Genomic DNA, 72,089 nt, shown 5'->3' with positions numbered 1-72,089 from the left:
CACATTATACCTGCATCAGGTATGATGTATGCAGGGTGGGCTTTCCCACACACCAAAGCCTCATAGGAGTGGCACAGTGAAATCCATAAGATTTCACTGTAACAATTTTAGGATGCCACTGTGTCAGTACCTTATGCCTACCTCAGGGTGACACAGTACCACAGGGATAGACTGGCCCAATGCATTACTGGAGTTGTGTGATGCTTGTGACTCAACTGCAGCAATGCGTGACTTTAGCGCTGACAGATACGTCAGGATTCCAGATGTATCTGTCGATGATTGCGAGATGGAGCGCCCTATAGTGAATACAGCGCATCAATGGTGTCGCAAGAAGGGCCTAGTGGAAAGTGTTGCAACGCTGTTATGTCGCAGCGATACAACTTTTCATGAATGAGGCCCAGGAATGTGCCCTCCCCTTATTGATGGTCAGCATTCATGCCTTGTAGTTTTGTCGCAGGACAGCGCAGCAACATTCCTTGCAGCGCTGTCTAGCACCAAAACCTTCTGAAATTAGGCCCCAAGTGTTTGCACCATTTTTAAGACCAGCTATTTTCCGGTCTTAAAAAACTGCCTCTAACTACGCTTAGAGGTAGTTTTTTCGGTTTTGCACCATACAAGGAATTACTTGTACATATCGCGAAGTGGAGTTAGCTGCAGTTTTTGCACGGGAAAGCCTACCTTGCATCTAATTTTCGTTAACTCCCGCTAACAGAAGTGGCCATCTTAAAAATTCACATTTTCGCCAGAACACTGCCGCTAACTGAGGTTAGCAGCAACTTGTAAATAAGGCAATAAAAAAAGTCACAATAACGTCAAAAGATTGACGCTATGGCAGTGTTAACTCCTTGCACATATGCCCCTTTGTCATCATGACCGGTCTAAGTCCTGTAGCCGGCCTGCCCTCCCTTGCAGTCGAGTGTAACTCTGGATTTACCCCGGTCTAGCACAAACTCAAATAACCCCTTAGCGCAACTGACTTCTAAGCACTATGTATGGTTTATTCTTTAAAAATTCATAACTCTGGTTCTACTTATTGGATTTTTTTCATTTTGGTCTTGATTTTCTCCTAAAACTATTCTATTGTTCTCAACCTGTGTGGAGTAGTTTTGTGGTGTTTTCATTCTGTTACTCTGTGTGTGTGTGTGTGTGTGTGTGTGCGTGTGTGCGTGTGTGTTGTACAAATACTTTACACACTACATATTCAGATACGTCTGACTGCTCTGTGCCAAGCAACCGGAGGGTGAGCACAGGTTATCTTTTAGTGTGTATCTAGCTTACCCTGACTAGGAATGTGGCCTCTACTTGAACAGGGTGCATACCTCTGCCAACTACAGACCCTGGGGCATATTTACAAGCTCCTTGAACCACCGGTACATCGCTTTTCCCATATTAAAAGTGATGCATCAGTGGTGCAAGGGGATTGTAAATTTGCCCCCAATTTCTAACATTAGTTCTGACAAACTGTTTTTAACTGGTCAGTACACCTTTGACACAAACCCGATATCCTGCACAGTTCCAGAGGGTTCCATACTGGCTCACACCCTGAGCTTGGCGATCCAGGGAGCAAATGGGCCAGGGTATTAATAAGTGGATGGACTACAACTATACATCAAAAGTGTTATCTACACATGCAATAATTCCAAGCCCATCCCCAGCCTTCACAACACTCAGGACACCTCCTATTGGCCCATCCTCCAACCAATGTGTCCATGCCACAGCGACCCCTCATTAACCTCCATTCTCCAAGACTACCCTCTGTTAAACCCTACCACCAGAAGAGTCTACCAAACCCAACACTATTTCAAACTCAACCCTGACTACAACATTGACTCATGGGGATTCCTCCTGATACCTCACTGAGCCGTTTCACTCCAACCTGTGAGGATTTTGGTGTTTTATATAGCATGGCTGTGTGGCCCTACCATGTGATACACTCACAAAAAATTGTCTTAAGTCCAGTCAGACTTTTTCGTAAAATGTTAAGCTCAACTCTGGGTAGCTATGGCTGTGAGCAGCAAGGATTAAACTAAGGCACTAGTGTAAAGCATTAACAGTACCAAACAACTAAATAAGAAAGCCACACAACACTAAAAAAATCTGACCCCAATTTACAAAAATAGATTATATATTAATGAATTTGTAGAGTCCAAGATGAGGAAACTCGGAGGGTTCCGGACATACTGATTTCTTAAGAAAACGTATAACCGCAAACAAGCATTGGTAGCAGTAAAGTTCGTAAGAGTTGAGTTTGACTTCTTTGGTCAGCCAAATCCAACAGGGAGAAGATCTGGGGGGCTAATAACGAGTCTTTGGACAGTTATCTGGCCACCAAAGGGTTTTCCAGTCCAGTTCAAACTTTACAGCACCACCCCTATAGACTTCAATGAAGTGGTCCTGATACTGCGGATGCAAGAGATGGAAGATGCTCTGGGAGCTGTGAGGTTGACAGGGGTGCCTCTATGGTTATTCCTCGGTTTATGGGTCAGGTGGGGCAGCTTTGGACACTGAGGTGAAGTCCTCTTTAAGACAGTAGAAGGCCCATTGCGGTCGGGCTATCAGTGTCCGTGCACAGTGGTCGTAGCGATATCCTTTGGTGGAGTCTGGTGACTGTTTTGGGTGATCAATCTGGTCTCCGACAACACCTGTGGGTCCGACTGACTCATTTGCATCTTTTGGCCATTGAGGATCAGTCTCTTAGGATGCCAAGTGGCAGTCAGTGAGGATTCTCCCAAAGTGGCTACTGACTTGCCGAGTTGTGCTACTTCAGCTTTGGTGTCCCTGGTGCTGGACTTGACTTGAAGGCACTTCTTTTTTTCGAAGTGTGGGAACAACCTTTCCCCAAGCCATGAGCCAAAGGCAGTGTCCTTTCTTTTCTAGCCCAGGGTGCTGCAGGTGCAGTCTAGCAGACGTTACAGCCTCTCTTTGCCACGTCCAGGGGCAGCAGGGCAGTCCTTTTTTGATCCTTGTTCGATGTGATCTGAGTTATTCCAAGAAAGTGCCCGGTGGAATGATGCAGTCACTAGCCAAGTCCTCTTCCTCTTGGTAACGACTTTACACCTATGTGTGGCATCAAGTAATAACGCACTATTCTTTCCACTCTAAAGATGTTTTAACCCTTCTTTGAATGTTAAGAGCTTAGTAGCCCACCCTAGAGGTGTGGCTACCTCTAGGCTACATGCCCATGAGATAACTGGTTTGGGCACTGGTCACCCTCTCTGTTCCGACTGCCAGCCCATCTAGCTAAAAAAAGGGCAGCCCCTCAAGAGTGTGATTGCCATTTGTGCATCACACGCAGCTTTACATTTGAAGCTCACCTTTAGGGCTAACACCCTGAGTGGCTGCCTGCGAAGAAGAGCTAACACCTCAGGCTGTAGCAGGCTGTTATTGTTCCTAAGCCTGTAAGTCATTCACACTACTCTCCAGGAGGGAAGAAAGTGATCTGGTGGTCAGTGAGTATGTGAGGGTGCTGGGCAAACTGGGTCACAGTGTGGCAACTTTCTAAAAATTGCATTTCTCTAACAGTGACATTAAACTTGACTTTGGCATCAAGTCATGTTACTACCACAATTATTTTGATACCTTACAGTACCCACTGCGTAATCCCATTCACAAGTTAGTCAGGCGGAGGTGTCAGCCAGTAACCCTGTGCTAGCCAAAGGGGCTCCTAACTCTTTCACAGCAAACATACAATTGGGAAGTGTAATACATGTCCTACTTAATAATATACCACTCCCTGCCTTAGCACTCGGGAGGCCTTATGTAGGACAGACTTATGTATAATATCAAGGGAAGTGGGGGCTTTGCCATTGGTTTGGATGGCAAAGTCGAATCAGCAGTGTGATCACCGCCCTTCCAGTCTGCAGTGGCAGGCTGGGAGCCATTTTGTACTTTGTCACATATAGGGTGGTGGAATTGGTACTGCAGCGCTGGGTGGATAGTCTGCATTACATGCCCTGGGTACCATGTACTAGGGATTTATAAGTGAATCAGTCTTTGCAAATTGGGGGTAGCCAATTCAACATACACTTTGAAAGGGGTTAGAACGGTTAGTGCACTCTAAGAGGGAAAAATAAACCGTAGTTTCAGTCCAGAAATGTGGGGGTGGACATGCAAAAAGAGCCATTTTTTTTACACAACCACAAAAGCATTTGAAAAGAAGCAATAAGCAAAATGCAAACCCATTCTCTTTCTGGATTCTTATTGAGTGACCCCTCTCCCCTAAGGGCCTGCCCTCCTAATCTTCTACAGTCTTCCTACTCCTCACCTCCTAGTGAGACCTCGCCTTTCCTACCTCCCAACGAGCCCCTGTCAACCATAACCCCCCTTCCTCCTTGGCACCCTCTCAGTACACCTTGTCCTCCTCTGTTGAATCCGGGTTCTCTGGTTGGCACAGGTAGGTACTTGTGACAAGCAGGGAACCTTTCCTCTAGTCAGGGTAAGGGGTTACCCTCCTAAAACAACCCCTGCTCACCCTCTAGGTAGCTTGGCGCAAGCAGACAAGGCTTATCTCAGAGCGTTATAGGTTAAGCATTTGTGAACACATACAGTAAACAAGTGACAACACTACAAATGGACACCACACAGGTTTTTATATTAAAAATAAGGATTCTTTATATAGAGTTACCACAAGACTATTAAACGACAAAAATACACAATACTGTTACTTTAGATGGTAGAAGTTTGCTTAGTTCTCTTAAGTTCTTAAATGCAACATTTTAAGTCAATGTACCTTAGATGCGACACGCAGGGCAACGAAAGTGTTGCAACAATGCTGATGCGATGAAGTTTTTGGTGCAAAGAAATAAAGACGTGAAGATCTTCCAGATGCGTTACGCTTCTCCGATTTTGCGAGAAGACTCGACTCGATGCATCAGCTGCAGCTGCGTCACCCTTTACGCGATGCGACGACAGCGGCCTTGGCAGCGGCACTCTTCTCCGACGTTTGCGAGACGCTTCCGCTCGATGCGATGTTGCAGCGGCGACACCCCTTTACGCGATGCGATGACACCAGCTCCGACGGCGGCACGCTTCTCCGAGGCGCTTTTCTTGATGCGGTGCAATGCGACAGCTACGATGCCTGCGATGGCGACACGCTACTTCCTCGATGCGAGAATCTTCTCTTGATGTGGTGCGATGCGTCAGCTACGATGGCTGCGATGGCGACAAGCTTCTTCGGCGTTGCGAGACACTTCCTGGATGATGCGAGATGCTTCCGCTCGATGCGATGCTGCAGCGGCGACACATTTTATGAGATGTGACGACAGCAGCTCTGACGGCGGCACGCTTCTCCTCTTTGAGTCACGCTTCCAGCTCCTTGCGACACGCAGTCCCTCAGAAGGCCCAACAACAGGAGCAGGCACTTCCAAAGAACTTTGGGGAGCTGGGGGGTGAAGTCTGTTGTTCCTGAGACTTCAGCAGGAGGCAAGCTCTATTCCAAGCCCTTGGAGATCTTTTTAAGCACAAGTTGAAATAAAGTCTTTTGTAGTCTTTCTCCTCTCCTTCAGCACCACGGCAACCACTGCAGGCCAATCCCCCAGGTCAGGGACAGTACTCCTCCTTACAGCTTTCCCAGTTCCTTCTCCTCAGGCAGAGGTTCTTCTTGTCAGCAGGATCTAATTTCTTGGGAGCAGGGTCCCAATACTTATACCCCTAATTCCTTTGTTCCTTTGGGGTAGAGGGGCCTTTGCCCAGTCCAAACCAGTTCCTGAGCACTTTGTTGACATGACTCTGACTTTCTATTCAGGGTGCAGGGCAGAGACATCAGCCGCTCCACAGGAGGTGGAGCCAGCATTGTAGTGGCAGAGCACAGCCCTATTCAGAGTCCAGGCGCACTCCTCCCACCCATCTGGATGTCAATCTCTCTATTCACCACCAGGCTACCTAGCCCTGCCCCTCTGGGTTTTCCCAGCCCTGTCACTCACACAAACCAGACAGGCAGATACACATCATAGCAGAGGCGGGCTGAAATGGTTAGGCAAGCAAAGACCAACTTTCTAAAAGTGGTATTTGCAAACACAGAATATTAAAATAAACTTTACTAAAAGATGTATTTTATTATTCTGAGTCCAGGCATACTAAACTCGATTTTCTACCATGTTCCCTGGGTCTGTTAGGATCATAGGATGTAACAATTCTAACAGCCCATTCTGGCCTATGGAGAACAGGTAGCCTTACAATAGTGAAAAACGAAAATGGCTGTAATTCACTATTAGGACATGCCACACACACCAGGGCTTGTCCTACCTTATGCTTACAATGCACCCTGCCCTTGGGCCTACCATAGGGGTGACTAATATGAAGTTAAGGGAAGGTTTAGGGACTGGGAAGTGGGTGCACTTGCCCAGTCAGCATGACAGTACCAGACTACACGCAGGTTCTGCAATGGCAGACCTTAGACATTAGGCCGCTTCTGTGGGTGGCACAACCAGTGCTGCAAGCCCACCAGCAGCATTTGTATTTTCAAGCCCTGGACACTCCTGGTGCACTTTACTGGGGTCTGACAGTAAAAGAAATAAGCCAATCATGGAATCCAACCAACATATATATTTTAAATAGGGAGCACTGTGGTACTGGTTGGCAGTGGCACAGTGCTCTGAGCAGCTAACACCAGCAAAACACATGAGGCACAGCGACAAAAAGTGGAAGGGAGATTCACGCCAAGGTGGCAGGTCTAACATCCTCTCAGTACATCTCCACCTGGAACTTCACACCCATAGCTATTTAACCCCTTGTGTGCCACGCCCTTTCCCCGCCCTGTGCCGGCCGTTACATTAGCGGGCGGGGTTTATGACGAGCTGGACTCGTCATGGGCACAGCGCAACCTCGGCCCATGACGAGTCCAGCTCGTCATGGGCACACAAGGGGTTAAAGTGAATACAACCTCTATGCCCCCTACCTGAAGCTCTCCATCCCATAATCAGATCCAAGAATGACACACTTGACCTGAGCCTAGGTTTTTTTTTTTAAGTTGCTAATCACCTCCTCACCAACCATAGACTACTTTCCACCATGCCTCTACTCACTGCCTGCAACACTCACACCCAGTACCCCACTGGGCGTCCTACTCAGCACTAATCTATCTTCTACTTGGAAGCACTCTTGCCCCTACAATAAAGCAACCCATGACCTCACATTGAGATCAGTCCTCTCCCTTACCCCAATGAGTACACCCCCAGTCATGGAACCATCCATCCAAAATCCCACAGTTTGTCTCCTCATGGAAGTGCATACCCCCGCCACCTAATGTGGCTACAGCCTCAATACGCCCATACCACAAGACCATCACACCATAAGCATCTCTTCTAGCTACTTACCCACCCGATTTGAGCCTATACTAACACACTTATATCACAAAAACCAAGTATTGGTCCATCCTTGATCACAACACCTATGTCAATGAATCCCCGGGACTCACTGAACATGGAATGCCCTCTGTCATGACTACATACACATCCAGAGCTCTGCTCGGTTACCTACTCGTCACTACTCCAATCTGTTCATGCACTTACACCTAGTCCATTTGGACATTTGCACCAATTCAATCTCCAAACTAGCAGCACAACATCCCTTTTCAAACATGGAGGCTCTACTTCCCCATGTAACCTCTACATCCCCCAATCCTCTGGAGCTGACTCCTGCCTACATTCCCCCACCACTCATACTTTCCCCAACAACTCTCCGTGTCTGTACACCCATACACGTTCCTCCCACTGCCCAATGTACTACTCCCTTCCATCCACTCGCATTCTACCAACCACCATCACTCCTCCCGATGCAACAAGATTTCAACCATCACTTACACCTCTCCCGCCCTAAAGATCGAGAAAAAGTTTGAGAACCTAATCAAAGTGTTCACTATCATGTCCATTACCAATGTGTATCTCAATGGTACACTTCCTTTTCAGAGTGAAAAATAACTTCATGTTATCCCGATCCAAAAGTCATCTGAAAACTGTGGCACACAATACTCTACCACGATAACAACACCTACAGGTTAGATCACTCGCGAAGTTATCTAATGAGGAAGTGACATTTCTCAAATCTTGCAGCCCACCCCTCTTGCACAGAACACCTTACCACAATGGTAAGATACCGGTAAATATGAATACCCTCCACATCAACCTAGTGCAAAGAGGAACAAATATCATGTCAGTCTATATTCTCAATATTTCAAGATCTCTAGTTCAGTCAATCAAGTCTAATAGGACTGATTTCAAATGTATGTTCCAAAACTGATGATCAGCTGCTAAACATAGCACTGCAACAGTCCATGACATTGTCATCACCTTCCTCATGGAAACCTGGTTAAACTCTCTCACAGCTCCTACATTGGACCCATTAGTTTCACTCAACTACTGAATTGTGCATCTTGACTGAGAAGGTCACACCAAGGAAGGACTAATGGTCATTTATAGAGGCACATTACAACTAAATCTATTACAGTTGGAACAATACTCCTCTTTCAATTAGCTAGGAATTAGCTTCCACTCCAAGACGTCGACACTCACTAACTTCCACATCATCTACCACCCATCAAGGAACAACCAAACGTTTGCAGAACAGCTAACTGGCCTGATCACTTAGCAATCCCTACTCTCAAACAACAATTTCTCAGGTGACTTCAAATTTCACTGGAATGACCATAAAAACACACTGAAAACACAGGTGGATTTCTTTCAGGAGATTTAACCGAACTTTGTGATAACCAGACCCACATGATTCATGCTACTGGTATGACAACACCATGGTTTTTTTACTGATCTTCCCTGGGGAATCCGTCAGCCAAAAGTCCATCAGTACAAACCTAAACTCTGGATTAGTAACACAAACAAATCAGTATGGAGGATCTTGCCTCTAAAATCTCCACTTGTGACCAACAAATGCACAGTCAATGTTCTAAAAAAAGCACTACATTGAAACAATACAATGAATTTGCTCTATTAAAATGTAAGAGACTTTGGAAATTCCTTCTTCTGGTTCAACAAAGAAGTGAGTGAACAAAGAAGACAACCGAACGCACCCTGAGAAGGGATAAGAAAAGCACACATCTCACGCATGCACACTTCAAAGGAAGCCAATATAAAAAAATAATCTACAAGGCTAAAGTTGACTTCTTCAGATCCCAACTTGACAGAGTCAAAAAACCCTCGAACAAGCTATTCAAGAACATCAGGCAACAAACAAGACATACTACACAAACCACAAGTTCATCAGAGGAGCTCTGCAAGAACATCTCCAATATCTTTGCGGGAAAGATTGCAAAGATTAATCAATAAACAGCTAATAAACATTCTACTCCTAATACCTCAGACCCAGCTCAAACACTCCCTGTTCATGAAATGAACACAAATAACACTGCAACCATACACTCAGTAAATATTACTACCAAGAACAATGCAACCTGGAATGAGTTCAAGGCACTCACAGAAAATGATCTAACCAACATCACCGCTAACATGACTCACCCCTCACACATAGCAGACCCTATCCTCTATTTCATCATTAAGGAAATTAGCCACCTCATTGCACCTCTCTGGAACAAAATATTCAGTGCTTCAATGTCTCAAGGTATAATCCAATACTGCTTGAAACTAGGATATGTCACAGCCGTCAAGAAGAAACTCAGAGCTGACCCGCAAGATCTGAAAATCCTTCACCCTGTCACCAATTTCCCATTGCTAGCCAAAGTCCTTGAAAAATGTATACTTCACCAACCTAACCAACAAAGCAGTAAGCACAACCTCCTCAACCTCTTCTAGTCGAGTTTAATCACAGAAATAGCTTTCCAAACATCATAGATGAAATACTGGACAGAGGCCTGCTCATACATCTGTTTCTCTCTTCACCCTTTGACTTGGTCAATTACAACACCCTCATCAGAAACATGGAAACTCACACAGGGATCAGAGGCACTGTCTTGAAGTGGTTCCCCTCTTTCCTAAATAATCAGTCTCAAATCATCAAACTGAAAGACGCTCGATCAAAACCAACTTCGATAACACAAGGAGTACCCCAGTGCTCCCACTTTCCCCTACACTCTTCAATCTCTACATCAAACTTTTAACTATGATCCGCCAAAAGTCTAAGATTGCATACTAGCTATCTGCCAATGACTAGGCCCTGGCAGAATAATTAATTCCGTCTGCAGAATCGGAGGAATTTAGTAATTCTATGTTTCTCTTTTTAACACAGAATTACTTTCATTTCCCCTACTCTGCCAGTGGAATTATTCTGCAGTAATTATCTGTTTCTAAGAGGGCTGCAAGAGGGAGCAGTCCCTCTATGTTTAAAAATCACTGCAGATTAAAGTTTAATCTGACGTGGTTTTAAACACAATGGGACAGCTCCCTGTTTAGAGAGAAGCAAACACTGCCTTGCATACCACTCAGCACCTTTGCAATCTGTATGTAAGGGCACAGAGAGTAGTGCACTGCAGTGATTTTTAAACTGGGCCAGAAGAGGGAGCAGTCCTTTTATTTTTTTAAACCAATGGAGTGTTTTTTTAAACATAGAGGGACTGCTACCTCTTCAGACCCAACCACTGTAGTGGTTTTTAAACATAGAGGGACTATTCCCTCTTTTGGCCATGTTTAAAAATCACTGCATTGCACACCTCTCAACTCCCTTACATACTTTGCAGTGATTACTGCAGAGTATGTAAGGGGGCCAAGGAGTATGCATTGTAGAGTGATATGCAGTGAGTTCAAAAGTTTAGAAACCACTGCATACCACTTCGGTGGGGCGCCCTTACATACTCTGCAGTAATCACTGCAGAGTATGCAAGGGTACTGTGTGGCATTTGGCTGAGCTAGTTGCTTACCATAAAATGCATACTCACATCCAAAGAAAATAACGCCAAATGTTCACTCTGCCCACTGCAGAGTTCAGCTGAATCTTGTGAAATTTTAATGTAATTTGGCTGAATTTTGCAGACTCAAATTCCTCCAATTCAGCCCACCCCTAACAATGGAGCACAACTTCGTCAATGACTGTAATGTAGTTATGTAGGTCTCGGACAGGGAACACCGCATTTGACATGGTCACGTTTAAAGTTGGCTTGTTTCTTAAATGTTGACTCTTGACACACATTTGCCTGCATGCACAAATAGGATAATATTTTTTTTAATGGATTTGCGTACATTTACACTTCTTCATAGGCATATTATCAGGGCCTGAATATTCTGCACCAGGCTTAAACTCACTACGCAATATGTTGGTGTCCACTCGCAGACAACCCTACAAGGGTAGAACCAATAATGATGGTTGACTGGTGCTCCAACATTGCAACATAGGTGAAGTTTATCATATGAACAACACCAATCCTTTGTTTGGGGAGAGAAGCATTTCGTTGTCACTGTCGAGGTAGCCCCATGATGGAATTACGGCCAAGCTGAATTCGGTTTACGTTCCTGAGAAGGACGATGGGTGGCTCTGCACAAGGACGGGATTCCAGATCAAACATACCTCATGGTATCCTGGAAGATTCACACCCCCTAAACCCACTAGGTTAGGAAGCACTAGGTAGGAGTATTTATATAATTATATATGTATGTTTAAAATCAATGTCACAGCACCATGCTTGAATTGTTTATCTTCTTTACCACTCTAGTAATGCTGATTACTTAGTTTTGTTTCCTTCTATTAATCATTGCAGTGCACATATTTTACACAAGAATCATATTGCTTCAATAAATAATTGAAATATCAATTTAAGTATTTATTGTGTTTCCCCCTTTGGGTAAGCATGAGTTAGTAACGAAAGGGACTAATCTGTTTCCACGATTTCCTTGGGGAGTCCGAGTTGTCATGTTCTGAGGTTGCACATACCATCCGGTGCCTTGTAAGGTTTAGAGGTCCAGATGGTGCACAAGGAGCTAGCCCGGACTAAAGCCAACATATCCTTATAGTGTGTGTGGACTCATTCTCTCACAGTTTTGACATTTATGTTGTCCAAACGCACAGTATTACTGATGCGGTATGAACCGTACGGTATGACATGCAGCACCTAAACCAATCACTTTCAGAAGTGCAACAAGGACTATATCACAATCACCTAAAGCTCAACCCACAGAAGATGGAACTGTTATTCATCTGTCTTCCATATTGTTTCCTTCATCTCCAAGACTCAATCTCAAATATGAATGCATACAACTACACCATGAAAACCATAGAGTCTACCAAATCACTGGGAATAACACTGGACAAGAAGCTCAACATGACTGCCCACATCAATGCCATGGTCAGTTCAGTGTCACATTGTCTAAGGCTGATAAAAAAAACTCAATCCATTCATCCATGAAAATGACCTCAAAGATGTGGTTCAGGTGCTCAACATTTACAGACTGAACTACAGAAATTCTACTATCACTGTCCCTCAAAAACACCTAAGGCCACATTTATGGCAACTCTTAATGCTGCATGCAGGTTTGTCCAAGGAGTCTGACAATATGATCATATCACACCAATACTCACCAGGTTCAACTGGGCTCCCCATCATGCCCTCTGTACCTACAAGAGTGCATGCATTCCTTGCAAAGAACTCCATCTTGGAACTCCAAAATAACGAACACAAAAATGCATTCTGGAAAGCTGCTCGCATTAGGTAGTACAGACTTGGTGCCTCTGGAACTGGCCAGAATGAAGATCAACAAAAAAGACCTGTCCCATCCGCAGCTTTCTTAAAGAGAAACATGAAAGCAATACTGTTTGAGAAATACTTGAGTCCTTAATCCGTGACAACCACCCGATCAACCACAGACTGACAAAGGCCAACACAGCTGCTCACAGGCCATTGCTAGTACTCACCGATGGTCATAGGCTAAAGTTCATGCTGCCTTATATTACCTGTACAGAGTGTAAGTAAGCATCCCCTCTATAGTTTGCCCAGGATCTTGTTTTGCAATACTTACCTGCACATATTGTTAGTAAGCAGCACCCTTATGTTTTATTTACTTTAATTGTTAAAGCAACCTGTGCTATGGACCGCATTCTAATACCTTTGGTTCATGTACACATTCAATAAAACGCTCTAATAAAAATAAATAAATAAATAAAACCAAATTTATCCATGATAACCACACAAATCATCTCAAGTTCAAACATTGGATGCCCAACAGTGCTCTGCAGCTCAATCCTTCTGAACGGGGTCATGGCTTTTCCAAAATGTATCTAAAAAGTGATTAAAGAGCTGAGTTCGACCCTTAATATAGCTCTATCTTTCATCCCACACATAAACCAATTCACCAAGTGAGCTTACTTCTACATGCTCCAGCTCAAGAAGTAAAAAAATCTCTCATGCCTCGCACCAGTAAAAAAAGCAGCATTTGCACATCCTCTCTCATATACATTGTGGGAAATGCAATTCTGTCAAGCACACTGAAATAATCTATGGCTCCCATCAAAGCAGTAATTTTGTCTGTGGCACATCCCCTCTTCTCTCAAATCTGACTACATTAAACCCATCCAAGAGGATAGGTTTGATGAGGTCAGGTCCTGATCCCACATCTAAGGATATCTTGCATCAAAAATGTATTGTTCCACTTTATAGCCTCAATTATATAGCTATTTTTCAAAACATCTCAGGAGGCCAAAGAGGTCTGAGAAGTAGAAGTGCTTCACTCCAGAACTCAAAACCTTTTGAAGCACTGAACCAATCCTTCTCTTGAATGTCAACATGTGTTTGCAACCGCCCTCCTGAGCTATGACAGCATCTCCCGTGCAGCATTTAAGAAAAAAACAAAAAATGCTTCTTTTCTGAATAGACTTGAATGGCATGACTGCTATCTAATTCACATAATGTTTCCACTCTTTAAAGCTGACATTTGCTGTGGTGCTATCACTCTACTATTTATCTTTTTATGGAGTATTATTCTCTGTTTTATTGAAAAGCACCACAATGCCCTATAGTGGAAGAGTAGTGTTGAACTTGGACCTCTCTGCAGAGTCAACCCCAAACATTTTGCCTTCACCCCTCCTATTTTTGCTGAAATTCGGTTTTATTGGCTATAGGACTCTTTACCACTGCTAACCAGTGCTTAAGTACATGTGTTCTCCCATTTAAACATGGTAATATTGGCTTATACCTGATTGGTATATTTAATTTAATTATACATCCCTTGTAGAGTGGTTTACTACACACCCAGGGCCTTTAAATTAATTGCTACTAGAGTGCCTGCAGCACTTATTGTGCCACCCATGTAGGTAGCCCCTTACACCATGTCCCAGGTCTGCCACTGTAGCCTGAATGGAGTTTTAAACCGCCAATTTGACTTGATAATATAACCCCCTTGCCAAACCTTAAACTCTCGTTTTACTGCATAATAGTCACCCCCATAGTAAGCCATAGGTTGCTCATAGGGAAGGGTAATCAAAAGGTTGGACATATATGTTTAGAATTTACATATCCAGGCAGTGAAAAACTCTAAAAAGTGTTTTTCACTACTGTGAGGCCTACCTCTGACATAGGATAACATTGGGTGGCCTTATTACATTTAATAAGTGCTATCTTTTGATTGGGAACAGGTTGAGAATTTCATCTTTGGTGTCTGAGGAGTTGTAATTAAAAATCCTCTTTAATGGTAGAGTCAGATGTTAAGTTACAACTTTGAAGATTCCACTTTTAGAAATTTTATACTTTCATGGCCTGCTTGGTGCCTCCAGCCTGTTCCTGAGTCAAGTTACTGAGTGTAGTTAGCAGTTTGTTGAATCCTCCCATACAACCACACAATAGAGAGATTAGGTGTGCCTGGATGGGTCATCAACTGGCCTGATGGATGGGTGGAGCTGTGCACAGTCCCACTTGCAACTGAATAGGCTGCTCTCTGCTTCACCACAAAGCACTTGTCACCCCTCCATTGTTCATGCAGTCAACTTGGACCCAGGGCAGATGAGTTCAGGAATCTTCAAGCACTTCAAAGGGAATTCTGTAGAACTTCTACTTCAAAGAAGGCACCATGTAAAAATAGGACTCTCAGACCCACTATCTGGACCGGTGGAAGGACTTCCAGAGGACTGGCTGCTGCTGTGGCCTGCTGGGTACTCCACAAGACTGCTTTGCTGCACCTGGAAGGACTGCTTTGCTGCCTGTAGCCTTCCATGATCCCTCAGAGACCTGCCATGCTGCTTGAGCCCTCTTACATCACCTGACCCAAGTAATAACAGAGTGACTCCAAGGGCTAGTTAGCTGGCGTCTTGTTCAGAGCCTCAGGGACATAAAAGGCTCCCACCATCATGAACCCGCACCTGGACCCAGCCTGAGTGAGTCCTAACCCCCCAAGGGGTGCCTCTCTAGTCCTGGACTCCTGTTGGAGGTGCTAAAGCTGCCCAGATAGGCACAAACTACAAAAAGTGGGACATATAAAATCTTGTAACAAAAACTGCACTGAGAGGAGGCCAGGACTAAACTACTAAAAACAGCTCTGATAACAGAGAGAAGACTAGGATCAACCTACACATCTATCAGTCCAAGGAGCATCGTTGGTTGGCCTGACTTCACAGCAGCTAAGCACTGGTTAATTTACTGACTTTTGTGATTCAGCTTGACAGAGAGTGTGATTGTTGCTTGAACAGGGGTCACAACCCCCTTCAAAAAACAATCCATTTTCTCACAAGTAATTCCCTCACCATTCCACTCACTGGGTCAAACACTAACATTATCATTTCAAGTGGCTTCTTGATTTCGATGGGGCCACTAACAGCAGCTAATTGCACCCATTGGAATTAAGAGATCTGCTAAAGCAGCTGAAATCTCCAGGCAAAAGTACAGCCCAAGATGAGTAACAACATGGTGAATTGGTTCCAGAATACTGATCCCCTCTATATTTTCTCATTTTTATGTTGTGCCCCTGGGTTTAACTAGTAATGGGCTGGATTTTCCTCACCCCCAGTGTTACCAGAATCCTTAGTATTAGTAACTCCGGCAATGGAAAAAACCTGGCATATTTATCGAACCACTCAAAATTAGGGACTATGAGTTTCAAAGCTATAGTGAAGGTCTATCGCTGACCTTTCTCTATTGACATTTCTCGGCTGCTATAGCGTTTGCTACTTTCATATTCACTTCCATTTCCAATAAGTCGATTTGTCCTATTGTGCTTGATTGCGCTTGATTAGCTGTGATTGAGGTAATTTCACTGGTGTTAGGGTAGTCTTCAAAATAATCCCTCTTCCTTGGTGTTTCATCAGCTTTCTTCAGGTAATGGATCGAATAATTAATACATAAATGAGTCTGTGTACATCTTGTTGGTCACGAGGTCGAATCTCCACATGGTTTACTCATCCCTTCTTACTTCTGAGGTCTATAATTTCAGCACATTTAATTAGGTAATGAAAATGTCTACTATTTACTGTTGTCAGAATGGCAACTCCGCTTTACTAGGTTACGCATAACAAATCACCTCCTCCTCTTCTCCTTCCTTTTTCCTCTCAATTATTTGTATGCTTAGCTCCATTAGAAATCCTGCTGTTTCACTGTCATTAACAAGTGTCACAGATGTTTAATGATACTCAATTTACTGAGCTTGGAAGGATGGAAGACTAAGGTCACCTTGACATGAATTAAACTCATGATTTGCATGAATCAGCGGCGAGGTGTTAAGTTGCTGAGCTACCTTGCCAGCAATATTCTCAGAAGTAGCAGTGCTCAGTATTCTAATGCATTATCGACATGCTGTATAATGCTCAAGAAGCGCAAACTCGCCATGTTTGTGCAGTACACATTGCAGTGCAGATGCTGACCTTTTCGTTGCTAGTTTTTGTATACAATGTTAGCTAGGTGGCCCTGCCTATGATAAAATAATTGTGTATAACGTTGTGAAGGAGTAAACCGGAACACTGTGATCTTGTTTCTGTTTGTTATATACAAAATGTGTCTGCATTTAACGGGTTTTAAAGTCACTCTTAGTATATTGATCTGTGTTTACCTAATCACAGCATGACCTATGTAAACTACCTTTTTCCATACATACTCTGGGTTTCTTTACAATACATTTTCCTTGCTGGACAGAATGGCATTATTTGAAACAACTGAAACTAGAAAGACATGGAACTTGGATCCACTGAAAAGTGTTCCACAATATGGAAAATATTTCACAATAACGTTTATTTTCCTATTGGTTAACAACTTTCTGTGCATTTTAATACAAATTCCGATATTCCTAAAATGCTTATTTTTCAGAGCCACATTTTGAGAATGAACTCTTCTTCATTTTAAATAAGCTCACAAATGCAAAAGCTTAGGTTACCACTGTCCAGCATATGTAGCTTGAAGACCTCAGCTGGCTTACAAAGCATGTTTGTCACCAGCTTACTTCACTGCCTAGGGATCAACACAGTTAAAACCCAAAACGGTTCTTCTTCCATTTACACAAGACAGTAAGCCATTAACCAGCATAATCAGAGTGCTGAAATGAACCCAGGTAACCACAGTAAAACCTGGATAAAACTGTCTATAATCTACTCTCAAAGTCCACCTCCACCGGTCTCCCTCACAAAAAAGGAATTCTATTTGAATGACCACATTATACATTTTTAAAAGATGGATAATCATTAGGATTGTGAATGTCATCTCACCATTAAATATTTAAAAAATAAGTCACTCGATTGCATCTTCCAGTTCAAAATATTGTATTAACATTTTTAAAATGAAAAGGACATAAAAGAATCCAAAAAGCAAGATTTTGAAGTAAGATATCAGACGCTACCGGTTCCAATAAGACTGTACCAGTAAAAAGTATTACTGCTGCAATTTGTACATAAACTCAAGTAGAACTAAAAAAAGAGGAAAACAAAAAAGAGCCACTTCATATAGAAGATATGCCACAGCTAGATTGAAACAATCTAATTAACCAAGTAGTGAACATTATAAATACAATGCAATATAATCATCAATTGGTTTCCAGAACAGTTGAAAAGAGGAAGTATTATTACAAAACCTTTAATAGATAAATGGGCTCCTTGATATGCAAATGTAATCCAGGTCCTCTAAGTGTGAACTGATAATAAAGATGCACTTTTCCAATTAGTTATAACTGGTTTGAGAGCTGAAGCTCACAGAAAGTTCTACAATTTGTTTTGTATACCAGATAATTTAGTATTCAGAGAAATGGATTTACAGATACATGTGTCATAGGAGAGATTATCAGAAATGTGAAGTATTTTCTAAATGATGACCCATGCATCTTTTCAAAAGTCTGAACAGGAATAAACGTTTACTACGCATGCGATAGATCGCATGACATTACAACGCGGTCGAATTGTAACTTCGCGAACCATAACATCGCAAGTTGGTACAACGACTTGCGATAGGGGGCACAAGGTGTTGGATTTACAATCAAACCGCGTTGTAATGACATGCAATCTATTGCATGCGTAGTAAAGATACATATGCATCTGAACTCCTAGAATGAAACAAACAGTACATGTTTTAATGACCCATCAATTGCATTGAAATGCCAACACAATGTAGCGTCGAATAATTTGACTTTCTATAATTTACGTGGTGTCCATAGACAGTTGAACAAGAAGACATTATTTGTTTATATATAGGGTAACAGGGAGTCAAATGGAAATGTTAGCTAACCATATTTTCCTCCAAGAATCCAAAAAGAGAAGTGTAAAGTTCCGTATTCTAAAAATTACTAATAAAAATTAAATTGACCTCACTTGTGTTGTGTAATTTGTTTTAATAGAATTTAGAAACCGCATGTGAAGAAGCATTGAAAGCATTGAGACATAGATAAAATTGAAGGTAAAGGAAAAGGTGAAACTAGAGTTCGTTCAGCTTGAAGCCATTTGGGTGAATGAGCTCAGTCTCTCCGTGTAAACCATTGAGAATCTTGTTGCACTGAAGGTACACAGGGTTCCTTGTGAAGTGAAAGCTTTGTGATATGTATGGGTGAACCACCGAGCTCCAGCCATTCACAAATTCGCCAAAAATGCAGCCTGGACCCATGCTCATCCAGCATTCAAAATCTACAAAGCACAAGCTGGGGAGGGGCGCATTATATGGAGCAGAATTGTAGGGTCATTGCAAGGCGAGTGCCTTGGGCAGAGCAGAATTTTTTTCTTCTTATGGGTCTCCTGAGCTAAGGGAAAGGCACACTGTTGGTCCCCCTTCATCTTCATTTGGGGATCAATGAGATATCAGTGCATATAGCGTTTACACCTTTTTTGTTTTGGGATTGAATTGGAGTACCCATGAACTGCGCCACGCAAGGGAGGGCCTGCAGGAAGTCATTGAGTCCAATGAGAAAGGAAAGGTTAGATGGCTGGGGCTGCTTAAAAATGTCTGGATCGAGCTAGGGCTGGAGAAATTTGAGACTAAGCGCCAGTCTATTCACAAGGAGATGCTCTCAAAGTCAAAAAAGTGGCTCAGGAGAAAGTTATTAGCAGCAGGGACTGTTCATCCACCCTAGCCTGCCCAACAAGTGCTTTTCTTCTCCACAAATTTTTAGCAAAGGCAGAGGAATTCCTGGATTTTATCCGCCCGCTGCTTACCCAATCCCTTTTTCTACAATTTAGGTCCAGGACCCTATCAGTAGCAGCTTTTACTGCTAACTGGGGAAAGCAGAAGCAATGATCTGACCTTTGTTTCTACTGTAAAACTGTCTAAGAAAGTGATGGGCACTTGATGTTTTTCTGCACACTCTATGCCAATCCTAGACCCAAATGGATCGTTCCCTTGTGCAGATCCCTTAGCTTACAAATTTCAGTGGAACCTTTCAGAATATGCTAAAGCGATACTGCCTTGATTGTGGTTGTGTCTCTAAATTCTTGTACATAGCTTGGGCAATTGGAACCAAAGCACTAGTGCCAGCATAAGCAGTCATGCCCCAAATGTATCTCGTCTGATTTTGATTTTAGGATGATTTTAATCGTCTGACTGTGTACTGTATGTGATTTTACAGCCTTTTATTGGTGTTTAATTGTTTTTATCATGTTTTAAAATAATGCTTATGTATTATTGATGATGAGACTGCATTCTCGAACTATCAAATAAAATAGAAATGGATATGTAAAAAATCTGGCTCACCAAGACCTCCATTATGTTTGGCAAGTTTGAGTTTATGATTTTAAACAAAATGAGATAAAGTTCTATCTAAATGTTTCAAAATGTGAGAGATAATTGTAATGAAATCATAGATAGGATATAAAATATTTGAGGAGCTGTAACTATTTTAATAGATTACATTTTCCCTCACCACACAAGATGTAATAAGGACCAATTATGACATTTCTCCATAATTCTTGAATGAAGGTATTCCCAATTTAATTAAATTGATTGTTTAATAGAATATGAAAATTGGATAGCTAAATATTTTCTTCTCTCCTTTTGCCATATGAGATCCATATTGTTTAGAATATCTGGGAGACAATGTACATTTAAATGATATAATTCAGTTTTATTAATGATTAAAGTGTTACTAGAAACAAAATAATATTTACATGTAAGATTTCTGGATCACTAATAAGCCATAAAACATCATCTGCATAAGCAGAGGCTTTAATTGTAATGTTTTTAATAGTGAGACCATGCATTTCCATTGAATTTGTAACAAAGGAAAGTAATGGTTCAATAGCCACTAAAAAAGTACAGGTGATACTAGACAGCCTTGTCTAGTGCCATGAAAAAGGTGAAAAGACTAAGAAAAATTACCATTGATAAGTAATCTGGCAGAGGGGTATGAGTATAGAGCATAGAGTATAGATATCATTTCCATAAACGATTCACCAAAATTTAATGTATTGAGAGTGCAAAATAAAAATTGCCAATGAACCTTGTCAAACGCTTTCTCAGCATCAAGTGCTAGAAGGCCAGGGGGTAAAGACAGAGATGGAATAGATTCCAAGACATGGAACAAAAGTTTTATATTATTAACAGAATGTCTATTTTTTTCACAAAACATGTTTGCGCTCTATGAAATCAATCAATCAATCAATCAATCAATATATGAATTATAGATGATAAAACTTTGGGGAATCTAGCGGCAATAGTTTTTGCATATATTTTATATTCTTGATTGATTACAAAGATAGGACAGTAATTCAAAAATTTTGTATGGTGTTTATCACGTTTAGGAAGGACTATAATCAATGCTTCAGTTAAAGAACCTTCCATTATACCAGTGTGGCTACAATTAGTAAATAACTGAAACAAGTAAGGAGCGAGTTGAGGAGAAAATGCTTTCAAAAATTTCACAAGAATACCATATGGCCTCTAGGTCTTATGTGGTAGTAATGAATTAATACCTAATGTAATTTTGTCACTAGAAATGGGAATGTCTAATTTAGATATTTCAGACTGGGGAATTAGTGGAGGATTGCAAGTTAAAAAAAAAACTATAAGGTGGTTGTCTATGGGATCAGGTTTGCAATATGAAGATGAGTAAAATTCCAGAAATTAATTAATAATATCAGTATTAGATAATGCAGTTTTTCCACCATTCCTGTGAATAGCATGAATCTGAGATCTGTCTTTTTTAATGCAGAGATAATTCACTTGTAACTTCCAATACCCATTAGCAATAAAGCACAATTTGGCTTTTTGGTTTGAAACCTGCACTTCAGCTCTTTCACTTAAGAAAGAGTTATAATTATAATGAGTCTTTTGTTATTGAGTTTAAATTTTTTTTAATATAAGATGTGAGGAGCAGGCATTCAAACTTAGTTATTTGTGCTTCCAAATCAACTTGAATTGCTTGAAAGGATTTATTTCCATGTTCTGTTACAGAAAGTGCTGATTTCTAATAGAAGCTTTAAAAGCATCCCATCATATAATTTAAGATGTTAAACCATCAGGGTTTAATGGGGGAAATAGTCTTTAATCTCAGATACAATTGTAGTCTTATTATTGTCACTAAGAGCAATATCAAAATTCAAGTGTGCTGGAAAATGGCCAACTCTCTGAAGGGTCATCCAAACATTTTGCCTTCTTCCACCTCTTTCTCTGTACTCGCTTTCACTGGCTTTAGGACTTTGCACACTTTACCACTGCTAGCCAGTAGTAAAGTACCTGTGCTCTCTCCCCCAAACATGGTAACATTGACTTATACCCAACTGGCATATTTAATTTACTTATAAGTCCCAAGTAAAATGCATTACATGTGCCCAGGGCCTGTAAATGAAATGCTACTAGTGGGCTTGCAGCACTGATTGTGCCACCCACATGAGTAACCCCTTAACCATTTCTCAGGCTTGCCATTGCAGAGTCTGTGCGCACAGTTCTGCCACTTTGACTTGGCATTTAAAACTATTTGCCAAGCCTTAACATTCCAATAAGCTCAGGCCGAAAGGTCCCTAGCTGAGCAGAAATATTTGTTGGCTTAAGAAATGAGTCTAAAGGAGCAGGAGATTAAGGCCAGAAGGAGTAATTCCAGCATTGCTGGTGTCAGCATGCATACAGTACCTGATGGAGAGAAGGAGGTTTGTTTACCCAAGGACTTGGTGCCCAGTTATGTGATGGGGTATGACATTGATAAGTGGGTTTCTGCTTATGAAGTTGCACTGAAGGTACACTGGGTTCTCGAGCACTGGGGGTGGTGGGGCAAGTCTGTGAAAACACATTTACACTAGGGAGGGCCACAATTCTAACCTTAGAGGTTGGGGACCAAGCTCAGCACACTCCCTTATAAACCATCTTACTTGCCAAATTGGGCAGACTCCTGAGAAGTATTGTCAAAGATTCAGGGACAGACAGATGCTCTCCGCACAGTCCTGGGTAGATTTTGTTGATTACTCCAGTAAGGCATTGAATATCTAGGTGAGGGGCAGGAAAGCAAATGATTATTTTAGGTTTTACAATTTAATTATGAGAGAGCACATGCTCAGTATTTGCTTTACAGACTTTAAACAAAAGACTGATAGCCCCATACTGGTAGTCTGGAGCCAGGGCTGGGATGAAAGGGATAATGGTGCACTTCAAAACTACTATTTGAAGTTGCCCTCATATCAAAGGCACATTTGGGTAGAAGTACTAAGTCTCTGAACCCATCAAATCAGACACTTCTGTATCTTGGACTGAAACTCTGTCAGGAGGATTCAAGTGCTGCCCAAAGGGCTCATCTGGACTGCTTTCCTGGCTGCTGTACTGTTGCCCACTGTTTCCTGATTCTGTTGAAGGAGAGCTGAAATTTGCCTTTGATGGAGCAGGTAAAGCAACATTTTGTATACCTCCTCTATTTTGCATGAAAATACTAATTATATAACCTACTTATATTATAATTTGACTAACGGTTTGCTGTGTTATATTAATCAACCATTTGCATTTTTATTAGACACCAATTACACGTGGGACTTATTGCTATTTGCAAGGCAGAATAACTCAAATAAACTAAATTATGTACGCATATCAATAGTAATACATGTGGTAATAGGATATCGCATGATTTATGTTGCTTTTGTGATGTTTGCATTCCCGTTTTGGACCGTAAGGGTGAGTTTTACTGCTTTAAATGTCGCTAAAAGCTAGGAAAATACTAAAACATAAAGGGATTAGTGAGGGTTTAACATTAGAATCTTCATTTCTTTGTATTAATTACTCTTTTGTGTTTGTTTCGCTTAAGTTGGCATTTGGGCCTACCAAATCATGGCGCCCAAAATGGAGTTCAGAAGTGGCCACCGACTTGTGAGCGCGATGCCTACTGCACAGACTCGGATGCCTCCGTAGACCTCCAGGCGACCTCAATGCACAGTATTCTTGGTCAATTGGGACATACAAGCAAAACTTTTTCATTGTTGCATAAGAGCAACATGGACAGAGGAAGTGGACCAGCAAAATCCATGAGAACATCACGTGATGTAAAAATCGGACGTTTCCAATCAGCCAATCATCTTCCTTCTTTGCCTAAGAATGTTTCATGTTATCCCAAATTTTATTATGAAAAGGGTAGTAGAATAGGGAGGGGTGAGATGCTGCCTTCTTACTCGATGACCGCAAACCCCTATCGACCCCACAGACGATGACAGATGCTTGCACGATTCCTGGTCCTTTGGAGATCTTTGGGACTGTAACGTGCTGAGCAAAGAACTTTCGGACTTTGAGCATTGGCCTGCTTTATTTGGACAATTTAACGGCTAAATTCGGTTATGCAGAGCCAAATGAAATAGGAAAAATCCAGATAGCAAGAATAGGTAAATATAAAAGTCATGCGATTTGTGCTGATTGAACAAAATTCTAAACTTTGATTGACCAAAATGCTCATATTAATTGCAAACAATATTTAGATAAATAAATATTTGAAATTATGAGTTTGTGGTTTTTCAATGAAGAGAGTAGAGAATTCTGAGTGTTTTAGCTGGTTCTAAATCACCATCAACCAGTCCAACTAATTGGTCCATCGACCAAGTGGTGGAGTTCCTTGATGTTTAAGGTTAGGATTCTATAGGCGGTGATGCTAATGTATATTCTGTAAAATAACTTTTCTTCCCTAAAGGCAATAACGTACTCCCCCACATGTCCAGCGCTTGATTCTATCATTCCCTCCTGTGTGCAGACTCGTGAGTGGAGACGTGCAAGTGTTGGTGTTATGGGCCCCACCAATGAGTGCATGTGTGAATGAGCTAGTGTGACGTCGGGTCTGCGACGCATGGAGGATAGTTGTAAATCTGCCCTCTTTTTCCCCGACTCTCTCTCGCGCTGGATCAGATTTTCTGGTAGCAGAATGATGGTTTTATTGCATTGGTTTGGTGATTATTGCTTATTGATTTCCGATTTTTGAATATTGATTATTGATTGCGGATGTTTGGATGAGTATTGATTTATTTAATAACATTCTATGTTGAGTCGCGTTGCGTTCTATTTGTTTTTGAAGACTTCTGGGATGTAGGAAGCTGGATGCCCTGTAGCAAGTGAAGTCACATGGTGAATTGTTTGTTGACCTGTAGGTCCCCGGGGAAAACGTGTGACGATTGGAGTTGCACGACGCATTGTCTGGGTTCGATTTGGTAACATCGCCGTGTGTTATAGTTAGGGACATTTCTGTATGAAGTGGTGTATGGGTAGCAAAGGCCACCTGTGAAATTGTGTTCTTAAGTAACAGGAGTCCACGTGAACTCTGATTACGCTTATCACTGGAAAGGTAATAGGTGTTCCCTAAGCTTGATAGAAGGGTAAAGTAGATGCTACTTTATTAACGAGTGTAATAATTCTGTAGTATGGCAGAGGTAAGCGCTGCTCTCGGGAAAGACAGGATTCTGTGTGAATGAACTACATTTTCCGTATGAATGTGTGTAAATGAAATAGCATTCGACTTAATTGTGAAACTCTGGTCTTGTTTCTCAGGAGCAGTGCGTCTCCAACAGGTGTCTTATTTCCAGAGAAACGGTTAGTTAATGCTTGCTAGAAGGGTAAGGTAGAGGGAAGTGCTACCTTATCGGCGAGTGTAATGATTCCGTAGTAGGGCAGAGGTAAGCACTGCTCTCGGGAAAGACGGAATTCTTGTGAAAAAGGTCAAGACTATCTCTTTTGTTAGCGAAACAGATAATGGTGGCATTTTTATGTCGTTACTAACAGATTTTCAGTATAAGAGAACGTAAGAAAAGTTTGCAGATATATTTTGTAAAGGAGGGGTCAGCAGAAGCAGGAGTAGCAGAAAAGCTGATGTCAGAAAAGACCTAGACGCTCCGGATTGGTGCATTAGTGTGAGTCGCGCTAGGAGTGGAGAATTACAGGGTGACGTAGACGCTCCGGATTGGTGCGTTGGTGTGAGTCGCGCTGGGATTGGAGAATTGCAAAAGTGACATAGACGCTCCGGATTGGTGCTTTTGTGTAAGTCGCGCCACGATTGGATAAGACAACAGAATAGTCGTAGGAGAAATCTAGCGATACTAAGAAAATAAAATGATGTATTACGATCCACCAGAGAAAGATAAAATGTCCTGGTTCGGAAAGATCAAGAATGTATTTAAAAAGGACAAACCGATTGTGACTAGAGAGGGACAGTTGCTTCCTCCACCGAAATCACCCACATCCTTTATGGTTGCGAAATATGGATATCATATATGTATTTGGTTAGACAATTGGGCAAAGTATACAAAAGATGATGGAGTTTTAGCATTTCCTGAACATGGTTCATTCAATTTAGCGGTATTGAGGAATTTAAGAGAAAGAATGATGAGATTAGAACCGAGACCTAGACCTACTCAGTTTGAAGCATTGACAGAATGGGAAGATGAGATGTATGACAGAGAACGACAGCGGAGTGGCGGAAGGTACAAATATATGTTTGGCAGACCGTGTGGACAAGAGAATCATGATGATAGAATGAGGAGATGGCGAAGTGCAAATATGGCCGATGGTATGTTCCCTATGAGAAGTGCTAAAGAGACTAGTAGTAGAAAATGGACAGAGAAGAGAAATAATACAGGATCAGAAGGTTATAAGTATGGTGTGCATGAATCGGAGGATGATGTTCTTGAGGACATGTTTTATAAAAATCTACCCCCGTACCCACCAAATTCCACATTGTTGACACCAAGTGCCCCAGTAAAAGAATCACCACAAAATATAAAGTTTGAGTCAATACCACCTGAGGTAGGAAGAAATAATCCCTTTAGAGTCATAGAAAGTACACAACCTGGTAAAATAACAAATGAAAATTCAGCTGAATTAGCCAGAACTACTTTAGAGTTAACTAAAAAGATTAGGGAATTGACTAAAAACATGGAAGCTGTAACTGTTCCTGTAACAATAGGACCCGTAATGCCTATTTTTGATAAGCAAAAGGAGAGTGAGCATTGTCTGACGATTCCTTATAACAGTAATAAACAAACCGAAATGGAAAGAGGAGGTTCAAGAGAGAACCCATGGGGACAGATGTTAGAAACTTCTGGACTAAGTACTCCTAAAAATTTGACAGTAAATCAGGGTCTAGCGAATAGAGCAGTAATGACGACAGAATCAGTGCCAGGGTCACCATAAAGTTTAGAACAAATGCGAAATGAAACAATTCCTGTAGGTCCTACTTCTGATGAATTAAGTGAATGGTTAAGGAGTTTAGAGCAAAAAGATGCTGAACTTCGACCTTTAGATGTGTCTAAATTAAAAATAGTTTTAGAAGAATTAATAGTAGGAAATATTCCCACAGAAAAGTTAAAAGCCTATCAGGATGAAGAACTAATGTTTCTATGCAAAAGTATAACATGGAGAGCAAGAAATTTACATGAAAGATTGGGAGAAGTAGCAAGTGAAATGGGTATCGACTTTGAAAAAATAAAATCATTACAGAAACCATACAGAGTAGACTTTGCTGAAAAAGACATTGAAAACTTGAAAACAGCAGGAAGAATAACTCTGATTAAAGATCTAATTGTTTTACTGAGAAAATGGGGCGATGTAGACAAATGGAAAAGTAGGTGGTTTTGAAAACGAGACGATGCAACAGACAAAACGTTTGCTGCCTTCCCAGTAAGAGAAAAAGAAAAGGTGGTAACTGAATGTCCCATGAGGGAGATTCCAGGCGGAGGCTATGTGCATGTCCCCTGGACCAGACAGGACATTTTATCATTCACCAATGACTTTCCTCATTTGCGCGACAAGCCGGTTGAATGGTACAGGCAGGTAGACAGGTTTGTAAAATTATCAAAAGTACTATGGATTGATTTGAATAGTTTATTTGACATAATTGTGCCAGCAGACGTATGGGCAGAATGTAAAATTACAATAGGTTGGCCTACTCAGGAATACCCTAGAGATCCAAAAACAGGTGCTCCTGATCCAGAAGTAATGAGAAAATATGAACAAGTAGATACCTTTCTGAAAAATAAAGTGCCTCCTAAAGTAACTGATTGGGTAAAAATTTATAGAACTCATCGAGAAGTAAAAGAATCTGTACATGCCTACTATGAAAGATTGTTGTTAGCTTTTAAACAATACAGTGGTGATGAAAATTTGAGTTAGACGGATTTGAGTCATTTTGTATATCGATTTGTGTAAGGGTTGCGCCCTGAGGTAAGCAAAATGATTAAACAGCATACAGTGGATTGGCAAAATAAAAAGATAGATGAAGTACTGAGACATGCAAAATATTTTAGTGATGAGATTGAAGCAAAGCAGCGTAAATTAAAAGAAAAGGTCATGTGGGCTCAAGTAAAAGTGGCAGAGAGACAGGAAGCCCAATTGATTGAATAAGCAAATGGTACGAGTATGAGACAAAAACCCAACATTGGGAAAGGGAAAGGACAGATTATAGAAGAAGCCAAAAAGAAGTGGCCATGCCATAATTGCGGAAGAATAGCGCAATGGAGAACCGAGTGTAAATTTCCCTAAAGTGCTAATGGCGATAATGCATCATTGAATCCACAGGTGCAGAATGAGGTGAGTTGTCAACCGAAGCGACAGCAGCAGGTTGTTGCCCAACAGTGTCAGGTGCCAAAACCGCCTTTTCCACAGAGCGTAAATCCTCAGAAATACAGTAATGAGACAGGATTCTACAACGAAGAACAGGTAACTAAGCTCCCGCGCACTAGTGCTGTTTCGCAATATTGGCTACAACTCGATGAGAGTGAGTCAGAAGAAAGTTATTGACGGTGCCGAGGGGAGGAAGAAGAGTGCCTACTTGGCGCAACTCTAGAAGTAGACCAGACAGGCCCTTTTGTGGATGGAAAGGTAAATGATGAAAACATTACTTTCCTAGTAGATACTGGTGCTACTCGTTCAACTGTTAGGTCAGCTGATGTCAGAAATCTTCCTCTCTCGGATGAAACAATCCAAGTAGTTGGAGTATCCAACAGACAGATAAAAACGTATCTCACTGAACCAGTTAAAGTTAAAATAGGGACATTTTCTGAAATGCACCATTTTGTCGTGTGCGATTCAAGCCCTGTAAATTTGTTAGGGAGAGACTTGCTGTGCAAAATGAATTGCACAATATTCTGTACTCCTGATGGAATAGCTTTTGAAACTCCTGATGAGGATGTATTGTACAAAATGACTATAGCTAACATGGAACCTGAGATCACTGAGGCATTTGCTGTATTTGATCCCGATGAATTGCCTCAAGAATTGAAAAAAACTGAGGTATGGGATTTCACAGGAGAAGATGTGGGATTAATGAAAAATGTAGATCCCGTAAAAATTTCTGTAAAGGAAGGAGTAAGTTACCCAAACATTCCACAGTACAAATTGACACATAAAATAATTGCAGGAGTTACTCCTATAATAGACAGTATGATTGAGCAAGTTATTTAGAGAGAAATAATGAGCAGTCCATGTAATTCACCAATTATGGGCCTGAAAAAGCCAAACGGAACTTTCAGAATAGTGCAAGACCTGAGAAAAATAAATAAAATCGTTGTATCATGTTGTCCCATTGTACCAAATCTATCTGTGATTTTATATCAGATTCCTTATGATGCAGAATGGTATACAGTGATTGATTTATGTCATGCTTTCTTTTCCATTCCGTTGCACCCTGACAGCCAACAGATTTTTGCGTTCCGTTTTGGCGAACGTACTTTGGCATGGTGCCGAATCCCACAGGGGTATATAGAGAGTCCCTCGATATTTAATCAGATTCTGAAAAAGTCCCTAGAAGATTTAAAAATGCCCGAAAGTTCGGTATTGGTCCAATATATCGATGACCTACTTGTGGCATCCAGAACTCAAGAAGCTTGTGTAGTGGATACCATTGCATTGTTGAATCATTTGGCAGATGGAGGACTTAAAGTATCCCCATCGAATTGCAATTCTGTCCGAAAGAAGTACAATATCTGGGCCATTAAATTGAAAAAGGACTAAGAAAAGTAACTGCAGATAGAATCAGGATAATAAAAGGAATGAGAGCCCCAATGACTCAGAGAGAAGTGAGAATCTTTCTTGGAATGGTTGGATATTGCCGTCAGTGGATTAGTAATTTTTCCTTGATTGCAAAACCTCTGGTACGCTTGACAAGGAGTGATGTAAAAGATCCCATTGAATTAAATAAAGAAGAGTTGAAGGCTTTTAAACAATTGAGAGATGGTTTGTGTGAAGCACCAGCTCTTGGCATGCCTGACTATGTGAAAGAATTTGAACTCTATTGCAGCGAAAGAAATGGATGTGCACTTTCTGTGTTAATACAGAAACATGGAAAATTGAGGAGACCAATTGCATATTTTTCAGCTATATTAGACCCTGTAGCTGTAGCATTGCCTGGTTGTTTGAAAGCTGTAGAAGCTACTTGTAAGAGTCTAGAACAGAGTGAAGGAATTGTGATGGGATATCCTGTGAGAGTGTTTGTACCTCATGATTTGGCAATCCTTTTAACAAGGAGCCGCACTCAGTTCATGATGCATAGTCGTCTGACTAAATATGAGAAAGTCATCTTAGGTGCAACGAATGTGAACCTTGTGAGATGTCTGAATGTGAACTCTTCAACATTGTTACCTGATGCTGAGAACGTGTAAGTCAGAGATGATGTGGATCATGACTGTTTGGAAGTGCTTGATTTTTGTACCAAACCACGTCCTGATATAAAAGATGTACCTTTGACAGAAAGTGACTACGTGATGTTCGTGGATGGATCATGCTTGAGAACGGATGAGGGAATTTTGAGTGCAGCATATGCAGTATGTACGGTAGCAGCTGTACTGGAAGCATCTTGTCTGAAAGGAGTAAAATCAGCCAAGGTTGCTGAACTTTTTGCGTTAACAAGAGCATGCAAGTTGGGGAAGAATGTGAGAGTGACTGTGATAACCGATAGTCAGTACGGCTTTGGTGTGGTGCATGACTTTGGGTAGATTTGGTCATAAAGAGGGTTTTTGACATCGAGTGGAACTCCTATAAGGAATGCTGAAGTGGTTTGAAAATTGCTTGAGGCGATACAGCTGCCTAAGCAGTTAGCAGTGGTGAAATGTGCTGCGCATTCGAAGTCTGCTGATTACATTTCAGCGGGGAATCAGTTTGCCAACGACATGGCTCAGTATTGTACACAAAATCAGAACTCTGTTTATCGGGGTAGAGAAAAAGAAATGAATTCATGTCCCTTGCTGTTTACTAACACTGTGAATACATGGGAAGAAGTGAGGCAGTTGCAAGAAGAAGCAGAAGATGAGGAAATGAGACAGTGGGTAAAAGCAGGAAGTGCACCACGGGAAACAGATCATGTGTGGGTTTATCGGGATGGAAGACCAGTAATGCCTGATAGCATGGTTTCTACCATGGCACGGATGAATCATGGACAAGCACATGTAGGAAGAGATGCTATGATCAGACTTTTCAAACAGACATGGTATAATGCAAAGTTCAGACTTGTAGCTGAAAGCCTTTGTCAAAGATGCCTTATATGTCAGCAATACAATCCCGGAAGAAAAACAGTGGTAAGTCTGGGAACGATAGGACGAGAAGGAGAGCCTTTAAAAAGAATGCAGATTGACTTCATTGAAATGCCCCCCTGCAACAGGTTGAGGTATGTTCTAGTGATGGTTTGTTTGTTCTCTCGATGGGTGGAAGCATACCCAACTAGAAGGAGAGATGGAATCATAGTAGCCAAGCTACTATTGAGAGAGTTAATTCCTAGATTTGGTTTTCCAGTCACGATCGAGTCAGATAGAGGAAAACATTTCCATAATGAAATCATGAAATTAATTTGTGAAGCATTAAATGTACAACAGAAACTACATTGTGCCTATCGCCCAGAGGCTTCTGGTGTGGTGGAACAAGTAAATGGCACCATTAAAAATAGATTGGGAAAAATGTGTTTAGCCACAGGTTTGAAATGGCCTGATGTCTTGCCTCTGGTACTCACGACTATTAGATCTATTCCAGATAGGAATGCTGTCTTGAGTACTCATGAAATTGTGATGGGGAGAGCAATGAGACATGTTTTCATACCTGTCAACAAGCTATTACCTATATCTGATGACTTGGTGTTGGATTATTGCAAGGGGTTGGCTGATTCCGTTCATTCTGTGTTTCATCAGGTTGGATCGGATGCAACCACTCTTGAAAAGAAGCCAGCTCATGATCTGAGCCCAGGTGACTGGGTGAGAATAAAAGTGCATAGAAGAAGAAATTGTTTGGTCCCAGGGTGGGGTAAACTACGTCAGGTGGTCCTGACCACGACAACAGCTGTAAAATGTGCAGGAGTGAAGAACTGGATTCATGCTAGTCATTCCTTGCAAATTCCAAATCCAATGGATAACAGAGAAGAAGAATACTTTGAAGAATCTGATACAAGTTATGAATCAGATACAGAAGGAATAAGAGCAAGACCAACTCCTGAAAGGGAGGTGTCAGAACCAAGTTCAGCTATAGCACCAGAGAATCTACCATTAAGAAGAAAATTGCAAATTTCTGACACCAGCTCAGAATCAGACACTAAACTAGTACAAGCACATAAGAGTGTAAACAAAAACAGTGGAGAGACTGTCAAAGAAATTCTTGATAAATAAGTTCCATATGAAAAGCCAAGAGAAATTCCACTTGAAATAACAGAAGTAGATGATAAGGTACCAGATACAGAGAGAGGGAAAGATTGTTGCGGAAGCCCCCCGAGGAGATGTAGGGAAACCATACATCCAGGTAGAAGAAGGGACAGTTAGTCAGCAGGAAGATTGTGTGGGAGAACCACGAGGAGGGACAGAAGTAGATAAGAAAAAGGAAGTGGTGGAAATAAGGACTACTGAAAGTAAGAGTCAAGTTGGAACTGAATCTGAGGACAGTGACAAAGAAGTACCAGAAGGTCGAGTCCTGAGGAAAAGAGCATGGAGAACTGAGAGAAATGAAAAAGGAAATAAGTTAAAAAGGCCAGCAAAGGATGAAATTTGGCAAAACAAAATAAAGAGGTTGAGATACAGATTGACATGAGTAAAATCATCCAGAGCTGAACAAGTGAATGAGTTGTCTAGCCAAGAGAAATCAAAAGACGTTGAACAGACATCATCAGAGGAAAGCAAAAGGACTAGAAAACCCGACCAGTAGTATAAGTCACCAGAATGGTCGTATGTGGCACTTCCGGAAGTACAAGAAGAAGCAGACAGCCAAGGAGATCTAGAGGTGACTATACCAGAAGTAGTTGAGGACGACGAAGAATCGAAAATCCTGAGAGTTATCTTGTCCGACATCGGGGAAGAGACGGATGTTCAGGAAATTCTGAATCAAGATTGTGAAAGAAAAGTGAAAGACAATCATATGCCAAACTGAAGAGACAAAAGTGCTCTAAAAGGAGAATCTTGAAAATTACTAAATAAAAGACATAACAGAAAAGAACCAAGTAGGTGCTTAGAGCCTTGAGTTTAGACAAAACTAGTTGTGAAGTAGACGAGGCTAAGTCAAAAGACACTGATCATTTTCCGAAATGGCAAACACAGAAAGTAGAAAATCTACATGTGTGTTCCTTCGAAGATGGTGCAAACTGTGTTGTTGTTGTACAGGATTACTAATGCTTTTGTGGAGTGTGTTGGCTTTAATGGTCTCATTTAAGGTTACATTGGAAACAATAGAAGGTCATAGTGAGAATAAGACTGATGTAGAAAAGATTCAGAAGATTTATCCAACTAAGATAGATAGAAATTATTTACATAAAGATAGGTCCATAACGGATTTGTCTAACAATGTTTTCTCAAAATTATTATATGAATATGTAAAAACAATGTATGTGAGAGACTGCTATGTATGCATGCAGTTGCCTGCATCAGTGTCTGAGGGAGTAACGTACCATCACCTTCCAGTGACATATGGAATAACATGTAGCGTATTAGCAAGTTTGTTTTACAAAATAGGGAAACTAGAATATTATTTTTCAGATGTAGACAACATATTTTCACAAGTACCCGTAGTCCATAAACTGAATAAAGTTAAACCTGGTAAAGTGTTAGGTGAATTTTTCTTAGAAACTAAAGAATTAACATTAGAGTCAGTATTCAAAAATAATCTAACTTGTAGTCTAGGCCTGGTTTTCCCAAAGATATTTCATGTGGGAAGAGGAAAAGATGGTGCACACGAGATAGGCAGACAACTAACACGTAGAAGAAGAGAATCTTGGCAAAAAAGGGTGGAGTCTGTGGAATGCTGAAGGTTCATTATTGTTGTACTTATATTCCTGACGAAAGTCAAGATTTAAAGACGTACATAAAGAATATAACTGATTTGAATGAGGAGATCGTTCCACTGGAGGTTGAAGGAATTTGGGAAAAGATTGGAAAAAGGTTTTCTACTATTAAAGACTTTTTACTAAAATTAGGTAGTACCTTTATTGGTAAAATTTTATTTCCAGTAACATGTGTGATTATTCTAGTATTTATTCTGTAGCAAAAGAAGGAAAATACGAAATAACATAAAACGAGAAACTATAAAGAAAAGAGAGAAAGAAAGAAAAGAAAGAGAATTTGAAGAGGTAGAATTAGAAGAATGGAAAGAGAATATGTATAAAAAGACAAGAGAAGAAGAAACAGGGGAAACAATCATGTGATCTAACAAAATATTGAGAGAACTGAATTCATCTATTTACAAATTTTATAAAAATGTAAGGGATTGTGGTGATATTAAAAATCACCAAAGGGGGGATTGATGGAGCAGGTAGAGGAAAATGTTGTATATCTCCTCTATTTTGCATGAAAATACTAATTATATAACCTACTTATATTATAAGTTGACTAACGGTTTGCGGTGTTACATTAATCAACCATTTGCATTTTTATTAGACACCAATTACACGTGGGACTTATTGCTATTTGCATGGCAGAATAACTCTAATAACTAAATTATGAACGCATATTAATAGTAGTACATGTGGTAATAAGATATCGCATGATTTATGTTGCTTTTGTGATGTTTGCGTTCCCGTTTTGGACCGTAAGGGTGAGTTTTATTGCTTTAAATGTCGCTAAAAGCTAGGAAAATACTAAAACATAAAGGGATTAGTGAGGGTTTAACATTAGAATCTTCATTTCTATGTATTAATTACTCTTTTGTGTTCATTTCGCTTAAATTGGCATTTGGGCCTACCAAATCATGCCGTCCAAAATGGAGTTCAGAAGTGGCCACCGACTTGTGAGCGCGATGCCTACTGCGCAGACTCGGATGGCTCCGCAGACCTCCAGGCGACCCCAAGGCACAGTGTTCCTGGTCAAGGATAGGAACATGGAGGACTGCCAAACTTCAGTCAGTAAAATCTGGTCTAAATGAACAATTGGGACATACAAGCAAAATGTTTACATTGTTGCATAAGGGCAACATGGACAGAGGAAGTGAACCAGCAAAATCCATGAGAACATCAAGTGATGTAAAAATCGGACGTTTCCAATCAGTCAATCATCTTCCTTCTTTCCTTCTTTGCCTAAGAATGTTTCATTTTATCCCGAATTTTATTATAAAAAGGGTAGTAGAATAGGGAGGGGTGAGATGCTACCTTCTTACACGATGACCGCAAACCCCTATCGGCCCCACAGACGATGACAGATGCTTGCACGATTCCTGGTCCTTTGGAGATCTTTGGGACTGTAACGTGCTGAGCAAAGAACTTTCAGACTTTGAGCATTGGCCTGCTTTATTTGGACAATTTAACGGCTAAATTCGGTTATGCAGAGCCAAATGAATTAGGAAAAATCCAGATAGCAAGAATAGGTAAATATAAAAGTCATGCGATTTGTGCTGATGGAACAAAATTCTAAACTTTGATTGACCAAAATGCTGATTTTATTTGCAAACAATATTTAGATAAACAAATTTTGATTAACAGAAATTACGAGTTTGTGGTTTTTCAATGAAGAGAGTAGAGAATTCTGAGTCTTAAATGTGTTTTAGCTGGTTCTAAATCACCATCAACCAGTCCAACTAATTGGTCCATCGACCAAGTGGTGGAGTGCCTTGATTTTTAAGGTTAGGATTCTATAGGTTGTGATGCTAATGTATATTCTGTAAAATAACTTTTCTTCCCTATAGGTAATAAGGTACTCCCCCACATGTCCAGCGCTTGATTCTATCATTCCCACCTGTGTGCAGAGTCGCGAGTGGAGACATGCGAGTGTTGGTGTTATGGGCCCACCAATGAATGCATGTGTGAATGAGCTAGTGTGACGTCGGGTCTGCGACGCAGGGAGGATAGTTGTAAATCTGCCCTCTTTTTCCCTGACTCTCTCTCGCGCTGGATCACCTTCTACCCAGAAGTGATCTCCATGAGCTTCTTGGCTTGCCCTCTTTACGCTCTGAGGTATCAGGGACATTAAAGACCATGTGCCTCGTCCCAGCCCTTGCACTGCTCTGAGTATGTCTGTGTCACTGGCAAAATGGAGAAGTAAGAGCGGTGCTTGACCTCATGCTTGCGTCATCCTGAGTGTGTCTGTTGCCACTGACAAGTTGAAGGAGTGAGCACGGTGCGTCACAGCATCCCTGCACTGTCCTGATGGGCCTGTTGCCGTTGGCAAGTCACAGAAGTGAGCGCGGTACTCCACCTCAGCCCTGCACATTCTAAGCATGCCTATTCCTGCTGGCAAGTCAGAGAAGTGAGCGAGGTGCTCCACCTCTTCCTCGCACTGTCTAGGTCATGCCTATTGCTGCTGGCAAGTCGGAGAAGTGAGCGTGGCGCTTCATATCCTCCCCACACCACTCTGAGTGTGCTTACTGTTACTGTCAAGTCGAGAGAAAAGAGCGTGGTGCTCATCTCCTCCTCCTCCCCGTCCTGGGCGAATTAGCATGACTTCATGGCTGCCCTAAAGGTACTGAAATGAAGGGACGTGCTGAGTCCCGAAGCACATTTTTTCTATATTTCTGCATGTTTAAATGATTAGCGTAACGTCCCAAGAGAGGCTCATTGGTGCTAAGTACTTACTTTTGAACCCTGCCATTACAGAAGCATAACTTGTGATATCCTGATTGGATTTCTGTTTTCTTGGTTTTATCCTGCACATATATTCTTTTATTTTCAAACCTGATGTGGAGTCTTGTTTTATGATGTATTTACTGTGTTGTTGTATGAGATATTGCACAAATACTTTACGCATTGCCTTCTTCGTTAAGCCTGCCTGATGTGTACCAAGCTACCGGGAGGTGAGCACAGGATAATTTAGTATTGTGCTGTGACTTACCCTGATGAGGATCGTGGTCCCTACTTGGACAGGGTGCATACCTTTGCCAACTGGATACCTGTTTTGTAACAATGCACCATCTTAATTGGCAAATATGAGAATTTTCCAATTTTAAATAACAAATATTCATAGCATGGTCAGATATGTCAATATTGCCAATTATGGGTTTAGTAATGGAATGGACTAAAGATCTTGAAGATAATAAAGAATCAATTCATGAACATGCCTTATGAGGGTTAGAGAAAAAGGTAAAATCTTTATGAGTTGGGACATGCACGCAGCATATATCAACGAGTTTAAAAACTTTGAACAATGTTTATAGTAAAGTAAACGTTTGGGAAGGTCTAAATTTAGTAGAGGATACTCTAATAGAAGGTCACATATTAGGTTAAAGTCACCATCAACAATAAGCGGAACGTTGCCCAATTTAACAATTTCTGATGTGACATTTTCCAAAACAAATCAATTCACCACCTCTTGGACCATAAATATTGATTAAATGCAATATAGTAATAACAATTTTGATTTTAGCAAATAAATATCTACTATCTGTATCAGAATGCTTATCCATTAACTGTACTCGAAGTTTTTTGGAAAAGAAAATAGCTTTTTTTACCTAAGGCTAGAGTGGAAAGAATGTGACCTACCCATTTTTTATGCTTGTATGATCAAATATTGTTGTCAACATGGGTTTCTTGAAGCAAACAAATATCCACTTTATGTCTAGTCAAGTAATCAAATATTTTTACACGTTTAACTGGATGACGTAGCCCTTTAACATGGTTGCAAGGTTCACCTTGCAACCATCGTCAGGAACCATGAGCTCAACATTGTCTCTGATGCCAATGACACCCAGCTGATCCTCTCCCTCACCAACGAACCCAGTATCACCAAACACAACTTCCAAGAAAGGATGAAAGTCGTCACCACCTGGATGAAGAACAGCTGCCTGAAACTCAACTCACCTAAAAGACAGAAGTCCTCATCCTTCGCTCCACCTCCTTCACATGGAAGGACTCCTGGTGGCGCTCTGCTCTCGGAAATCCCCACACCGCAATGGACCATTCGCGAAACCTCAGCATCATACTTGTCACATCGCTCACAATGAACCACCAGATCAACGCCGTATCCACAACCTGCTTCAACACCCTCTGCATGCTCTGAAAACTTTCAGATGGATCCCAACCAGAAAAACCCATCGCACATGCACTTATCAGCAGCAGACTGAACTACAGCAACGCTCTCTACAATGGAATCAATAAGAAACTCCTTCACAAACTCCAGACTGTCCAGAATGCCGGAGCCAGACTGATCCTCGACATCCCCCATTGTAGTCACATCACCCAACAGTGCGATCTTCACTGGCTTCCACTCAAAGAAGAATAACCTTCAAGCTCCTCACCAACGCATACAAGGCCCTTCACAACACAACACATGCATACCTGAACAGTTGCCTCTCCTTCCACGCACCCAAAAGACACCTTCGATCAGCCCAGCTCTCTCTGGCCACCGTCCCACATATCAAGAAGACAAGAACGGGAGGAAAGTCCTTTGCCTACCTCGCAGCCAAAGCCTGGAGCACCCTACCCATCCACCTCTGGCAATCTTCCACGTTGCCCCGGTTCAAGAAGGAGTTCAAGACCTGGCTCTTCGGAAGACCTCAGCACACTACGGAGCCGTCCCCGCACCCTAACCCCCAGCACCTTGAGACCCTCATGGGTGATTAGTTGCGCTTTACAAACCCCTGATTGATTGATTGATTGATTGAGAAATAAGTTTCATCCAGTTAGAAATATCCATAACTGTAATCTATAAAAGAAAAGAAGGAAAGGAAAGCAATCATAGCCCATGAGATAAGCAAGTAAGGTAAGATGGGGAAGTAACTCTGAAAACAGGAGATGTATAGTAAAGAAAAAAGACAAATGCCAACATGGAGAAGATAACAGAGAACATTAATAATGGTTGTGAAACACTTACACAGAAGAATAGTCAGTGGTAGAGCAACTCCATAGTGAAAAAGTCATATTAAGTGAAGGCCATAGAAAGAAGAGAGAGTACTATAGGTATATCAGTTGGAAGGCTCATAAGTATTCATGGAGAAAGGAAAATGATGATCCAGAAATCCTTGGAGGTCTGCAGGATGATGAAATGATCTAGAAATGTAATCTTTCAAAATGTGCATATTTGCAGGGTTTAAAAGATCATATTTGAATCCAAAATTACGTAGTCACAGTCATAGAGCAGTGAATTCTTGGTGGAGGCAGGCTGTTTCTAGGCCTGAGCGTAGTTTGCGGAGTTTTGCTACGCGGAACTCCACGAAGTTACAAAAAAACTTTACCAAGTTCAACGAGTGGTGGAGTGCAGTGCGAACTGCAGTTTGTGATGGTATTTCTGCCACTCGGTAGAAATTCTACCCGAGCGGCAGCTCGCGCTCGCAAACTTACTGTTCGCGATCGCAAACCTACCGTTCGCAATCGCGAGCGGGGAAAAAACTCAGCCGCACATCGCGAAGCAGAGTTTTCTGCACTCCGCGAGCTCCGCGGAGAGCAGAGTTTAGAAAACTCCGCAAACAGAGTGAAGTTCACCGCCCAGGCCTAACTGTTTCCTTAGCAAAATCTTGATAAATGAAGGTTTTATTGATATTGACCAGGAGAGAAGGAAAATCTCCTGCAGCTTTTCTTATCATCACTAAATGGTTTTATGCAAAACCTTAAAAATCACTTGACATGGTTTGGTTTGACCAGGTTTACGGTGTGCTGGTGTACAGTGTGCTTTGTCAATCTCAAATTTCTCTAGGTAGGTAATAAGTTCTCTAAATAGCATTGGCAATCATTGCCCTCTATGTCATCAGGCAGATTGAATATTCATAAATTGTATTGTCTGTTTCTTTTTTCCAAATCCAATATTTTAGCTGTGAGAGGAAGTAGCTGGTCTCTCTCAAATTTATTGTCATGTATTTAAATTTTGTTATCAGAATCTTTATTGCGAGACCAGTCATATCTTTGTGAATGCTTTTAATTTCCATGACACTGTTGTCAGTATTAGAGCAAACAGCTTGCAATGTTTCCCTAATGGTGACAAGTGTTGGTTCAAAGGATTCAACAATATTGGATATAGTAGAGGGTGGTAAAACTTTCTGTTTATGCTTATTGGTTTTCAAAGATATATTTTTGTCTTCCATGGCAATGAATATGAGAGGAACATCGTAGGCAAGCAGGAAGAAAGGAAAATAAATCCTGAAATCAGTCAAACCAGTGAGATTCTGGAGGTACAGCAGCTAAAACCAACTGTAGGAGGATCCTAGGTCCAAGCCTGGCCTTTCCTGAAGAGAGCGCTGCTCCTCCTGACAGGAACTTTAGCTCAAATAGTGGGGAGAGCCCAGGCAGGGAAACCAAGAGGTCTTCGACTTTGAAAGGACTGCACATATTGCCGACCGGCGCATGAAGTAAAGCCTAAGGCAAAAAGGTAAAAAAGAATGATCTTTTGCGTAAAGAAAATGGCCCTTGATATGTATTAAAGCTTGTTGTTTGTGACAGGCTAACTGTGAGCTACTAGGAGGTGGCCATCTTGATGCGCGCTCTCACACAACCTAATTGATCACATCTTACTTGCAAATATTTTACTTTATTTTAGCTGTACGAGGAATTGTCAGTGGTTTGCACAACAGGGCAAAACTAGGCAAGTACAGCAAGTACCCATCACGCTTATCCAATAGGCAAGTTGGAACATGTGGTTGCAAAACCAAACAATACATAGGCAGAAAGTAGAGCTCTCTCCCCTCCCAGAGTGGTAATTTCACTGGAGAGGACAATCAGTGGATTGGCATGAGAGCATGCACTGGTGGAAAGCAAAGACTGAATTTGGAACTCAAACCTGCTCATATTTGAATAAAGAGGAAATAAATATATATTTTAGTTTGTTGATCATAATATCACCCAAATGCTCAGAAGCACCTCTTATCAGACGTACACCATAAAACAAGCTTTTGAAGCAGACATGGAAATATGGTTTCTTTCAGTACTTGAACAAGCTACAAAGGGATGTCGACAGAAAGGCATTTATTTTGCAATATTTTCTTTACTAAAATGTAGTAGCTCTTATGCTACAGTTGTATACCTATCATGAATTCTCCAATTTTCTTAGTTAAGGCCATTCCCCTGTCATAGCTGTAGTTAAGAGTCACAAAGTGTTGCCTGTGATTCAGCAGTGATTTAGCTCTGGTTTGAAGTGCATTGGAACGGACATTGACTGTGCCCGTCTCCGGAAACCAAGTAGCTGCAATGTGTTAAATTTGCACTATCAAGTGCTGGAGACTACCTCACTACAGTAAGGACACATATTAGCCTAACACAAGCAGGATTTGTGTGGCGCATATACACAGACTTGTGAGCAAACCCATCTCCATTAGCCTGAAAGGCACAAGGAGGGATCCTTTTATGCGAGTGAAGCCAAACATGGCAGAAAGCATTGTTTTACTTCCCTTCAGTGATGGCTCCTCCACTAAGGCGGGGGAGCGTCGCTCCACTGCTTTTTAGCAGTGAAACAAAGGAAAAATAAAATGATAATAACTCCACATTATTATAATTTTATCTGTTCCTTCTGTGGCAGCTTTGCAGGGCAGGTCGGACTGCTCTGACAACAGGAGCTGGGGCAGTGGTGAGCACACCTTGTAAGTGCGCATGAATATTTGACCAGCCGTCTCGGGCTGGCCAAACATTCATGCGCACTTTGCATGTTCTCCACCCAAGCAGCATTACAGCCTGGGTGAAGAACATGCCCAGGTTCCCACTGCCTGTCTGAACGCCGAACCACGGCGCTCAGACCAATCAGAACACTGCATTGCAGCGTTCTGATTGGCTATGGGAAGCCTTGGTGCGCTTCCTGTTCCAGGCTGGAGCGAGGGACTACACAGGAGAGAGGTGGTGAGGAGCCGTAGAGAAAGTATCGTTTTTGTTTCTTTACACCTGCTGCCCCCGTCCACATCCCCCCTTCTAACCCTTGCCCCAGCTCCCCAATCTGTGCCGGCCGCCACTACTTCCCTTCAGTGACAATTCTCTCCAGTAGAGATAGCAGTAAGTGTGCTGCATCACTACACAAATGAGCAGACTGTGAAAGGAGTACAGCAGAAGTGACTATTGGCCAAAAAAGCATACCATGAAGCCTACCATAGGTGTTGTGTATGTTATTTTATATTGATGTCCCCTGTATGGGGCCAAAGCGGTGTCTCGAGCTTTAGGTCTTGCACCAATCATACAGCATTATGGTGGTTCAGTTTATAGGGGGGCAAGGACGACCAGTGTGCATGGGGCATGGCAGCATCCAGAAATAAGATCCCTTACTGTTCGATGCATGCTTCTAACACAGCCGTTCTACCAATGAAATGGCAGATAGAGAGGATTGAGTCAATTTGCAATGACTGACAGTAACTGCTCACAATGTCATTGATGTTATCTGATGTAAAAAGTGAATGGCACTTTCCATTACTTGAGGCTCAGTCACTCTGTCGAATACATTTGAAGGTCCAAGCACTCGTGAGAGAGCTATAGATGTGATTGTTCTTGTTCAACCACACTCTCAATGATTGCCTTAAAACCTTATACTTGCAGCTGCTTTAGATTCAACAAGACACAAATCTAATGTACTTGTATTGCAAAAAGTATATTTAATGACTGAAAAGAGTTCTATAAAATTAAGCCACTGCACAAAATGTACATAATACACCGAAAGCTTTTTGGAAGATGTAATTTACAACAACAAAAACGTCTGCATTCAAAAAAGCTGCTTCAAAAAGGACATACACTTAACTTTACTCAGCTAATGGCATCTTACCTTTCAAATTCATAAAATATAGATGCATAGTGTATTGAAATGAATAAATATCAAAGTGTAACATTTAGAAGAATATTATAAAAGTAGATGGAACAGTGGAAGAACATGATCTAATAAACCTAGTCAATTATGAAACAGTAATAACATCGTTTACCTAGGCTCTATACAAAAACCTCAGAATTATTATTAACTAATAAAACCCAAATTAGATAATGAGAAAGCTTCAATCTTGTGTAATATAGTAAATAGGAAAATTGTCGAATTCTTTGTTTAGCTTGCATTTGAAATAATACAGACCGAGGCAGGGATGCATTCATGTGGCTCAGTGGCGTAGCTAGATCAGTAAGATTGGCGGGGCTGGGTGTTATAGTGTCAGATTTTCCAACAATCACTTTGGCATATCATGTTAAAATACATTAGACACGAGAAGGGCGCATGAGGTGGGCTTAGGGGGCAGTGGAAAGGTAGAGGATGAATACGGATTGGTTGAGGTACTAAGTGAAAGAAAAAACAATATTATGTAAAATAACCAACATCTTTGAAGACTTTCAAAATAGAGAGAGATGGAGTGTGTGTGTGCGTTTTTGTCTGTGTGTATGTAAATACTTCTGGTGAATTTCATAGCTATGGCCCTTGGAATTAGAGGAGGGTTTTGTCAATTTCTTTGAGTGTATGACCATGAGATACAGAATCTATCTGATACCCAAGTGTGACCTGTGGTTAAACATTGACTATCCTGAGATGATATAGAGACGTAACCATGAAGTGGACAACAAGTTTTGCTTCATGCATACAAGGAACCATAACCCTATAAAAACATGTTTTTGATTATGTGTTGAATTATGCCGCTAAAGAGCACATGTGCATAAACTAATTGTTTTCTCGAGCTACTTTGACAAATAAGGGAAATAATGAATGCATTGAACATAATATTTACAAATTTCCTGAAAAGAACCCCAACTACATTTTCATTCTTTTTTTTCTACTCATAGTTATTTTGTCATAACTTTTCCATTAAAATATTTAAGCTAAAGATGAGAAGAAAGAGAAAACCTCTTAGAAATATAAGATGAAATACATTAGAGAAAATCGTTAACTGGGAGGGATAAAAAAAAAAGACAAAATACCAGAAAACAAAAATGCAAGGCCAAAACAAGAATGTACAGTCTTATGGACTACCAACCTACTTCCATAATTTCGAATCCTGTGGTCCAAACCAAGAGGCAGATTAACAAGCCCCCTGCGCCACCAGTACGTCATGTTTTGTAACATACTGGTGGCGTACTACAATGCTCCATATTTACAAGGATAGGAAAAGCCACCCCGGGTGGCTTTTCCTGTCCTTGTAAATATGGCCCCTTTACACGCAGCACTTTACGTGAAAGGGGCGTTCCATGAGTATTGCTGTGGGTGTTCCCACGCAACAGCCATGGAACCAGACACATTTCCAGATTTACGAGAAATCGTAAATCTGGAAATGCTTCAGTATGCTACGCCACCCTAGGGGTGGCATAGCGAGGTGCAACAAGGAGAAATGTTTTAATTTCTCCGCGTTTTTTCCTCTTTCAATGTGTGCTGCATTCTACAGAACGCATTGAAAGAGGAAAATGCCTGTAGTGATTGTTTTCGTGCGGAAAGGTGCCCCTTTCTGCACAAAAACAATCTCCCCATGACGCAGGCATCCTTGCCCCATGGTGCGAGGGGGCCTGCGCCGGCGCATGGCAGCTGTTTGTGCCCCAGCGCAGGGGAAAGCACAGGAATAGGACATATTTTTGTAAATATGTCGCATTCCTGTGCTCTGAAAGTGACTCCTGTGCTCTGAAAGTGACTCAGTGCAGCGCAGCCAAATGGCTTGTGGAATGCACTAAGTAACTTTCTCGCAAATCTGCCCCATTCTGTTTCCCAAATATTTGACTGCCATTGACTTAAATGGAGAAAACTAAACATAGAAGCACATAATCAAGTGCCCCTGACTAGCAAGGAGGAGTATCTCCTTCCAGTATACATGATATTGTCCAGAAGAAATACAGCGTTCATATCTGTAGGTGGAGTTGCCATTACATACATTCTCAAGGTCGCATTCACAGAATTCCCAAGCACATGCATGGAGAGCAGATTAGAATATAATGTAAATTTTTCTTTCTTTGTGTTTGGATTTGCCTTCACATAATTCAGAAGAGAGATATTATCTGAACACTTTTGAAACTTTAACAACTTTGTTTTAATATTGGCAATTTCATCTGAGAGCAGGAACTGAGGTGTGCCTTGTGGTGGTACTTCTTTGATGATTTGCCTACATTGTTTTAGAACTTTTGTTTGAATAACTTTCGGCACCCACTTTGCATATCATGCACCACTGTTATTATAATAATTCTTTCTTTATTCGGAAGCAAAATCGACCATAAAAGATAAAAACATACATTAAAAAGAAGGAAATACACATCATAGGTTAAAATAATAAATAAAACTATTGCACAACCCATTTAAAAAAGTTGAGAATAAATGAAAAAACCTCATAAATGTATAAACAGTACACACCATAAGTCTAGAAGGTACCACGTGGGGGCAGGCGTAACAAAGTTCAATCAGGTCTGGAAAGCCTAGATCTGTAAGCAGCCTGCAAAAAGCTTGTCACTGCACATAAGGTAAAAGCATTTGGCAACAGCTGTAAATACAAAAGTGCCACTCTGACATGTCTAAATTCACTCTCCTTAAAAGGGGATGGAGAAATAGCCTTCTTGGCAAGGAAAAGATTTTTCACAATAGTACAAAATTTAGCGTGTCCTGTGGAGATCTAGTATCTAAGCCACAGGGTCCTCTTTGATTTGGCGGGAAGAAGCCTGCTGAAAGAAAATGGAGAGAATTAAATCTAAAATGAGTGCTTAAAAATCTAAAATGAGCACTAGTAAGGCAGAAAAGATAATGTTCCATACCCAAGATGGACTTTAACATAACTTAAGTCCTCACTGAAGGCTTTCTGAGCCCATTTTCTTTACGATGAGGAGAAGAATATTTATAATGTTAGGGGCATATTATCAAGACAGGCGATAAAATTATCGCTGCTTTCGCGGCAGAACACATTCCTGCTAAAACGGCGATAATGGGCTTGATAATATGCTCTATGGAATTCCAATTGAAGCTCAGGTTAGATGTCCTTCACATCTAACATGGGCTTCAATTGGAATTCCATAGAGCATATTTTCAGACCCATTATCGCCGTTTTAGCGGCAGTTTTCTGCTGCTAAAGCGGCAATAATTTTATCGCCTGTCTTGATAATATGCCCCTAAGTCTTTTATAATATTAACATCCCCAGGGCTTATAGTATCATGTGCAAGACAAATGTCTGGCCTCCCTAGAACATGAAAAGACTCCTTTATATAACGTAGCCAAGGTATTTTGTTACATGCTCCGGAGAAAGGCAGTCTGAAAGAATCAGCCCTTATTTTCACTTGTCCGTATCTTTATCAAGTACAATAAAAGTTTAATTGCCACTTGATCCACCAGAAAATATACCCCTAACTCTTCATACAGTGACCAAGCTGGCGTGCCTTGGGAAACTCGCAGTATCGGATGCAAAAACGTATTTCTAGCCACCTGTATCCTGTGTGTGGGAACATACCCCCATATTTCACTGCCATATAAATCCTTTGAGATACCTCTGGCCTTGTACCATTTCAGGATGACTTCAGTTGCCCAAGATCCCAATCTATTGGAAAAACTGGTAATGGCACCCCTAGATTTAATCAAATCAATCAGCTTCCCCTCTAGAAGTGATCTCCACTGTAGTTGGTCATCGAATAACACTCCCAGGTAGGGAAAAACGGGGACTTTTGCTAGGATGTGCTGGCCAGCTTTAAAAGTTTTCGACCGAAGTCCCCGGGGACCCACAACTAGGACATAAGACTTAGTAAAATGAACTGACAAGTCCAGCGTGTCCATAAAAGCAATGAGCTCATCTATTAAAACTTGCAAGCCCCGAGCCATACGGGCCATGAGTACCGCGTCGTTGACATAGAGTAAAACTGGCAAAGATCTCCTGCCCACTCTGGGGGAATCTGAGTGAAGAGCCAGAACGGCAGCTTCAAGACTGATAAAATAAAAATCAATAATAAAAAAAGGGCTAAGATACAGCCTTTATTCACCGCTGAGTGCAGTTAAAATAATTGGTGAGGGCTCCCTCTTGAGAGAATCCAACTGCTGCAGGGGTGTGAGCTTGAAAAGACATGAGTATAGACACAATGGGCGGGTCAACTCCCAAGGAAATCAATATATCCGAAAGCTTGCTTCGATTAACTCGATCGCAATCTGACATAAGGTCTATAAAAGCTGAAAATAAAGCACCCTGTTGTGTCACTGTATATTTGGTTATACGAAGATAAAGGTTAAGGCATTGGTCCGTAGTTGACATGGCTAGCCGAATGCCAAATTGGACATCCAATAAGATCTTATTATCATTAGCCCACAAGGAGTGTCTAGATAAAAGAATCCGACCCAACACCTTAACTACGGCATCAGTAAGGGAAATCCGGCAATACGATTGTGGATTATTTTTGTCCCCCTTTTTAAAAATTAGTAGCAGTGGACCAGGAGGGCAATGTTCCTTTCAGGGCCGCCGCATTTAATACTTGAGTCACAATTGGGGCCCACACCTCAATATTATAGCGAAAAAGATCCGGTGGTATCCCATCGGGGCTGGTACCTTATTCTGCGCCAACAACTCAATGCTCGTCTATACCTCCTCCAGGGAAAAGTTAACTAGTGTAACGGCGAGGCTTGGAATTATATCTACGCGGGCCTCATCTGGGAGGTCTGCATTATATACACTTTCAAAATGAGAAACTACCTGAATGATGGAGGCAAACAAGCTTACAATTTCCTCACTAGGGATTAAGGGATCCAATTCACATACATATCTCTCACTGGCAGGTGAAAAAGAGGCTGTGATTTAAGGCCTTGACATCAATTTGTGACCAATGCAAAAAGAACAATTGATGGACAGAATGCTGAACAATGTCAAACATTCACCCCAATACAGAGATCTGGACCTGAATCCATCATGTTCTTCCCCATGCCATTCCAGTTTGAACCCAGCCATATGCAAATCAATCTTGACCCTGGGAGCAGTCCAGCCCGAACAGTCAGGTCAGATCTTCCCTGGATTGGAAACAAGCATACCTGGACCGGTTTCTGGGATTCACCCCCTCATCAGCCAGACTAGCTTGACTCCAGTGGCATGGAGTGCATGGGACCCACGTCTGGGCTTACCCATCCCACTCGGGGTGAGAAATGCAACAAAAAAAAATTAATGGACAGAATGTTGAACAATATCAAACATTCAACACAGTACAGAGATCAGGGCCTAAATCCATTGTTTTTTTGCACCCCATGTCGTTCCAGTTTGAACCCAGCCATATGAAAATCAGTCTTGACCTTGATCCCAATGGGAACAGTCCAGCCCGAACCGCCAGACCAGTTCCCCAGACGAGGGTCCCGGGCTCACTGTGTCACTGGATTCCAGCTAGCCTGGCTGATGAGGGGTGATGCTCGACACTGGTCCAAGGATGCTTGTTTCAGGTCCAGGGAGGACCTGACTTGGCAGTTCGGGCTTGACTGTGCCCATGAGGCATAGTGTCAAGACTTTTTTTCATATGGCTGGGTCCAAACTGGGGTGGCATGGTGAATAAAAGAACTATGGATTTAACCCAGACCTCTTGACTGGGGGAGAATGGTTGATTTGCTCTGCATTCTGTCCATCATCTGTGTCTCTTTTGCTTTCTCGCCCAAAGTGTGCCGGGTATGCCCAGATGTGGGTCCCAGGTGTGAGGAGTTGGACTGGTATATGCTGTCCACTAGTTATAGTGAGCACCTTGCACCAGTCCAAACAACCCCTTATTGATGATAGGTTAAAGACAACCTTTATTGAAAGCTATCCTAGTGGTAGCTATGGAGAGTAGCCTTCAGGCTAAGTCTTGAAGGAATGTAAAGCAGCTTGTTTTACCAGTCCATAATCTCTTGTATGAACAAATGAAAGGCAACCACACCAGGTATATATATAAAATATATGTATTTATTTCTAAACACACCCTACTAGTCTCTTTATGAGGCTAGAGGTCCAAACACATAAGTCACACTTCAAATATTACAGTAAAATAGCACAAATACACGTCAGGCCCTAGAGGCGAGCCAAACCATATACTAAAATAGTGGTATAAGAACCACGACTTAACTAGACACAAGGCCTAGAGCCTGTGGAATCGCTGGGACCCCAAGAAACCACCCAAGGTAGTGACACAGGGGACCCACGGGGGCCGTGTGCAGTGTGAGAACACAGCTGCGAGCTCCCGTTAGCTTCTATGGGGAAAGGCACGGTTAGATTTGTAAAGATTAGGGACACTTAGAGATGAGCTAGGACCAAACTCTTTTGGACGTAGTAAGTTCTAGGGTCAACATCCACGGGAGCACCAGAGTACTCAAGTTACCTCACCCAGGGAAGCCGGGTGCATAGGTGTCAAATGGTGTCGGATTGCGTCGTCGTTTTCAATGGGAGCTGGCAAAGAAGTGCTGCTGCTGGGAAGATGCGAAGTGTCCGAAGAGAGATCCAAGCCTGGATCAAAGTCGAGAAGAACCTGAAAGCAGAGGGGACAGAGTCTGGGTCACTAGCCAGTGACCAGGGGCACGATAGGCAAATGCCTACCGATGTCGGGTGATTTCAGGTGAAGAAGTTGAAGCTTGCCTCTTCAGCCACAAGGACCAGGAGGCGTCGAGGACAACCAGGAGCTGGATTCGTGCTGTCCCATGAAGGATGTCGAGTGTTGCAGCATGGGTGCCCAGCTTGGACACAAAAAGCCTTGGCAACAGCAACCCACTCAGAAAGGAGAAAGATGCTTCGGTGCAGACCAGCAAGGTCTGAGGCACTCACCACTTGGTGGGGAGTCGGGGCACATCAGGAGCAACCAGGGAAGCCCAGGGAAAATCAAAGTTGCCTTCACAGGGACCCACCAGTCGACGGACCAGGGATCGCGGAGGGACCTCAAGAGGAATCACAAAATGGCAGCCCACGGGTCACTCGGGGTGACTAGGCCAACAATCTTCAGAGGATTCTCTGCTCGAGGTGGGGGCTACAAGTAAGCCCAAGCACGACTTCAAGAGACGTTGAGAAGTTAATGCTCTTGCAAACGTGCCCAGTGACCAGGAGTTCCGGTTCCACGTTACTCACGAGGGCTGCGGGTCTCAGCTTTGCTAGGGACTCGGGTCCGCCTCTGAGAAGTCTGGAAATCCTCTTCCTGGGCTACAGATACTTCAGAGTCCGTCGGGAGCTTCGGAGATGCAGACCAGCAAATGCTTTGTTGGTTCCTGCCAAGCAGGGGAGTCACTCCTTGACCCCAAGGGAGATTTCTTCCGCCCTCTAGTCTTGAGTAGAGAGTCAAAGTTCCAGGATTCAGATGCAGAGTTTCGTCCAGGGATATCTAAAGTACTGTTGCTAAGGGTTCCTTACTTATACCTAAGGAAGGGGTTGGACTAACTCAGGGGACCCACCTATGGGAGGGTTTGGAAAGAGGGGTGGCTACACCCATTTCCTTTGTCCAGTTTTGCAGCAGAACAGGGGCTGGAAGCCCCTGAACCGGTTTGAGCTGGACTATGCACAGGGACACCAAATGTGCCCCCAGTGCAGGACTACAAAGCACTCTGAGAGTGCTCCCACCCAGCCCCAATACACATCAGCCTATCTGGGAGGTGGTTACACCTCCCTGTGACAGGAAACCTCTTGTCCAGGCCTCCCCTGCCGGAGTTTCAGTCAGCAGCAGGAGGCCACACCCATGTCTGTGGCTGCAGCATCCATTTTGCGATGCCAGGGCTCTGTTAAGTTGATACCGGGTATACCGGTGCTGTCATGTCTCTCCCTCTAGAAGGGTGGGATCATATTCTCACATCAGGAATTGATGTGGGGGGTATGATTCCAAGGTGTTTGACACCAAACACAACATGTTTCTGTGCAGCCAGTCCAAAGTTAGCATTAACCGTTTTAGTTATATGCACTTAAGAGAATATGGTCAGACTGCACTACTGACAACCCCAGAGGACAGATTCCGAAGTCTGCAGAGGGGCTCAGCTCATGCCTGGGCACCCTCTCACATATAACCAAGCACCCTGCCTTCAGGATTGATAAGGCCTGCCATAGGGGTGACTGATGCATGGTGAGCAAAAGAACAATGGATTTAACCCAGATCTCTTGACTGGGGGTGAATATTTGATTTGCTCTGCATTTTATCCATCATTTGTGTGTCTTTTGCGATCTACTGGGGACCAGCGTAAACGCCTACCATGGTCCATGGGAATTAAAAGTGCATAGGACTTTCTGGGGGCAATCGGGTGATTACCCACCTCTATCATAGAAAGTGTCAGAGGATTGTGATTGCTAAAAGGGCTATATTCTATATTAAAAGAAGCAAGTAACCCACCCAAAGTAGCTGTCACAAAGATACAATCTATATTAGTGGCAGAACCCTCCCCTTTGTATGTCAGTGGCAATTGAAGACTAGACCTGGTAAACAAATGATCTAGGATAAATACCAGGTTATTAATACATTTTTTTTTAAATAACTCCTCCCCTTCCGAGGTGTGCTCCATATGCAGATCATCTGATACCAGAAAGGGCTGTGCATTAAGTAAACTATTTAAAAAATATGGGTACAGGTGGAAATTAAAATCCTTGACCTTCATCAGTTTCTCATGCCCAAAACCATCCGCCTTTTAGGAGACTAAGGCACTATTTAAGGCATTAAAGGTAGAGGGCCAGCCCATCCCCCTTTTGCATTATAAAAGTTAATTATTACCAGTGTAAAAGCTATTCCCATGCACAATTGTATAGCCGGGAACTCCTGAAAATTCCACTTCATAATCTTTAAAGTGTTACAAAGCTCAATATCTACAACAATAATGAGGCCCCCTCTTGCTCTGCCCATATTCGATTCTGCCTCTGGGCAGAAAATAGTCTTATACCCTACCAGGAAGAATGTATTCTGTTACTCCCAGTCTCTTGTAAACAAAGAATATTAAATGACCTGATGTACAATAACCAACTATCCCCAGTGAACTTGGAGGACAAACCTGCCACACTCCAAGAGATAAGTCATAAATCACTTCCAGGCTTAGAATTAGTGCTATCAGGAAGAGATAAAATAAAGGGGGGTTGTTAGAACCGGGATTCCCTAGTTGAATGAGGTAGGTACCTTAGGCCAAGTAGGGACCCTCGCTTCTATGTCAGGGAAAGGAAGGACACCTTCCCAGATATCCCCTGCTCACCCACTTGGTAGCTTGGCACGAGCAGCCAGGCTTATCTTCAAGGCAAATGTGTAAAGTATTTGCAACCACACTCCCAGTGACCCAATGGTGACACCATAAAAGGACTCTGCACAAGTTTCATATAAAAACAAGTATAAGTTTATATAAAAGGATATACGATGAGACCACACGATAAAAATCCAGCATATGCGTATTTGTAATATTTCTCCAGGCCGGTTATTAGGCCAGCCAGCCCTTGTAAGTTCTGGCGGTATTAATGAGCAGTTCTAGCTGATCCTATACAGTCCTAATGCAATGCTTTGCAGTTCGTAATGCAAGAATCAGGCACTTTGCAATCTAAGAATAATGCAGTTCGTTATGCAACAATCAAGCAATTCATAATGCCAAAATAATTCAATTTGCAATGCAACAATCAGGTAGTTCTTATGCAAAATAATGCAATGCATAATGCAACAATCATGCAGTTCGCTATGCAAACTAATGCGATGCGCAATGTAACAATCAGGCAGTTTGTTATGCAGAAATAATGCAATGCGCGATGCAACAATCAGGTAGTTCGTTCTGCGAACTAATGCAATGCGTAATGCAACAATCAGGTAGCTTGTTCTGCAAACTAATGCAATGCGTAATGCGACGATCAGGTAGATCGTAATGCAGATTGAATGCAATGCGTAATACACTCCAGCACCAATCATGGTGCTTTAGATGGTCTCTCTGCCCCTCGTACTGACTCGCAGTCAGTTTCCATCAACATATGCCCCCAACACGGGGCTGGTGTAAACCACAGTGCAGCTCCACACTCCGGCCCCGGTACTGCCACTCCTTGGCACGTACGGTCCGCGATACGAGCTGGAACAGAGGCTCGCGCTGCAAGAAGGGGAGAGGCCGAGAGCGTCTCTCTCTGAGCCCGCACCCCGCCCCAGACACCGACACACGTTACCTGGGGGGTGCGACCTCGCTCTCCTCTCTGCCTCTCCCGACTTGGGCCTCCAATGCGACTTGGTTGCTTCTGGGCCGATGGCGATAAGGAAGATTTCAGGCTGCAACAGGGCACACGCACACAGCATCGCTGAGACTCCCTTTAGCTTTGGGTGTGCACGGTCACAGGGCAATCCTCATGAAGGTCGCAGGCTGCAAGAACCACACGCACACGGTGTCTCTGAGACTCACTTGAGTTCCGGGTGCCCATCATCACAGGGCAATCCTTACGAAGGTCTCAGGCTGCACGAAGCACACGCACACAGTGTCTCTAAGACTCACTTGGACTCCTGGCGCCCACGATCATAGGACAATCCTCACGAAAGTCTCAGGCTGCACGAAGCACACGCACACAGAGTCGCTGAGACTCACTTGGACTCCTGGTGCCCATGATCACGGGGCAATACTTACGAAGGTCTCAGGCTGCATGAAGCGCACGCACACAGCGTCGCTGAGACTTTGGCTCCTGGTGCCCACGATCACAGGGCAATTCTTACGAAGGTCTCAGGCAGCAAAAAGCACACGTACACAGCGTCTTTGAGACACACTTGAACTTCTGGTGTGCACACGATCGCAGGACAATCCTCACGAAGGGCTCAGGCTGCAAAAAGCACACACACACAGCGTCCCTGAGACTCGCTTGGACTCCAGGTGCCCACGATCACAGGGCACTTCTTACGAAGGTCTCAGGCTGCAAAAAGCACATGCATAGAGCGCCGCAGAGACACTTCTGGAAACATTTGTGTTCCTGAGTTTCCACAACAGGGAGCCAGCTCTCCTCAGGCCAGTCCTTTCCTTCAGTCTATTCAGCTGTTTCTTCCTTGGCAGAGGTTCCTCTTGACCACAAATTAGTTTCAATCCTTTACAGTCTTGAACAATCCAATTCCCACGTTCAAGGGCTTCAGATCTCATAGTTATACCCCTAAATGTCTTTGAAGTCTTTGTGTTTAGGGGGACACTGACCCCTGTCTAAACCAGTTCTGGGTGTCTCCCTGCCAGTGACACCTTATTCCTTTGATAGTGGGGTCTGGATCTTTAATCACTCAGCAGGGGATGGGGCCATCGTTTTATGGCTGCCGCCCAGGCCTCTTCACCACCAGGGGCTACTCCTCCCCCCTACCCTCCAGATGCAGGTCAGCCTGTTGCTGTCTCACCTCCTCCCCTGGGTCAAGACATTCCCCGGATCCTATCACTTTCAAATCCAGACAGTTAATCCACAAGCAGGCAGAGACACACAGAAATGTTAGAGCACAAACACCCAGCCACTTCTAAAAGAGTGGTTTCTAAACACAAAATGCAAAAACCACCTTCACAAAAAGATGTGTTATTGAATTGTGAGTTCAGGCATACTAAACTTCACCTCTCCATCTTAAGCCTTTGGGAAGATAGGCTGGAAACATGTTACACAGCCTCCCCATTCTCTCCTATGGGCAAGATGGCCTTGCAACAGTGAAAAACGAAATGGAGAGTATTTCACTGTCAGGACATGGTACACACCACAGTACCTGTCCTACCTTTCACATACACTGCACCCTGCCCAGGGGGGTACCTTGGCCCTACCATAGGGGTGTCTGATGTGCATAAAAAGGGAAGGGTAAGGCCTGGCAAGTGGGTGCACTTGTCAGGACAACATGGTAGTTTAACAAACCTACAAATGATTGCTGGCCAAATAACTGGCAAAGCAAAATATTACGAATACGCATATGTTGGATTTCTATTGTTTGGTCTCATCGTATTCCTTTTTATAAAGATACCGCTATTTTTATGAAACCAGTGTGATGTCCATTTGTGGTGTTATCACCGTGTTACTGGGAGTGTGGTTGCAAATACTTTACACATTGCCTTGGAGATAAGCCTGGCTGCTCGTGCCAAGCTACCAGGGAGTGAGCAGGGGTTATCTAAGAGTGTGTCCTTCCTTATCCTGACTAGAAGCAAGGGTCCCTATTTGGACTAAGGTACCTACCTCAGCCAACTAGAGACCCCCAGTTCTAGCAGGGGAGCATAGGAATTTGTGAGTGGATGAAGCAGCCCTACTTTAGCTTCATCAGACCCACCCATCATTTGATGCTCAACCCCTAGGTTGCTAAACTGAGGTCTATGAAAAAGCCCAGTGGGAGTAATTTGATACATGAGCCTTAAAAAAATTATTCAGAAGCTCCATGTGGAATTTTCTGTGCCAACTCTGGGTATCGCAACGAAATACTAATGTAATCTCCACCAAAGATTTTCCTGGAGGGCCCTATCCAAGCAACCCTCCAAGCTATCAGAATGTCTTGATGATCCCTGATGGTGTAACCAGAGTGTGGGGCTAACCAATGTGAAACTTTATTAATCAATTGATCAGTGGATTCCCCTTATGAATAGACAGACCAGGTACCCCAGACAATACATTGCTGTAGCAGGCACATGCCGGGAGGAGATCATTCACTGGGAGCTGGGAGGCCTTATGTATTAGCTGCCCTATGCAGGGGGCGTCTACCATATGTGGGGCCAAAGTGGACCAATCAGCATGGGGCAAATCATCTACTTTATTATGGGGGATCCCGGTACTAAGAGGGGTAGTCTGAGCCAAAACCACCTCCGACTTTAAAAAGTCATATGCATGCAAATTACCACCACTGCTCAGGTGATTAACTAAGGACATTGAATCCGCAGTGAATAGGAGCTGTGGCGGTAAATATTGAGGGTACTTGACCAGAGAAGTTAAAAAATTGCCCAATTTACTTGACAAGTCCCTAGAGGCTGTCTCCAAATTGTCCAATCTGGTCCAAAGAGGGGATACTAAATCAATAAAAGTTGCCATGATTTATGTAAAACTGGAGCCAAGTGGGTCAACATTTCCTCTGCAGTAATCCTAGTCTGTATGCTCACCTGTCCCCGGTGTGTAACCACAGGAACTTTGACCGCCTTCTTAACCTTTCTTTTCCATTTGGGGGCAGAAGAACTTGCCACTTATGTAGTTGGAGAAGAACATGGTGGGAGCCTAGGAGTTGATGGCTTAGGAGGAAGTGTCAATGATACAGCAGGATTTGGTAACACAGTGGTTAGATTAGAGAGGATGCAGCCAAACCCTGGTCATTGGGAATTGCTAATATATCAGTTCAAAGCCAAGGGCCCTTGCTTCCTGTATCAACTGAGAGCCGCCTCACTGCCCAATCCATCTACTTGGAGATGGACCCCACTACTTTTGCCAAGAGCAAGCCAATGGTTAGGCAAGGCTGCCCGAGGTTGTCAAGGGTTGTACCTTCCTCTTTTCCATGACAGTGGATATATCAGTGACTATAAAACAAGTTTCTAAGCACAGCACAAAGAGAGGATATGACAGCTCCTTCTAGTCCACAAACAAGAATAAAACACAAATCACTTCCTGAACCCCCCCTACGAACAAGTTGGTGTTAGGGATAATTGACCGATGGCACATATACTGAACTGAATCCCAAATCTATGGGGACCGCACAGACGGGCCTTATCTTGGCCCAGTCTTCACCTGGGCATGCACCCAGGAGCATCCCGCACACGTCCCACTCTGCAGGAGCCCGCCATCCAATTTCAACTGCGCCTCCAGGTGTGGACGTGATGGTGCAGTGTAGGGTTGCGGCTGCTGCCGCGGTGCGGCTTGGGGCTTGTGGTCTGCCCCCTTCCTCCTCAATCTTTCAAAAACTCCACTGTTAATTGTTTTACCATCTGTCACATATGGAGGCAATTTGTGTTTTTACATGCAAATACATACTGACTGTATGACAAACAATCTTTTCTTTCATTCGAGATGTGGTATATTGGCAGTATGGAGGAATCGTTTTATAGTCCTAAGCCATTACAGCTTTATGTGAATATATGGATGCCTGAAAGGGAAGCTTCCTGATTGAACCGACCCAAGAGAGTGCAGTCAGGCTGCTGATGTAATACATAGCTTAAGATGCCAAGATTCACTCCATTCATAATCTCATCACCAGTATTACCAGTCTGGTATTTACAGAGAGCAAGGGTCACTCAGGCCATTTAAGGAATGGCTCAAGATATATTATGAAAGCTTAAAAAACTCTGTCACATCCATCGAAGACGTGATACAGATTAAACACCCAGGACCCCAATGGACAAAGCACTATGACACTTTGAAGGTTAATCTGAACTCTATTAACATTGATGAATTCAGAGCCTCAATGATCAGCAATCTAGGTCAAAAGTCTTTCCTCCACTGAACACGTGATCCTCCTCATCTGCATTCAAAACATTATGCCTTGACCAAAAAACTGTAGGTGGTTGGTATGGTTACAGTGCTCAACCTTTCAATGAAACTGTGATCAGTGTCCTGTCAGAGGGGTCCAGGGCTCTTGTCCCAAGCATTAAAACGCTTAAATGCATGCCACTTTGGCTAGGGGATTGTTTCTGAACAACTAAATAATCAAGCCATTACTCAAGAAGCTAAATTCAGACTAAACTATCCAACCACATACTGGTTCACATTCAACCTACTACATTTGTACAAGATTTTGTAACGCAAGATTCAAAAACAAGGAAACAAAGGAATACATGAAAATTCATAAACTTTTCCAAAAATGCCGGTTATTCAGACCAGTGAAAGAGGTGTAGGTAACATGACCTGTCTTGCATTTATCTACCCAGGAATAACTATGCTTTTTATTAGATGATGGTTAATATTCAATTGGTTTTGGAGGCCCATGCACAACACCGGTCATGGTTTCACTTTTGAGCTAAACAGTTTCCAACAAGAGCTGATGGTGTGGTAGAATCACTTAGCCATCGTATTTAAAACCATATCTCTTAAAGATGCAGCCACTGCCCATATTAATTTAATAATTAGAATATGGCCTTGCGTCAAGAAAGGCCTGAAGCTCTCCCCCTCACCCCCCGCCCCCGCTCCCGAAATGCACCCAATACTTGAGTTGTATTGCAAGACTGCTAAGGAACACAAAAATAAAAATCAGCCATGCTAGTTTCCACAGTCTTATGTAAGGCCATACTGAGACCTAAGAACACTTTCCACGAACCTAAATACCAAGCTATCTGCATCAAATAAAAATAAGCACCAACAGTAAATAAATGGTGCACTTTGAGTCATAATATAATGTGAAACTAAAACGATTATCGAATTTTAAAATGTTAGATCACACCCTGGAAGAATACCCAAATTCAATAGTGTATCAATGAAATTCTAAATTAAAATACTCGCAAAAGCCTTTTTTTAAATAGTACATTGCAGGAATCAAAACACTATACATCTGAGCCTAATTTTGATACATTTGTGCTAGCATTTCCTCATTCTTTTCCTTATAGATTCAAACTACCTACAGCATTATTTGTGAAAGATTATGAACCCAAACAACATGCCAAAAGTCAGTTTCATACTCTGATTATAAAGCTCCCAGTCAATGCAGCCACACTTTGAAACGTTTAACTATATTCCATCGATCATTTATGAAGTTTGACCAAACTAGGGTTGCTAACATTCCATAAAACCCTGCTTCCACGTTTGAGCCACCTACCTTGAGGTTTTGTGAATTTCTGAGTGCTACAGAGGAAAGCCATGACGTTCCCCTGAAAAATAAGGATTTACTGACGGAAATATTCCACTTTTCCTTATAAATCGCACTGAGATGAGTGAAGCAACACAAATCCAAAGTGCTCCCACAGATCTCATAGTTCCGATGGGGCCTTTAACTGCAGGTGCTGCCCTTTCGATATTAAGTGGCCACAGATTTACAAAAAAGTTGTGCAATGCAGCGCAGCCCCCGCGAGGCTGCGCCACCTTGCTCGACAGGGAGGGAGAAGGAGAGTGCCATAACTTCAGAGCTATGGCTCTCTCCTCCCCTTTCCCTTGCGCCGGAGCTGATTTCAGCTGCCGTGCGCCATGCACACACCTTAGCGCCGCAGTGCTCGTGTGTGTGCATGAGTGTAGCATAGGTTTGTACAGGAAGGGTACCCTTCCGGTACAAAATACTACGCAAGGCACGATGCAAAGCTTTTCCCACGTTGCGTACGTGCTGCACAGTGCAGCACGCATGGAAAGTCGGAAAAGCACAGAGAAATGAAAGCATTTCTCCTGCTAGCGCCTCCTTTGAATGGGCGTTAACTTTTGGCGCCAAACCATGTTTACAAATATTTGTAAATATGGTTTTGCGTCAAAAGGCATGGGTGGTTGCATGGGAACACCCATGTACCACTCATATAATGCCCCCTCAGCGCAAAGTAATGCAAAGCTGCGCTGCTTAAAGAGTGCTTTCCAGTGCAAAACAAGTTTTGAGCAGAAAAGAAAATAGCACAAACAAATTTGAAGTGGTTAGCCTCACTTTTGTGACGCTAAAGCAGCGCAAAAGTTTAGAAAATCTGCCCCATGGTTTCACGTCAAAAGGCATGGGTCGTTGCATGAGAAAGCCCATATACCACCCATGTAACGCCCCCTCGGCGCAAAGTAATACAAACAGCGCAAGAAAATAGGAAAAAAAAGGTTTGCGCTGTTTAGCGTCACTTTTGTGACGCTAAACCAGCGCAAAAGTTTTGAAAATCTGCCCCATAGTTTCTCTAAAGGGTACACGCTTTGATCACAATACTAATTCGCAAGACCAGCATGCCTTTCGTTGACACTCCCAATTGTTACCAGTGCAAAAAGGAAACAGTGCAAGCTATGTGAATCAAATGCAGAGGGTAATACAATAAATAAACAGTGCTTCTCACATTCAAATTTATTTATTTATTTATTTATTTTTAAATTTGTAAGGCGCTACAGCTACCCAAAAAGGGTTTCCCGGCGCCGAGACACAGCATAAGGATGTCAGGAGAATTTACTGGCTATTCTTGTTATTGTTCGAATAGCCAGGTCTTGACGTGCCTTCTGAACATGACGTGGTTTTCCTCCTTTCGAATGAAGGGAGGGAGTGCGTTCCAGAGGGATGGTCCAAGGTGGGCGAAAGATCTGCCTCCCATTCTTGCCAATTTAAATCTTGGTACACAGAAGTTGGCAGCTGATTGTGAGCGAAGATTACGCCTGGGAGTATAGGGGTGAGCCAGAGCTAGAAGGTATTTGGGTGCAGTACCTGCTTTGATTCTGCACATGTAGTTCAGGGCTTTAAAATGGATTCTGCTTTCTACCCTGAGCCAGTGGAGTTCCCGACGGTAGCTTGAGACTCCGGAATTTTTAGGGATTCTGCACAGTAGTCGGACTGCAGCGTTCTGGACAAGTTGTAGTCGACTGACTACCGCTTTATTTGAGCCAAGGTACAGAATGTTGCCGTAGTCAAGCCGTGATGTTATGAGGGCATTGACTACGGTCTTTTGAGTGGAAGAGGGCAGCATCCAAATGATTTTCCTCAGCCATTTGATGATGGTAAGGCATAGGCCGACAACTTTGTTGGCCTGTTGGCTCATGGAGAGGGAGCTATCCAAGATGACTCCCAGATTACGAACTTGAATCACTGGGGTAGGAAAATTACCCATCTGGTTTGGCCAGTGTGAAGGATTCCAAAGATCTTGACGTTTTCCTAAGAGAAGAATCTCTGTCTTGTCTCCATTGAGCTTTAATTGGTTTCTTGTCATCCAATTAAGGATGTTTTGAAGCCCTGGTTTGAGGAGAGATGGGGATGTCGGACAGGATTCAGATAGGGAGAATATAATTTGGGAATCGTCGGCGTAGGTCATGAGGGTAAGTCCAGATTTTTCGGCTAAGTCAGCTAGGGGTCTGAGGTAAAGATTAAAAAACAGGGGACTCAATATAGATCCCTGTGGCACGCCGTGGGGGGCATTGAAGGTGTCGGAACAGGCCAGTGAGGATGTTATTTGGAAAGTCCATTCCGCCAGGAAGGATCAAATCCAGTTAAGCGCTTTTCCACGGACACCATGTCTGTAAAATGCCTTGATGAGAGTTTCGTGGGATATGGTGTCAAAAGCCGCGCTCAGATCTAAAAGCACGAGCGCAACCGTCTGACCTTTATCGAGGAGATTCCGGATGTGTTCCGTAACTCCTAGAAGGGTGGTTTCTGTCGAGAAACCAACCCGAAAACCCGATTGTGAGGGGTGCAAAAGCGAGTTTTCTTCGGCAAAGGTGGATAGAACTGAGTGGACGTGTCTCTCCAAGCATTTGGAGAAGGCAGGGAGCAGGGATATGGGTCTGTAGTTGGCTGGACTTTCCGGATTTGCTGTGGGCTTTTTTAGCAATGACGTTATCATGGCGTGTTTCCAGAGGGTCGGGACTGTAGAAAGTTCAAACGAGGAGTTAAGCGTATCTACGATGATTTCCAGGGAGCGATCGTCCAGTTGTTTAATTATTTTAATCGGGATACGATCCCTGGGGGAGCCGGACTTGATGTTGTTAAAAATGATTTTCAGTGTATCTACCGAAATGGGAGGCCAGGCTTCCAGGGTATTTTCACAGGAGGGAGCATGTTCCGAGTCAGAAAAAGGCGATGGTTCATTATTTTTGGTATTAATGTCCCTGATGCCTTGCCTCTCCAGGCAGCTGACTGTCTAGTCCATAAACCCTCCATGGTTAAGGCACTTTTAAGTTCAGTGTAGGAGGCCAGATGAGTCATAAGTGCACTTCTAAATTAATCTTGGCTTACTTAAAAGGCATAGTGTATCAGAAGCATTCTCTACTTGTCCATCTTGTGGCAGGAGATACATTAGGATGACGTGTATTCGATATATATATATTACCTACTGGCGGTCGCCAGTAGGTAGTTATAGTTAGGTCCCTCTTTCCATAGGAAATCCGCAACATTCTATTTGGAATAACTTTGGCGCCGGTCGACGAATCCTCGCGAAATTTTCAAAACTAATGGGGCGCTCCGCTCCGCTCCTACCCTGAAAGTCTCGGGGGGATTCGTCAAGCGGGGGCTGAGAAAAAAGGGGGGTCCCAAAACGCGTTTTCCCCATGCATTTTTCCATAGGACCTTTAGACACAGCTACAGCCCGAACGGCTGAACAGAATTTCTTGTAATTTGGCAGAGAGGTAGTCCTCAGGTCAAGGAAGTGCCTTTTGTAGGTCTGGTGTAAATCTGTTCAGTAGTTCCTGAGAAAATAGCATTTAAATCAATATATATATCTGTAAGCGCGCTCCGAGCGCGCACCGTAAGCTTACCGTACGCGTACGGTGCCGTGCGCGAGCGCGATTCTGATTGGCTGTTAGATCTTAGTAAACATTCGAATCGGTCGAAACCAGGAAGTGTCGGCCGCCATTTTCTCTCTCGCACTCTGAGGAGTGGAGGAAAAACAAAGTTGGATATGATAAAAAGGGGGCAGGCTAGACAGCTCCTAACCACCTAGCCTTGGTTATGGTGTGCCAGAAGGCCATCCAAGGCCAAAAAAGTAATTTTTTTTTGTTGAAAAAACGCCGAATACGCTTACCGTACGCGTACGGTAAAAATGTAATAAAAAAATAAAAAAATCCATATTTCCCCCCCCCCCCGTGTGCAAAAGGTGCCCGCAGGGCACCTTTTCTGCATGGCATACTACACTCCAAAAATTAAATAGAAAACCTTTCACAACGAAGCGCATAATATGTCCTCCGTGTGCGGACGGTGCGCGAAGGGCATCGTGTGTACATGGCCCATCCAGCGTAACGTGGGCACGCGGTGCTGTGCCCACCGTGCGTGCACGGCATTAACTGTGCGCACAGTGAGCACTAACCGTGCTCACTGTGCGCGCACGGTGCGCGAAGCGCACCGTGCGCGCATGGAACGAACTGCGTGAAGTGGGCGCGCACGGCACGAACGGCGTAAAGTAATTTAGCATTTAAAAAACCGTACAAATTCACTGAAAAAACCATAGGTTTCACACACGTTATAGTTAGGAATTAGCATTTAAAAAACCTTGCAAATTCACTGAAAAAACCATAGGTTTCACACAAGTTATAGTTAGCTGTACATTTCACTCGTGCCCATGTCTTCTTCCATTAAATTTTAGCTATACATATATTACAAATATTTTTTTTTCATAAAGACACATATGTCATCAGCAGAGGATTGCGGTCGCGTGAGTTATAGTTGCCTGCACTAACTATAACGTGGAATTTCATTGGTTTTTTACGAGTGAAATGTACAGCTAACTATAACTTGTGTGAAACCTATGGTTTTTTCAGTGAATTTGCAAGGTTTTTTAAATGCTAATTCCTAACTATAACGTGTGTGAAACCTATGGTTTTTTCAGTGAATATATATATATATATATATATACATAGACATTCACTGCAAAAACCATAGGTTTTAGGGAAAGTTATAGTTAGTTGGACATTTCACTCGTACAAAACCATAGAAATTCCCCCGTTATAGTTAGGTCAGCTAACTATAACTCGCGCCCCCGCAATACACTGCTGATGACGTCACATATTACATCACTCATGACATGGTCAGTGACATCACTGATGACATCTCAAATGGCATCACTGATGATATCACTGATGACATCATCCAGTGACTGTGTGTTTCTGTAAAGTTTAAATATGTTTAATATATATAGGGAAAGGCGTATTGAAGAACGAGTGGGTGTGTAAGTGTCTGAATGGATGATTTAGTAGGTGCGTGACTGACTCTATAAGTGAGTGAATTAACTTATCATACTGAATGCATGGGTTAGTGAGTAAACTGTGTGAATGTCTGTATCCGTCTGTCTGTTGGTGTGTAAGCGGCTGCATGGGTTTGTGAATAGCTACATGAGTGTATATATGGGTTATTGATTGGTTGTCTGAGTATCTGTATGGGTGCCTGGTGTTTGTGTGGGTGGGGTATATGTGACTCTGTACATAGATGTGTGAGTGGGTGATTCACTGTGTGCATGGTTTCAAGAGCGCATCTGTGATGGACTGTATGGGTGGGTGAGTGTGTGTATAGGTGTGTTAGTGAGTGAATGTATATCTCAGTTGTGTATGTGTTAGTAACTACATATGTGAAAGGCAGTATATATGTGTATTGGAGTATATAAATGGCTATAAGTGAGAGTGTGTGATTGTGAGAGTGGCTGTATGGATGAGTCTGTGCTTGTATCAGTGATTGTATAGGAGCGTAAGTATGTGCTAGTATTTGTATGAGTAAGTGAGCTGGTGTGTGTATAACTGTATAAGTGAGTAAATGGCAGTGCGATTAATTATTTGCATGACTGACTAGGTGTGTGAGTACCTCTATGGATGAGTGGCGGTGTGTGAGTTTCTATTTAGGAGTATGAGTGCATATGATAGTCCTGTACTGAGTGACCATATGTATGAGTGACTGTACGGGTGAGTGAGTGGATGTGTGTGTAAAGCTAAGAATCAGTGAGTGGGTATATAGTCATTGGTGTTGGAGTGTCTATGGTTTTGAGAATGTCAGTCTGTAATTTAGAGTGGGTGTATCAAAGCTTCTATTAGGTTGTGAGAAGATGCATTAATTTTTCACATGAATGATGACATCAGTGATGTCATCAGTGATGTCATTTGAGATGTCATCAGTGATGTCATCAGTGATGTCACTGACCATGTCATGATTGATGTAATATGTGACGTCATCAACAGTGCATTGCGGGGGCACGAGTTATAGTTAGCTGAACTAACTATAACGGGGGAATTTCTATGGTTTTGTACGAGTGAAATGTCCAACTAACTATAACTTTCCCTAAAACCTATGGTTTTTTCAGTGAATTTCTAAGGTTTTTAAATGATAATTTCTATCTATAACGTGCCTGAAACCTATGTTTTTTTCAGTGAATTTCTAAGGTTTTTTAAATGCTAATTTCCAACTATAATGTGCCTGAAACCTATGGTTTTTTCAGTGAATTTCAAAGGTTTTTTAAATGCTAGTTTCTAACTATGCCTACAGAGGTAGGACATGTGAAGAAAGAAGAAAAAACGCACAGAAAGAAGCAAAAGAAATGCAGAAAGAGGCAACAGAAATCCACAAAGACGAAGAAAACTGCAGGAAGAAGCAAGACATGAGCAGAAAGAACCAACAGAGGAGCAGAAAGAGGCCTTGTTGCAAAATCATCCTGTGCCCACAACTTTTTCAGACGGGTACTGGTGGTAACTGACTCTGACTAACCAGGCCTAGAGCCAGTGCTATGCTAAAAGACACTTAGATTACAGTGAAAACACCTACATACACTAGGGAACACTATGCGTTGGGGTACCCATGTGATTAGCTTGACCTCCTCTGTAAGACACTAGTACATAATAGGGCAGGGGGATTAAAACTACCTCTTAAAACGCACCACAGGGCGCGTTTGCACACTGGTGAAGGGAGGGGGGGCCTGAGGTGACGTGTGCAAACATGCCCTGTGGCTGTTTTAACTTGGGGGATAAAGTCCCATTGAATCCTGAGGATTCCTGGGGTCCAACTAGCCCACCAGGTACCTCCAGTCAGCGCCACAGAGCTGCGTTGCAGAGAGGTGTAAAAAGGGGCATGGCCTGGCACACCTCTCTGCGTCGCAGGCCTGTGGCATTTACTGTAGGTACCTGGTGGCCTAGTTGGCCCCCAGGGGCCCTCAGGATTAAAGGGGACTTAATTCCCCAACTAAAAACGTGCCACAGGGCGAGTTTGCACACGTCACCTCTGGCCCCGCCCCCTCCCTTTACCACTGTGCAAAGGCGCCCTGTGGCACGTTTTAAGTTGGGGGATTAAGTCCCCTTGAATCCTGAGAGTCTCTGGGTCCAACTAGCCCACTATGTACCTCCAGTAAGCACCACAGTGCTGCGTTGCAGAGAGGTGGTCCGAGGCCATGCCCCATTTTACACCTCTCTGCAAAGCAACTCTGAGGCACTAACTGGACATAACTGGTGGGTTAGTTGGCCCCCAGGGACCCTCAGGATTCAAGGGGGCTTAATTCCCCAACTTAAAAAGCGCCACAGGGTGTGTTTCCACACTTGTGACATCAGGCCATGCCCCTTCCCTGCACCACTGCCCAAACGCAGCCCCTGGTGCGTTGTAAATTGGAGGATTAAGTCCCCTTGAGTCCTGAGTGTCCCTGGTGGCCAACTAGCCCGCCACTTACCTCCAGTAAGCGCCACAGAGCTGCGTTGCAGAGTGGCGTAAAGAGGGGCATGGCCTGGGCCACCTCTCTGCAACGCAGCGCAGTGGCACTTACTGGAGGTAAGTGGTGGGCTAGTTGGCCCCATGGACCCTCAGGATTGAAGAGGAATTAATTCCCCAACTTAAAAAGCGCCACAGGGTGTGTTTGCACACATGTCACCTCCCTTCACCACTGTGCAAATGCACCCCGTGCGCGTTTTGAGTTGGGGGATAAAGTCCCCTTGAATCCTGCGGGTCCCTGGGGTCCAACTAGTTCACCAGGTACCTCCAGTAAGCGCCACAGAGCTGCGTTGCAGAGAAGTGTTAAAAGGGGCGTGGCCTCTGAACACCTCTCTGCAACGCAGCACCCTGGCGCATAGTGGAGGTACCTGGTGGGCTAGTTGGCCCCCAGGGACCCTCAGTATTCAAGGGGAATTAATTCCCCACCTTACAACTTGCCAGGGGGCGCATTTGCACAGTGGTGAAGGAAGAGGGCGGGCCTGAGGTGACATGTGTGCAAACACGCCCTGTGTCGCGTTTTAAGTTGCGGAATTAATTCATCTTCAATGCTGAGGGTCCCTGGGGGCCAACTAGCCCACCAGGTACCTCCAGTATGTGCCAGGGAGCTGCTTGCAGAGAGATGGCATAGGCCACACCCCTTTTTACACCTCTCTGCAACGCAGCTCTGTGGCGCCTACTGGAGTTACCTGGTAGGCTAGTTGGCCCCCAGGGACCCTCAGGATTGAAGAGAAACTAATTCCCCAACTTAAAAAGTGCCACAGGGCATGTTTGCACACATGTCACCTTAGGCCCCGCCCCCTCCCTTCACCCCTGTGCAACCGTGCACCGTGGCGCGTTTTAAGTTGGGGGATTAAGTCCCCTAGAATCCTGAGGGTCCCTGGAGTCCAACTAGCCCACCAGGTACCTCCAGTAAGCGCCACAGAGCTGCGTTGCAGAGAGGTGTAAAAAGGGGCGTGGTCTCTGAACACCTCTCTGCAAAGCAACTTCCTGGCGCATACTGGAGGTACCTGGTGGGCTAATTGCCGTGAAGCCGGCTTTAAAATGTATTTATTTTTTAAGAAGGGGGGCTGTGTGACCCCCCTTCTCTTGGCTTTTTTGTGCCCTAGGGACCCTATCCCTCAGGGCCTGGCCCCCTTTAAAAAAAAAAAAAAAAAGTTAATGGGAGGGGAACCGTGTGGGCCCCCCTCCCGTGGCCAATTCCAGCCCGGAGATCCCATCCCCTGGGGCATGACCATACACATTGTTTTTTTATAGAAGTGGGTCTGCATGGCTCCCCCTCCTAAGTCCTTGAATGGCCCCGGGGACCCCATTCCCCGGGGTCTGCCTTTGTTTAACATTTTTCTTTTTGGCGGAGGGGGGCCACGTAGCCCCCCTCCCGGGCGACTTTTGGCCTCGGGGAACCCATCCTCTGGGGCCTGGCCATCCTTTTTTATTTTTTTGTGAGGGGAGCCGCGTGGCCTCTAATTTTTTTTTTAAAATAAAAAGTACTCAGAGGAGGGGGCCCGTGGCCCCCCTCCCGGGCCACTCCTAGCCCCTGGGACACCATCCCCCAGGGCTGGCCCTCTCATTTGGGGACAGTGAGGGGAGCCCCAATGCCCCCAAGGTCCCTGCCGGCTCTCTGTGTCCTGCGGGAGCCAGCATTGCTTTTCCACATGGGGAGCTGCTTACATGCAGCTCCCCATGTAGAAAAGCAATCTGCTTTGCTTCATTGAAGTGAGAGCAGGTTTCCCTGCTCTCCCTTCAATGAAGTAAAGCAGTTTGCAATGACAGGGCGGGAGCCGCGTGGCTCCCGTCCTGTCATTGCAAACAGCAATGTCCCGGGGGTGGGCACCCCGGGACACTGCAGGAGCCAGTCCTGGGGGGTGGCAGTTCCCTAGGGCCACCACAGGTTCCGGGGGGGGCCACGCGACCCCCCTCTAAATCTGTACAAAGCCCCGGGGAGGTGGTGGTCCCCGGGGCTCGGGTGTCCTTAATGGACCCCCAAATTTACATATTAGTGTCCCGGGGAGGTGGCGGTCCCCGGGGCGTGTGGGGGTCCTTAGAGGCCCCCCACAGATTAAAAAAGAAGCCCCGGGGGGTGGCGGTCCCCAGAGCTGCGGGGGTGCTGTGTGCCCCCCACAAATATTTTTGAAAAGCCCCGGGGGGCGGCGATCCCCGGGGCAGTCATTTTTTAACTGCCCCCGGGACCTGGCCCACCCAGGGGCTTAATTAAACAAAGCCCGCGCTTCTTTTTTTAAACATTTTCAGCCGAAATTCGCTCTGGGTGCGTGAATCTCGCCGATTTTGTTTTAAAAAAAATGCTTTTTTGGCCCTGGGGGTCCTTGTGGGACCCCCTGAGCAGACCTAGGGGGTCAGGGTGTTTCTACCCTGCCCCCTTTTCTTGTTCTTTGCATTTCTTTTTCTGTTTTCTTGTGCCTTCCTGGTTTGGAGTGTTGACAGCCAATTAGCATGAAGGTCGTGATCGGGAGGGTGCGCGGATCCTCCCCGGCCATAGCTATCACTATCTTTATTTCTGAAATTTCTCAAAAACTACTGAACAGATTTACACCATTTTTAAGAAGCTCGCTTTCTGAGCCAAGCTGTACCTTTTTGCCAAATTTGGTGTAATTCCGTTGAGCAGTTTTTGCTACAACAGTGTCTAAAGTTTCCTATGGGAAATTGATTTTTTGACCTCTATTTTTTTAATTTCTCAGGAACTACTGAATGGATTTACACCATTTAAAAAAAGGGGGTGCTTTCTGAACCAAGGGCTACCTTTTTGCCAAATTTGGTGTAATTCCGTTCAGCAGTTCGGGCTGTAGCCATGTCTAAAATTTCCTATGGGAAATAACATGGGGAAAACACGTTTTGGGACCCCCTTTTTTCTTGGCCCCCGCTTGCCGAATAACACCCAATCTTTCAGAATAGGAGCTGCCTGGAGCACCCCATCAGTTTTGAAAATTTCGCGAAGATTCGTCGACCGGTGCCAAAGTAATTGGGAAAAGAATATTACGATTTTCCTATGGTAACTAGGTCGTAACTATAACTACCTACTGGCGACCGCCAGTAGGTAATATATATATATACATATATATATATCTTCAAGACAACTTCGGCGTAGTTACCACCAACGTATCCACAGCACAGAGTCCACAGTGATTTCTTTAAGGTATTTTTTATTATTTTTTCTCCACACCAAGTGCAAAAGTAAAAGGACGGTCGACGCGTTTCGGCTGATGCCTTCGACTGGACCATAGAGTCCCAGCATCTAGACTGTCTATTTAAAGTGGCTAAGTGCATAAGTCCCTTGTTAGTGGTTTTTTTAATAAAAAATAGACTAGACTACTAACCCATATAAACAGCTGGTTACATTTGGCTTATGGCAGTCGCCATTGTTCCTTTAGCATCTTTTGCATTTTTATACATTTGTAATCAATTATAAATACATATGTGTTATCACACTGTCGTAGATTTCCTGAATTGGTCAGAATATTCATTTATATATATATATATATATATATATATATATATATATATATATATATTCACTGAAAAAACCATAGGTTTCACACACGTTATAGTTAGGAATTAGCATTTAAAAAACCTTGCAAATTCACTGAAAAAACCATAGGTTTCACACATGTTATAGTTAGCGGAAATTTTACTGATAAAAAACCAATGAAATTCCCCCGTTATAGTTAGTGCAGGCAACTATAACTCACGCGACCGCAATCCTCTGCTGATGCTAATACTGTATTTAGACACTTATTTGCCCATGTCTTCTTCCATACATTTTTAGCTATACATATATTACAAATATTTTTTTTTCATAAAGACACATATGTCATCAGCAGAAGATTGCGGTCGCGTGAGTTATAGTTGCCTGCACTAACTATAACGGGGGAATTTCATTGGTTTTTTATCAGTAAAATTTCCGCTAACTATAACATGTGTGAAACCTATGGTTTTTTCAGTGAATTTGCAAGGTTTTTTAAATGCTAATTCCTAACTATAACGTGTGTGAAACCTATGGTTTTTTCAGTGAATTTGTACGGTTTTTTAAATGCTAAGTTACTTTACGCCATTCGTGGCGTGCGCGCCCACTTAACGCAGTTCGTTCCGTGCGCGTTCCGTGCGCGCACGGTGCGCTTCGCGCACCGTGCGCGCACAGTGAGCACGCGGTGCGCTTCGCGCACCGTGCGCCCACTTTACGCAGTTAGTGCCGTGCACGCACGGTGGGCACGCGGTGCGATGACAAAGCAAGAAAGCACGTCAACAAATCTGTTTCTGCTTTCCTCCGTGACTATGGTATGGGTGCCATTTACCAAAACAACTTGCGTTATGACATGCAAGACATTTATAGAGGAGATGGTGTGCACTTCAATGATGAAGGGAACAGAGTCTTCCTCTTGAACCTTAGACTCTGCATCGGTACTTACTTGTAGGTACCACTAAAAAATCATTTCATAAACACAACGGCTCTTTTTAGAGCTCCCTAATATCTAAACTCTTAAATCTGCTTTTCATTTTTTTTTTTTTTTTTTTTCTACCGTACGCTTACCGTAAGCTTACCGTACGCGTACCCCGTGATTTTTTTTAAAATCAATAAATGTTTTCTTTGTACTTTACAGTCCTTCTTTGACCCCCTCACAAATGTTAGGGGGTCTGTAACTCTCCTCATTGCCCCCTTTCCTTGTTTTCACTCTTTTTTTTCAGAGTGAAATACACAAAATGGCGGCCGCCGCTTCCTGGTTTCGGCCGATTCGAATGTTTACTAAGATCTAAGAGCCAATCAGAATCGCGCACGCGCACGCCACCGTACGCTTACCGTAAGCGTACGGTAAGCGTACCGTAAGCGGGCTCAGATATATATTTTGATTTAAAGGCTATTTTCTCAGAATCTACTGAACAGATTTACACCAAACCTACAAAAGGCACTTCCTTGACCTAGGGACTACCTCTCTGCCAAATTTTGAGTAATTCTGTTCAGCCGTTCGGGCTGTAGCTCGTTCTAAAGGTCCTATGGAAAAATGCATGGGAAAAACGCGTTTTGGGACCCCCCTTTTATCTCAGCCCCCGCTTGACGGATCCCCCCGAGACTTTCAGGGTAGGAGCGGAGCGTAGCGCCCCACCTATTTTGAGAAATTCGCGAGGATTCGTCGACCGGCGCCAAAGTTATTCAAAATAGAATGTTGAGGTTTTCAGGAAACGTGGTCCTAACTATAACTACCTACTGGCGACCGCCAGTAGGTAATATATATATATATATATATATATATATATATATATATATATATATATATATATATATATATATATATATATATATATATTACCTACTGGCAGTCGCCAGTAGGTAGTTATAGTTAGGACCCCTTTTCCATAGGAAATCCGCAACATTCTATTTTGAATAACTTTGGCACCGGTCGATGAATCCTCGCGAATTTCTCAAAATAGGTGGGGCGCTACGCTCCGCTCCTACCCTGAAAGTCTCGGGGGGATTCGTCAAGCGGGGGCTGAGATAAAAGGGGGGTCCCAAAACGCGTTTTTCCCATGCATTTTTCCATAGGACCTTTAGAACGAGCTACAGCCCGAACGGCTGAACAGAATTACTAGAAATTTGGCAGAGAGGTAGTCCCTAGGTCAAGGAAGTGCCTTTTGTAGGTTTGGTGTAAATCTGTTCAGTAGATTCTGAGAAAATAGCCTTTAAATCAATATATATATCTGAGCCCGCTTACGGTACGCTTACCGTACGCTTACCGTACACGTACGGTGGCGTGCGCGAGCGCGATTCTGATTGGCTCTTAGATCTTAGTAAACATTCGAATCGGCCGAAACCAGGAAGCGGCGTCCGCCATTTTGTCTCTCGCAATGAGTGTTTTTTATCAAACATGATGCCCAAAAACATGTTACGGGGCTGTTTTGACAACTCCCTCCCACATAGTCATGTTGAGGGTGTCCCCAAACATCCCCCAAGAGCAAAAACGGTTTTATTTTTT

This window comes from Triturus cristatus, chromosome 3_1, assembly GCF_964204655.1.
Source record: "Triturus cristatus chromosome 3_1, aTriCri1.1, whole genome shotgun sequence".
In the NCBI taxonomy this organism is placed as follows: Eukaryota; Metazoa; Chordata; class Amphibia; order Caudata; family Salamandridae; genus Triturus; species Triturus cristatus.
This window is presented reverse-complemented; position numbering follows the sequence as displayed.